The 64223-nt window shown below is 37.8% G+C and overlaps 2 long non-coding RNA genes across 2 annotated transcripts; one reads left to right on the forward strand and one right to left on the reverse strand.

Moving 5' to 3' along the window:
• Positions 1–24502: 24502 nt before the first annotated feature.
• Positions 24503–29502, reverse strand: LOC140688984 (uncharacterized). Its single transcript, XR_012063822.1, has 2 exons — positions 28922–29502; positions 24503–24659 (listed from the first exon to the last, which is right to left on the reverse strand). It is a non-coding gene; the product is annotated as an uncharacterized lncRNA (long non-coding RNA).
• Positions 29503–29850: 348 nt separating this feature from the next.
• On the forward strand, positions 29851–32133 carry LOC140688872 (uncharacterized). The gene is made up of 2 exons (XR_012063715.1): positions 29851–29926; positions 31861–32133. It is a non-coding gene; the product is annotated as an uncharacterized lncRNA (long non-coding RNA).
• The last annotated feature ends 32090 nt before the right edge of the window (positions 32134–64223 follow it).

The following is a 64223-nucleotide window of genomic DNA, read 5'->3' on the forward strand; positions in this document are numbered from 1 at the left end:
TAGAGATGATATTTTAAAAGAAACAAGGAGTGAAAACATGGCCTGAGTCAAAACTGGCTAATTATGCCACACTGGCCCCAAATCTAAAAATTGCATCAATTCAATGTGAAGTGTCCCTGTTCCTTACAGCTGAGTCCAGTTGGCAGAGTTACTAGAAGATCTGGGACTGACGGGAGGCCATGGGACAGCAGACCAGCGTTAGATGGGGTCTCTCAGTGAGTCACTCTGCCATGAGTATGAAAACACCTCACATTTCACTAGGAAATCAGTTGATCTAGGCCATTACCTACAGGTGGCTCCATTCTACGAGTCTCTGATCCAGTCCTGAGATCAATGGTCTATCTCAGCTTGCCCTCCTCCTGGAGTTGGCAGAGGTGAAAGGGACAAAGTGGAAACTTAAGTCCCGGACTTGGACCTGGCGCACCATCACTTTTATCTCATTTTATTGACAAAGTAAGTCATGTTTCTTTCAATTTTCCAGTGAGATGAAGTCAGTAAGTCTTGCAAACTCTTCCTCAGCTGGGCACTTGGCAAGGAGGAGCCAGAAGCCATGTTGGAGCTTGGCGCTTAGCAGAACCCCATGCTCTTGTAACCTCTGCTGGAAAACTTCAACTAGAAGGAAAACAGCGGAAATTATCATAATCTAGCTACCGAGGTGAGAAGTCCAAATTCTTCTCTCCACTGCATCTTGGTACTGGAGTCACATATGGAAACACAAGGCAGGCTAACACTGGATGGGACAATGCTTTTATTCACATAGAGAAGAGACAGGACAAGGTCAGCTCCAATAGTGTGCATTGGCCCCCCATGGCTAGTAGGTGCCCCCTACAGTGGACATGGGGTGGTTGGCCTATGTGTACTGCTTGTTCTAGTGCAGAAAGTCTCCTCCCCTCTCCCATGGAGTCTGAGATACTGAGAGCTGCGGGTCACTGGGCACATAACTGAACAGAACATGGAAACACTCATAGAATCTGAGACAGGAACAAACAATCCTACACAAGCTGAAAAGCTTGGCACAGGCTGTGTGGACTCTCTACCTTTTGATAAGGAAGGGTGCCAGCTCAAGGGCCATTCTCACGTACTCTCACTGTGATCCAACAACCACATGCATGAGGTTGCTTTTCCCAACACTTCTCAGCCAAGCCAGTGGTTTTCAACTAGAAATGGCTTTTGCCTCCCAGAATTGCATTTAACAATATCTAGAGACATGGAGGGGAAGGCTACAGTGCCCACTCACAGCAAATAAATAACTGGTCCCAAATATCTACAGCACTAAAATAAGGAGATTCTGACCCAAATCTACCCCTTGCAAAGGACCGTTTTTTATTTCTCAATAATTCAGTGATTATTGCCTCATCCCTTTAAGGCATCTCTGCTCCTCCTTTGTGTACTATGTCAGCATATACTCCAAATTGGTCACTGTATCCAACTTTCAATCATTTATTTCTTCCATAAATATTTCTTATGCCCAGAAGGGTATAAGTCTTTGAAGAAAACAGAAACATTAATTTGAAAAGATGCACGCACCCCTGTGTTCATAGCAGCATTATTTACAATAGCCAAGATACAAAAGCAACCTGTGCCCATCAACAGATGACAGGATAAAGAAGATGGGATATGTACACACCGGAATACTACTCAGCCATGAAAAGAATGAAATTTTGTCATTTGTAACAACATGGATGGATCTGAAGGGTGTTATACTTAGTGAACTAAGACAGGGAGAGAAAGACAAACACTGTATGTTATCAGTTGTATGTGGAATCTACAGAAATAAAACAAATGAATATAGTAAAACAGAAACAGACTCACAGTAGAGGAAACAAACTAGTGGTTTAATGAGGAGGCTGCCAGGGTCATCAATATTCTCAGAAGATAGTCCAAGTTCACTTAGATCAAAAATAAAAGTTTAAAGTGAATAATATAGGAAATCTTGCTGAAGACACTAATAATATTAATAAGTACTATTCATTGAGCGATTTACAACAAGGAGAGTTTTTATAAGTTTATTTTGTTGCACATGTTCCCAGTATTTTATGCACATTCACAATTTGCATCTTCGTAGCAGCTATATGATTATGTATGCTTATATTCTTCTTTTTCATTGATAAGGAAGCTAGACCCCAAGATGTTAAGTAACATGCTTCAGATCATCCATCCAGGCAGGATCCATACCAAGCAACATGAACTGCCTAAAGAGTATATTGGAATGTACAGTAGAGCTGATGGGTCAGGAAGAGGTGGGGCATGGAGAAAAGAGTTACATTCAGGAGTTAAAAAACCAGGCAAACCATACATGAGCCTGTGTGATGATGGAGGACCGAGAGTCTTATACTTCAGGGAGTATGGAAGGGATTAATGTGAGACCTGTCAAGCTCAGCGCTTTTGGCTCCTCAGTAGAAGAGGGGGATTTCTTCTGCTTACAATCTCCCTCAGGTTTGAACCAGCACGGAGGCTGCTGGGGTGCCATAGCCTTGGGGGGTCTGGGCTGGGTTTGGGTAATCTTGCTAGCAGCACTTGGAGGGCTTTATATCTTGAAGTTAGGTCACCATCCTACCCTACTGTGTTGTTATTTCCCCCCAAAGCACAGCTTCTTTTATATAATTTCATTTATTTTTAAAAAAGTTGTGTTTCCTCTTATGGGTTACAGAGTAAAATTCAAATTATTATAAATGGCAGTATGTGTCTCCATTAACTAGCTCCAGTCAACCCATCTACCTTCTTCCTGACACTTTTTCATAATTCTTTAAGTACTAGTCAAATTAAGTGAGCCATAATTATTCACATGCTGCTACAATTTCTTTCCATGAAGTCTGCTCCCCCTGCTATGCCCTTCAGATGTTTCCATGAGCAAGAACCTTTACATTCTTTCCACCTCTGCTCAAAGATGGTTTCTGCGGGTGAGGATTAAGCAACTCTCCCTCCTTCTGGATTCTACACAGTTGTGGGTCTGTGTGTTTCCTCTCACTCTTTATGTTCCTTCTTCTGGGCTTTAAGCTTCTTGAAGATAGAGATTGTTGCTAGTTTACCACTGCTGCTTTGGAGAGCTTAGCTTGCCACCTTTGAAGTAGTTGTTTAATAAAAAAAATAGTAAAATGACTGGTAAGGGGAATCCACATAGAAGAAGAAGGAATCTGAGTGACGTTGAAAGGTGGGGCAGGCTTTGGGCGAGTGGGGAGAGAAGGGAAGCAAAATTAGTGGGGAAAGAAACAGAAATCAGGTTTGTTGAACGTGGGGTGTGCCTGTAGAATGTCCAGGGACAACTTTGCTGGAAAGAAAGTTGTGAATCAGATTGTGTGTGAGATCGAATGCTATCTGGGAGAACACTGAGTTTGTATTCTTATATCTTCCGCCTTCTTGTACTTCAAAAATAGATGCTCAGAAAACATCACATTGAAGCCAGTTGGAAGCTGAGGCTGAACATCTTCAAGAAGGCAAATAGTTGTCATTAAAGATGGTACCCAAACGCATGGATTCCAAAATCTTATGCGCAAGAAGATTCTAATGGGCTCAAAATAATTGCGGCTAGTGAATGTGACAGTGTTATAGATGAAAACCCTGACTGCACCCTGCTGTTCAAAGGGGCAGACAGAATCATGACTGAACTTGAGAGTTGGCAGGGAGGTCTACAGTAGGTAGGATTAAGTGGGATGAGTCCAGAGAGCTTAGGCTGGATTTGCCTAAGCTGACTGCCGTTGACTGAATGCTTGTGCCCCTCCTAAAGTGCGTATGTGAAATCCTAACGCTCAGTGCGATGGGAGGTGGAAGTGGAGACTTTGAGAGGTGATTAGATCAAGAGGGTCAATCCTTCGTGAATGGGATTAGTACCCTGGGAAAGGAGATCCCAGAGAACTCCCTTGCCCCTTGCCACATGGGTTTACAACAAAAAGATGAACTAGGAAGCAGGTCTTCATCAGACAGTGGATGTGCTGGCACCTTGGTCATTGACTTCTTAGGCTCCAGGACTGTTAGAAATAAATGTTTGTTAAGTTACCAGTTCTATGGCATTTTTGTTATAGGAGCTTAAACACACTAAGGCACTGACCCCTGCCCCCACCAAAGGATAAAGGGCAACTGTCTAAATTATACTATCCTGGGAAGCCAGTAAGTACCCATTTAATTTGTTCTGCATGAATTCATTCATTCTGAAAATATTTATTGAGTATTTTCCATGTGTCAGGCACTGCTATGGGCATTAAGGATACAGAGGATAAAAAAGAGAGACAGAGAGATAAAGAGAGAAATAAAAAGCTTTGTGCCCATGGGGTTTATTTTCTGAACAAAAGGGTCTGAGCTCATAAAAGGATCCCCATGGCCAGACAACAGGGCTTTAAGGGGCTTTCTTAGTCTGAAACTGAAGCAAAGTCATCAGTAGGGGTCAGCATGAGTAAAGTCAAATCCTTCAGGAAGAGAAGGCTGACTGGGGCTCAGACTTCACTGTGGGAACTGGAGTTCTCAAAGAGCCCAAGGAGAGGGACCCTTTGACCTACTGGGCATGTGTATCTGCAGAGGTGGGGGATGTAGTGACAATGTGGGTGTTTAGGTCCCAGGCTGGACCGAGGGCAGTCAGAGCAATTTCACATCCTGCCTCCTGCTGAGGATGGGTCTCCCAGTCTAATAAGCATTTTTATAGGGATGAAAAGGAGCTGACATGGAAGTTGAAGGACTCTGGTTTTCTGTGTGATAACGGGTGGGGTGGCAGCCCAGGGTAGCTGTCTCACACAAGGATTCCAGCAGTAGCTCGCTCTCATTTTCACTGCTTGCTAGGAGTTGGATGTGGCACTGTTACTTAAACTCCCTAAGCCTCAATTCTCTCTTTTCTACAGTATTCCTGCTTCATAAGTATAGTACTTAATAGGTATTCACACACATGTGTGTGTCGCTGTGTATGCAGGCAGCACAGGATGAAATGAGGTGACGCATTTAAGCAGAAGTTCTAAACAAGCAATTCTTCAGTGAAGATATACAAATGGCCAATGGGCACAGGAAAAAATGTTCAATATCACTAATTATCAGAGAAATGACAATGAGGTCTCACTTCACAAAATTATGGCCATCATTCAAAAGTCCACAAGCAACTGCTGGAAAAGATTTGGAGAGAAGGGAACCCTCCTACGCTGTTGATGGGAATGCAGTTTGGTGCAGCCATTATGAAAAACAGTATGGAGGTTCTACAAAAAACTAAAAATAGACTTACCATATGATCCAGCAATCCCATTCCTGAGCACGTATCTGGAGGGAACTCTAATGCCAAAAGATACATGCACCCCAATGTTCATAGCACCACTATTTGCAATAGCCAAGACATGGAAACAACAAAAGTCCATTGACAGATGACTGGATAAAGATGCTGTGATATATCTATACAATGGAATACTACTCAGCCATAAAAAATAATAAAATAATGTCATTTGCAGCAGCATGGATGGATCTGGAGATCATCATTCTAAATGAAGTAAGCCAGAAAGAGAGAGAAAAATACTATATGATATCACTCATATGTGGAATCTGAAAAAAAAAAAGACACTAATGAACTTATCTGCAAAACAGAAACAGACTCAAAAGAATCAGAGTAAAGAAATTTATGGTTACAAGGGGGAAGGGTGGTGGGAAGGGATAAACTGGGAGTTCAATATTTGCAAATACTAATTACTGTATATAAAATAGATAAAAAGCAAATTTCTTCTGTATAACACAGGGACTTATATTCAATATCTTATAGTAACTTGTAATGAAAAAAGAATATGAAAATGAATATATATATATATAAGCCATATATATATATGACTAAAACATTACACTGTACAGCAGAGATTGACACATTGTTAACTGACTATACTTCAATAGAAACATAAATAAAAATAAAAATAAAATGTAGAGTATAATGTCCAATGCACAGGAACACTAGATACAGTCATCCATTCTTATTCTATTCTAGAAGCAACAATTTGTAACAATAGAAACACGACCGACCAGAGTATAACAGGGTTCGTTTGAAGCAGAGGGTGATAAGAAAAATTGGAAAGATGTGTGAGGGGTGGAGAGAGAAAGAAGGATGGGAGCTTCCAGACACATAATCTGGTTTTTCCTGATGAAGGAAGCAAAGGTGTATAAACCCTACATCATGGCATAGAATTTAATTCACAGAAATGTGTAAAAAGGCTGTGTCTCCCAGGAGACGTGTAACCTGGATATCGACTTGCACATAATCAATTAAACCAACTGAGTTTCAATTTTCTTATTGTAAAATGAAGATACTATTAAAGATTTCCCCCCAAGATTGTCTTGTGTTATCACTGAAATCACGAGTGCAAAAGTACCTGCTCCAGTGCTTAATTCAGGCTAAGTGCTCAAAACACATTTATTCGTCCAAGCCTGTTTGGAGTTGGATAAAAAAATAAAAATAAAAAATTAGAGGAGCATCAGTTCCTGACATGAAGTCACTGTCGTGATTAGTCTGATGTGTCAGAATAGCTGGGCCATGATGGTCAGAATAACTGATCACACATTATTCTGGATGTTTCAGGGAAAGTCTTTTTTTGGGCGAGATTAACACTGAAATGAGTACACTTCAAGGAAAGCACATTACCCTCCATAATGTAAGAAGGCCTCATCCAGTGACCTGAAGGTCTTAATAGAACAAAAATGGACCTCTTTAGAACAAGAAGGAATTCTAGTAATAGACTGTCTTGGCTCTGGAACATCGGACGGGACTCACCTAGCCTCTGCAACTGAGGTGACAATGCCTTCAATTCTTAAAATTCCTTAAAATTGTGTGTGTGTGTGTATATATATAGTTTAAATGTATTTAGTGTATATGTTTATATATACATAGTGTATATGTGTGTATATATGTATAGTTTCTCTGGAGAACCCTGACTAGTAAATTACTACATATTTTTCTACCAACACTGAACTTTGAGTGTTGCCATTAGAGAGACTTAGAGCTCCCAGCATCCTTCCCCCGTGGGACACATTAGCATCACAGGTAGTTTTGGGAGGCAGTGATGTGACAAAAGACTGACAAAAGCACAAGCAGAGACTAACCAGTCCTGTGATAACGAATGGTCCCTGCTTACAATAAAGATTCCCTGAAGAGATACTGGTAGCCAGCATCCTGCAAGATCCCACTATAAGAACAAAGCTGTATCGTGTTTGAAACACACTGAATATTTTTTGCTATTAAGAATGAAACTTTTTTTCCAATTCATAGTTAAGTTTAGCTCTTCTTAATTAAAGCTCCAGAGTTAAGAAAACAATTTCAAATATATATTTAAAATTGAGATTTGCAGATATACACTACTATATATAAAATGGATAAACAAGTTTCTACTGTACAGCACAGGGAACTATATTCAATATCTTGTAGTAACATATGATGAAAGAAATATGAAAATGAATGTATGTATATAGATGTATGACTGAAGCATTGTGCTGTACACCAGAAACTGACACAACATTGTAAACTATATTTCAAAAAAAAATGCAAATTAAAAAAAAATGGAAATGCCCGAATTGGGTAGATCCCTCTGGCACCTTAAAACTACTTATTATACTGCTATTTTTAAAAAAATTCTATAGTAATAGTAATGAACTTAAGGTATATGTCCCCATAAAATATATGTGATGAAGTCCTAATGCACAATGTGATGGTATTTGGAATTGAGCATTTTGGAGGTAATTAGGTTAGATGAAGCCATGAAGATGGGTCTTTCGTGAAGAGATTAGTGGCCTTGTAATGCCAGAGAGCTCTTTCTCTTCCACGGAAGATCACAGTGAGAAGATGATTGTCTGCATGTCAGGGAGAGGGCTCTCATCAGAACCCAACCATACTGACACCCTCTTCTTGGACTTCTAGACTCTAGAATGTACAGTGCTTAAGCCGCTGGGTCTGTGTCTTTTTGTTATGAAACCCTGAAGTGACTAAGACAAGCATAGCACCATTAAAAAATGACATCAGAACAAGAAATTCTTACACAATCACTTTTCTATCCTTTCACATTATGGTACAGTGTTTATATATATATATATATGGATATTTTAACATAGCCGCTGATCATAAAAATGCCTACATTTGAAGCCATTATTCTTCTGCTAGCACTGGGTAAATCAAGAAAGTGCATGGCTTACAACTGCACCGAACTCTTTAAAAGCAGAATTTTATGATCATGTGAGACCCAAAAGATATATGGTAATCTACAAAGTTCATTTATCTTAACCCAGTAAAATTTTATGATCACAGACAATGATGTGATGAATCGAAATATATCTGCCCTGGACGGCATCACACGATGATATTTGCTTAAGCAGTGCATGTTGGTTCTATTTACATAAATGGTTTAAATTGTGACTATTACTAGCATCAGGTGTATTCATAATGTGTCTTGTGGCAATTTTAATGGAATCTGTTTGTAATCGGTGGCCCTCAAATTAAGGCTGTTACTACTTTTCTCTCAAATCGGGTTTAAGTGTCTCTCTACCCTTAAAACGAGACCCTATTGACACAGGAGGTTTCAAAACCCTTTTTAAAAAATGGATTCTTTGAAGCATCCCCTTTGATGGCAGAGGCATATAGTCTGAAAATGTCGCAAGTTGCTTGCCACAGGTTTTACGTGAGAAATAAGATGGCTTTTGGGAAGTTTTGGGGAACCGACTGAGCTCAAAACCCGTCTCTGAGAAGTTACTACTACCACACCCAGTCAAGTGTGTAATTCCTGGGGTACGCTGCCATGGGGTGTGAGCTGGTCTCTCATTAAACTTGGCTAAAGGTCGGTTCTACCTTTAACTTTCAGCCAAAGTCATTGATTCCCAGTTAGCCGATATTCACATATTGAATGAAATACTCATCAGTAATATACCAGAGAATGTGCAACGGAGCTGCACAGGGAACAGTCACTCCTGTAGATATTGTATCTTAGTGCTAAAAGGGCTAGAGAATGGTGTTCCAGGAAGAAAGGGGTTTGTTATAGAACTTAGCCGTTAAAGTAAAGAGCTGAAACAGTGTGTCTTTGTGTGGGAGCTTACATGAGTGTGTGTGTGTGTCCATGTGTATGTGAGTGAGAGAGAGAGAGAGGGCGAAAGAGGGTGGCTTTTTATTTATTCTGATTCTCCATTTCTGGATAGGAAGACAACAGCAAATCACGAAGAGTGAGTAGATATTTATCCCGTCTATTATGCCTTCCAAGAAAATATCACAGTCTATCTATATAGCGCATATATTATATTTCTCTCCAACGGATCCCATGCATTTTAACAACTGCAAACAATCAGTAAGACTCTTGACTATAAATTGTCAGGTTTTCTAAGTTTTGATTATGAAGCTATCCAGTACTGGAGGACAGTGAGAAACCCAAATTAGATTTTCTTTTGGGGGTAACTTCTATTTCACCCTACTATATCCAGACAAGTGTGGCACTTTTTCCATTGTAACTCTTTTACCTTTTAAATATTCTTCTTAATTTCTAATTTTAAAACAATTAATGGGGCATACTCTCTGAATCCTCTATTGCCACGTGCAAAAGGAGGAGCCACATACAAGAAGAAGTGAAAGAAAATATGGCCCTTACAGATGTAGGAAAGGAGACACACACACACACACACACACACACACACACATATATATATGTGAAATGATTAGGAAGTACAGCTAAGTACAATTCACCCTTGCCTTATGCAGCAGGAAATTTTAGAGAATTATCCTGAAAGAAGTTGATGATTGTACACTGCAGACCATACAGATAAGAGAGAGTTGACAAATACATGCAGTATAGGAACGTTCAGTGTGGTTTCATTTATTCCAAAATTGACTGTCGTGATAATAACAGCTCCTTGTCCCTCTGTAGTGTTTTAGAGCTTTAGAGCTTTTTAAAAGCTTTCTTGCACATCAGTCAACCTGATTCTTTTAACTAAACTGTAATGTCAGTACAGAAGGTTCTATTTTTTTGTTTGTTGACTGATTGATTGATGGATGAATGATTTCCCAGATGAAGACATTGATGCTCGGGACAGTTTGGTGATCTCTACCAGCTGTATGAGTAACTAGGGGATAGAACTGGAAGAAAAGTCCTTTTGATAAACCATCTCCTGTTCATTCTTACTATTTACTGTTCTATTGAGGTGGGAAGCCACATAAGAAAGACTGGCAGGATCCCCAGGCAGGGCCACTACTCTCCTGCCCCACAATTGGGTTCCCTGGCTCAGAGGCTCTACCTCACTTTTGCCTCTGAAACCGTTTACTTCTAGGAAAGTGAAACTTACCCCTAAAATTCTATTGGTTCCCTGAGTTCAATCCTAATTGTTTATTTCCTTCACTCCTGATTGGTCCATTTTCCTAACTCCTGATTGGTCCATTTGTAGTACTTCATTTGCATGGAGCTTACTCCTGATTGGCTATTTCTCTCCCTCCTGATTGGTATATTTCTACAAACTTTGTTCCTAATTAGTCAGCTTTTGTTATACCTTATTTGCATATGATGTTCAAAGTATAAACTGGCAGCCTATAAAAGCCTGTGTAAACCTACAGACAGGGTCCAGAACTTGGAGTGTTAACTCTTCCGGGCCCCCTGGCGTAATAAACCCAAATTCTCGAACTCTCTGAGCGCTGTTTGGTCTCTTGCTGGGATCCAGGTTGCTGTCACAACTGAGCTATAACACTGAACTGTAACACATTTTTCTACAACACTGTGTAATTCAACTGGAAGTGACAAAATTTATCTGACTAGCTCACATTGTTCCTTCTATAGTCAGAGGTTAACTCTGGTGGTTTATATCTAAATATGGAATTTGCTTTATGAGATTCATTAAATTATCTTCTAGATTAAATAATTCTACAATTTTAGAGATATATTCCTTTTGAGAATGACATGATATTTAATTATCTGATGCCATTAGTGAAAACCTAAAGAAGGGAAATATTAAAAAAAAAACTGAGTACAACTATGGTAATTAATATTAATTATATGAAGAACATGGAATCATATATAGTCTATTACTTTAAGAAATCTGGCATTTTTTTCTCCCTCTGTATATTCTGTTTTTCTCCCAGCTCCCAACTGAACACCTTATTTTTAAAGGTTTCCAAATAATTGCTGAGGCTCTCTGCTGACTTTGAAGGATACAGTTGGCAGCCCTTGCTGAAACACCTGTTCCGAGCACAGCCAGGTTTTAAGAGCCACACTCCTGGGAAGTGATTTCAGGCTGTGCTTCTCAGTGGGGGGTTTCCTGCAGAGAACTCTTTGAAAAATTTCTGACAGTCAATTGCAGGGCACTTGTTCCTTGATGATGTTTCTGTTATTGTTTTCTGTTTTAGTAACGTCTTCCTCCATTAGCATTTCAGAAAAGTCAAATAAGGATTCATACCCAGATGCCCACACCTTCAATTCAGCCCCACTGAGGTGGCTTCAAGTCATTCCCATGACTCGGAAATTGCGTAGGAAGAAAAGACAAAAGATGGCTGGGTGCTTTAATTCTACTTTACCTTCTTAAGGAAAAAAATATTCTTTTGCAGAGATGATCTAACTAAAGAATATCAGAAGTTACTTGGCACTTTATGTGCTTTTCTGAAAGTGGTCACCTCCTGTCCCGGCCTCGGCTGACTCTGTGCTCATCTCTCATCTGCAAAGTGCTCAGAGTCTGTCCTGCACGTGGAGCCTGTGGTTTTCATGTGTCCCTTTTCTTGTCCTTTCACTCTGAGGTTCGTGCTGTGGATCCTCCTGTGTCTCCAAACAAGACAAAAGCTTTTCGCCTTTGTTTCAAAAACCCCTTCTGAAAATATTGTGAAAAATGCTTTTGGATCTCCCTGGATGATGATGGTGACAATGATAGTGATATTTCTAATACTTCAGGAGTACCTGACAAGTTCTTAACTGAACAATGTATAAATGTTACCACATTTAATTTATGACAATAGATGTAATTGTGAGCATATTAAAGGTGAGGACATCAAACGTTAGAGGATCAATGTCCCTTCGTCACCCAGCCAAGTGACAGAAACAGGCATTCAAAGCCAAATCTCTCTAGAACCAAAACTGCAGTCTTCTCATTCATATTATTTCAAAGAGGAAAATCTGCTCCATCAAGGCAGGTTTTTGAATGCTCACCAGATGGGACAGGACAAGCTAGATTCTGCTTATTGTCACTTAAGGACCTAGACTGACAGAAGCTCCTTTACATGCGTGATTTTTTTCACAATCAAGGCAGGAAGAAGGAGCTGGCGAGATGGTCTCTGCCTCTGAGATCTGCTGTTTAGATATGCCTTGTGTTACCATATTTTATTGGCCGAATAGAATCAAAGCCCATGGCCACCCCTACATTTAAGAACTTGGGGAGCTGTAGTCTGACATATACCTGGAGACAGAGGAGAGCTGGAACATTTCTTAAAAAACCCTCTACTAATACACACCCTATTTTCCTTAAGTGTTTCATCAAAATAGAACTTATTTCTGAAACTCTCACAATGGTTGCCTAAAAATTCTTATTTTATTCCAGAAGTTCCTAAAGTTCATTCCATTCAGGAGCTCTTTTGGATTCATTAGAAGAGCGGAAGTTGGATGTAGGTTTCCATGTTGGTTGGTGTCGGGTCCTACCTGTAACACACACAGCCCTGACAGTTTCCTCATTTGAATAATGGTAACCCTAGGAACTAACTCAGCTAGAAGATGAGAATAGTCTCCTCCGAAATACACAACTGGCTAACGTGGGGCCTGGCACCCAGTAGGCATGGCTGTGGAAATCAAAATATATCTCTGCTTCCACTCTTCGCCTTTTTCTTCTTTCCTCTCTATGTGACATCTCGAACAGAGTTAAAGAACATGAGAATTTTTCTTGAACTCTGATTCGATGATTTCTACTATATAAACAGTTTATCTTCTCTGGACTTCACTTTCTAAAGTCCTGTCTTGCTCTAAGATTTTTACAAATTTAAGAAAATTTGCATCACTAAGAAAAATAGATAAATTGTGATCTTTTTTTTATTGAAGTATAGTTCATTTGCAATGTTGTGTTCATGTCTGGTGTATAGCATAGTGGCTCAGTTACACATACATGTACATTCATTTTTATACTTGTTTTCATTGTAGGTTATTACAAGGTGTTGGATATAGTTCCCTGTCCTACACTGTAGGACTTTGCTGTTTATCTATTTTATACAGAGTAGGCTAAATTGTGATCTTTATTGAAGTCCTTTCTACTGCAATGATTCTCTGTAGAAATGAAAACATGACATTACAGAGCAGAGAGTCTTCTATTTACTGACTTGTCACCTCAGACAAGCCATCAAGCCCCACTAACAGCACAGCTTTCCCATCCTATGAGGCATGAAGTAGAAAAAAAGTTTCAATACCAGTTGAAAAAAGTCAATTAACTGTCTTCAATTTCAGGGAAATAAAGTGTGAAATTAATGCTTGAGCATGAGGTTGAGCCACCGACTGCCGCTGGATTTTACTCACATACTCGGGAGAAGAGACGTTCTCTCACGCACTCCGTCATCTGGGACTCTCATATTCCACTTCTGTTCAAATGTTTCCCCACCATTCTTGTTTATGTCAGAAATTAGGGTGAAACATACCATGAGCATGGTCAAAATCAGACCGTGTGCAGAGAGATGTCTCCACATTCTATTTACACAATCTGTTCAGACTCATTCTAACTTTGCAGGTGGTGTATCATTAGAAAACTATTCTTTCAGAGTAGAGGAGGCATGGTTCTTTGAGGTTGAACACTTCAATTAATAATCTAAAGATCTAAAAGTGGAATAGTCTTCATTCATTAAACAATCAATGAATTAACCAATGGCGTGATTGTCGCTTCCAGAGTACCTACTAAGTATAAAATACTAAGTTAGTAACAATAAGAGACTGTCTGATTGGAACTATAAAGAGGGTACACGGAGGAAAAAAACATTCAACCATGTATTTTTCAAATGACAAAAAATTTTAATTAATGTCATATTTTCAAGTGACAGGAAAATGAATAATTCCAACACCATAAGCTGCACCATACAGAGAAATAGAGGGGCACTTTGTGGTTTAAACATCAAGAGGAATTAATGACATATGAACCAGGCTTTTGAGAATGTGGATGCTGGAGAGAAATGAGAGAGACGGGTCCAAGAAGGGTGTTGGCAACCATGACAGCTCTGATTAGTTTTCCTCAACTTTGGGATGTTGTTTGGTTTTAGTTCCGCTAAATCAAGTTCACAATGTTTTTAGAAGTTATTTTTACTAAGTCAATTAAAGGCTAGAGTAAACTGAAAGTAACACAAAAGTCTAGACAATGGTTGTCAGTGGCAGAGATTCCTGGCTTTAGGCTCCACTAATACCTTACAGAAGCCCCAGGTGAGCTCTGCCACTCGGCCTGCACCATTGGTACTAAGATACTGAGGCGGGTCCATGTGAGTTGGTTCCATTGCCAGGACGCCAGAATCCCTCACTCTTCCTGGAAGCTGTCTGGGCACTGGCTCAGGGTGTGGCTCACTCTTTCCGCATTGGGTGTCCTCAGATTCTTTCCGACATACACTGGTCCACATCTGGCCTCAGGACACGGCTTGTTGGCTGGCCTCTTTGTCACTCGCAACCTGAATGTCTCGGGTAAGCTCTTCAGGGACTGGTTTGTTTTGTTTTATGTGTCGCCATCAGCATGTTGTTCAGGGTGGTCACCCTCTTCACCAGAGCTTCTGAGCCTCCATTTTTGCCTTTTTCTCTCCTTTTGGCAAAATAAGTGGTTGTTTTTCTAACTCATGCAAAACGCGTTCTTAAGGGCATTTATAGCACCTCGTGCTGAGGCTGTTCTTAATCAATTTTTGTTGAATAATTAATAAGGAAAAAATTGACTGATGTGTCTTGACTCCAAGAATGATCCGGTCGGCTGTCCTACAAGGAACCCATCCTGCTCCTTGCTTAAATTTTGTTTTGGTGAGTTATTATTCAGATTCTTCCCATGGGAGCTTTTCTATTCAGAATAGTGTCACTACCATTTCAAGTTTATCAAAAATACATGTAAAATATAGGAAATATAGCAAAAGCAATTTCTACCAGGGAGAGGTGATAAATAGCATAGTAAATAAAGCCTCGCCAATCTTCCAAACTAAATTGTGCTGGCAGGTGCAGACCTGGCAGAGGGCAGAATCCATCTCTGCAGCCCTACTAGAGGAGATAACGGTTTTCCCAAATGTAGTTTATAAGTCAATAAATTCAGACCCACTAGTTGTGAACATCTAGGGGCAGGAGGTTCTATCGCGTTTTTTCTTCTGTCGTGTTTGGGAGTGCAATACAAAGGATGCTAAACACAACATAAAAGACCAGGAAAAAAATGGAAGTTGGAGAGGATTATTATTATATAATAACTTCTCATACATGATTTCTGAAATCCGTCTTCAGTAGGCAAGTTAGGGGAGGAGGATGCGTTCAACACCACTCCCATACATTCCCTCACCCTCAACAGCCTCCTCTCCATCTTTCGTTTTGTTCAGTCACTGGGAAAACAGGCCAATCAGAAGTTGGGTAAGTCAGTGGCTCGGCTGTTGATTCTATTCCTGTTTCCCATAAACTGCTGGTGCCCCACGGGTGCACCGTGGTGGAAGATGTATAAAAACACACAGTGGAAAAAAAAAGGACCATCTCTAAAAAAAACTAAAACACATGCATGGTTATTTAATATATTCTGACCTGTAGAATGTCCCTTTCTTTTGTTTTTTCTCTCCCCTCCTCTCCCCACCTTTTGGAATAACAACAAAAATTTGAGGAAACCTAAACACTCAAATGTTGAAATTTTCCAAATGGCTGCTCACTCATATCTGGGTACATGAAGACACTACGTTGTTAAAAAAAAAAAAGAAAGAAAGAAAGAAATACAACTCCCTTGTACTTATTAGAAAATGAAAAAAGGAATTATGTGATATCCAGGATATGAGAGATTCCCAGAGCGATGTCCCTGCCCTTAATGAGAAATCACAGAGAAGGCTGCCACCGCTTGCCTGGGCGCCTGGGCTTATCAGCAGGTCTCAGAGTTTAGGCTTCTGTGATATTGAGTGAAGATTATAAGCCAGATGGGCCACAAATTCTGTCAAGCCTTCTTGGCGGCTGCTCTCATTACAAAAGCCAGCCAGCCTTTTCCAAAAATAAGAATGTGAAGCAAATTGGGCTTATAGACCCTTATAATGCAATTGCACGCAGAGATAGGGGCCTGAGCGGGCAGGCAGAAATATTATTGATGGCTGGTGAAAACAGGGAATAAGATGTTATTAAGGCAACTCAGAGATAGATATCGATAGGTAATATAAAGGCTTTATTGGTTTACAGGCTCTAGGAAAAAGGGTTCACAGCTTCGACCCTTTACTTTGCTTTTAATTTCAGTGGAGGTGCAAAGTTTATGAATAAAACATCTCTTCACTCATGATTCCGATATTAGTCACTACTTTCTCGGTCCCTTGTCCACCAGAAGCAAGCAACAGACTAACAACGTGAACCTTAAAGGCTTTTTACTGAGGAAGAGAATCGTGTGTGTGTGTGTTGGAATGAGAGAGGACCGTGTTCTAGAAACGGTAAAGTTCAAGGAACATAATACAGTGCCTTTGAAAGAAAACTTCCAGAACAAAATGCCAAGGTATGACACAACATTCGAAGTAGCCCACGTGATTGAAGAGGAAGTAACGTGCACGGCGCAGTGAATCAAGTTGGGAGGGACCGGTCGGCTCACCGAAGGTACTCATGAGTCAGACTTGTAACGAGTCAGACTTAAGGAAACATGGTTTTGAAATGACATTTACTTAAAAGTAGGGGATCAAAATGTGTAGATACTGACAGTCATATGCAGAACAGATCAACAAGATTATACTGTGTAACACAGGGAAATGTATACAAGATCTTGTGGTGGCTCACAGTGAAAAACAATGTGACAATGAATATATGTACGTTCATGTATAACTGAAAAATTGTGCTCTACAATTTGACACAACATTGTAAAATGACTATAACTTAATAAAAAATGTTTTTTTAAAAAAAGTAGGGCATCAGATGGAAGAATTAATACTGTCTGGGATGTGTTACTGGGATGGTGGTAGGAGGCGCCAATTCTCTGCTCCCATCTCCAGGCATCACTAGGATGGTGCCAGTTTTGCTCAGTTTCTTCCACTCTAGTAGAAAATAATAGCTCAACTGCATATAAAACTGACTGAACTAATCAACCAGCCATTTGATGGACTATTATGCAATCACTGCACTTTATTCCAAAGTATTTATAAAATCAAGGGTGAGGCAGCCCCATTTGTATTACAATTAGTTTGGAAATAGAGCTCGATTTGCACTCCCCCTCCCTCCCCTCCCCTCGTCCACCCCTCAAGAAACACAGCACAAAGACAGCATGCGTGGCTTATGTCTCTGACCAACTTAACTCACTGGGTAGGAGTCTCTGAAACCGGCAAGGGCATTCACACCTGCATGTATCATGTCGTGCCATGAATAGATGCTTAATTAAAAAGACAATGGCTCGCTTCACAAGCCATGCAGCCAATGCTGGGGTACCCTACAGTGGTGTCACTGAAGACACATTTTAGGCTTAAATCCTTGCCATTTGCTTACGAGCACACATCACAAAGCAACCCCAAGAATTCCTAGACCGGGCCAAATTCTCTGAATAAAACGTGAGAACCTTAAGACATTATTTAAGTAAAAATAGACAGTGGATGGACTGCACTGACAGAACCGAAATCTATTACTACGACAGGTCATTGTTTTAACTTTTCATCCAAGTTGTTAGACTCAAGTAAGCAGAAGCTTGTGATGTGTAAATAACTCATTGCTCTTCAAAGAATATCCTCGTGATTTTGGGTAATTGTGGCATTTGGGTCCACATCCCTGGACCACTTAGAAACACTGGGTTCTCGGATTATGGAACAGTGGTCATTATGCAACGTGTATGTTAATGTCAAGTTCACTCCAGTAGTAGTCTTGTTTATATCTGTATGATAAAGAACCAAAGAATTCTTACTCAGTTAGCTAATATTGTTGATAGTCATTTTTGCATGTTTTAATCTAGATTCCCTTGATGGGTTGAAAAATTATTGATGAGAAGAGTTATGACTTTAAATTTTTTTTAAGTTTTAATTTTTTTGGTCTTTTTATCATAAAAGCTATTCCATATACATAACAAGGACAGAATATGTGTTAGAATGTTTGCTGATTTTCATATATATTTCCTTAGTGAAAAACCCTACTTGAAAGATGTTTTCAGGCATCAGCCTTAAACCCATTTGGCATCACCTGGCATCAGAGGGGACCTGGATCTCTTCTTCTCCCATCTATCTACTGGTTCTGCTCACCCAGACTCAGCCTGGGTAAAACAAATCCACAAACATAACTGTAACTCAGAAGGAATCTTCTAAAAACGGGGTAGGGTTGTAGTGGAAGAAAGAGAGGGTATCTGATAAAAAAAAAAAAATCAGAGTACTACTGCATTTTTTTCTTTGCAATACAGACTTTGGAAAGGCATAAAACCCCCACCAAAATCGCCGAGCCATCACGTGTAAGCCGGTGGAGAAGGACCTTTGGTTCTGAGAATTGCTTAATTTTGACTCCTCCGGGCCCCGGGGACATTCACATGCTGCCTTCTTGCTCTGTGGCCTCATTTCTACGTCTGATAGTGTCTATGTCCACAGGGCCACTCAGGGGCACGGAATTATTCTGGAGCCTTTCTGCTCCGTGCTGTCAGGTCTCTTTAGCTTCAGCCCTCACGGTGCCTGTGAATTGGCAATCGCATACAGGAGTGAGAGCTCAGAGGTGCCCGGATGACGGATTTCTGAAATACTAAGAATGAGGGAAGAAACCGGAAAAGTACTTCTGTGCTCTCCGTTTTTCGCTGGTGTTGCAAAATTCTTGATCACATTGACGTCTAATCACATATCCTAAGACAGTATCCCCAATTCAGGCATTTTCCATCTCCCCACCCCAAGGGCACAGATCACCCAAACTTCACTGAGCAGGGAAAAGAACTAACTTGTTTTGGTCAAGTATGATAAACTAGACACTATGCTAGGTATTTTTAATATATAATAGCTTAATAAATGTAACCTCAATTTCTTAAAACACACATCTAAACATTTATTTTCACATTGAGTGTTGGAATTTTCTCACAAATGCTTGAAGTATTCCATCATTCTTGCTCAGAAGATATTAAATCTGAATACTGTGTAACAGTTGTGAGGTTCTCTTAACTTCTGACTGTTAAGTTTAAACTGAGAAAAAAAATTCCTCTTTCACACTTGACTACACTGGAACTCACCTTTCACAATGTACAAAGTGGCACTTTTTTGTGTGTTTCTGTAAAAAGATCTTAATGAGAAAAATAAGAATCTGTGAACAAAAATAAAAGAGCATGAGAGAAACAGACATTCTAAGTGGCTTGAGACACAGGGTGTTTTTAAAAGGCAAAAAAAAAAAAAACCTCCCAAACTCTCTTTTATTTTCTCATTAACCACTGCAAAGATGAATGGAAAGACCCAGTAAGGCCCCTCTGTCCTGAGATATGAAGGAGAACGTAAGCTTACTTACAAATGTTGATCCAGAGCAGAGTTTTCTGGCTGTTTCCACAAGTATTTGATTTAGAATTTTGACTTTATTTTGGCAGAGTGAGAACATATCTGCTCCCTCCCTTTCCGCCTCCCCAAACCAAATGAAAACCACAGAGAATAAACCCAAAATGTTTGTAACGAATCTAGGAATGGTCTGTAAATCTTAAACAGCGTAGGAGGAATGGCTCCCATAAGTTTAGTGATGCCTGGATGGGGGTGGAGGAAGATGCTATGGAAGGGTGTCTATGACTGACTGCATCACAGAGAAAGCTGAAAAGCAAGGCATTCTCTGAAGAAACTGCACAATGCAGTGACTGGGAGAAAAGTTCTGTATCTGAACTAAGAGGTTTTGGAATCCATAGGCTGACTGCTGAAGCTTTTTGGGGACTTGCTTGGCATTATGGAATATCTGAGCAAAAAAGACACAGTGCACCAGTGTGATATTGTTGAACACTGAAGCCCATGAGCCTCAGATGCAGGGCTCCTCACTTGCACACGTGCTTTCCAAGGTCAGATGTGTGTATTTCGGGGTCAGGGTTCCCAAGACTGTGTTCACGTGTGGTCATAGATTTAAACTTTACATACAAAAGAGGTTTTAACCATGATGGGTTAGGACTTCTGTCTCTACTTCTGTTTCCTTTTTTATTAATGTATCATTTCCATGGACTCCCACCACCCAGTGCAGCCACTGTTGAGTTACCGTGTTGTAAACTCAGAGGTCTTTTGTCATAGAAAGTACATAAGCACCGGAAATGTGCGGGTAGCAAAAGAGAACAAGGTTTAAATAGAACGGAGCTAGACCTAGTTCCTGGAAAATCTTCCCAGTTATCAACATTTTGTCATCATTACCCAGTCAAAGTGCATATTTTCTCATATTCATACAGCATATACAATTATAAATGCTGTTTTCCTTTTTAACATCTTTGATAGGAATGGTATGGAGTAGAAGTGATGTGCTTACAGAGCATCAATCTGTATCAATGCTAAGATCAGTAAACCCACTTGTGTGGGAAGGCGTGCCCTGAATTGTGTCTTCCTGTACACGCTGGCATATCTTGCCCTGATGTCTGAGGGCTCCAGATGAAACTGAATGGAAAACAGCCTCTGGTGAGCAAGTAAAACATAAATTAGAAAGCAAATTAATAACTACTTTTATTATGTAAAAGAGTGTTTAATCACGGTGCGAGAAAATTTAACTGATCTGAAATTGCATAGCTTTTTATGAACGTTATCCTGTTAAAGATTACCCTAAATGTGGTAAGTGTAACATAAATTGGAATACCATTACCAAAAAAAAAAAATTATGAAGCTATAAGAGATTTTCCCATCTATAAAAAAGTCAATTGACTCTTCTGTGAAACAGACTGATTTTTTGTTTATACTGTGGAAATGTTATAAAAACATTGGTCATATGAGAGCATGCAGCCAAAGAGAGAAATGAACGAATTATAAAGGCATGTCTGACTGTTAATAAAAACATGCAATTTCCCTACGTTTTGGGACACTTGTATTTATTTGCTTTCTGACATTTCCAATTTGTTGTCATTTCTCAGTCAAAATAGATAATAGTTTTTTTAACCAACATTTTCAAGTATAGTTTTGGATTATTTTAATTAAAGAGGGCCAAATTATTCATGCTTTGGGACCCACCAAACCCAGATCCACCCTTGAGTTAGACAAAACCAAGACCTTACATAATATAAATTGTGACACTGTAGAAATAAAAAATGCAATCATTGAAAAAAGAGAAAGACATGAGATGGTCAGACTCTGTGTAAGTAGGATGTCATTTTTGTCATTTTTGGTAAGTGAGGGTAATAGACGTTTTTTAAACCACAATAATACTCAAGTAATGGGCATATTGTATAAATATAATAACTAAAATATCTAAGGAAAAATTTATAACCACAATATTAGATTAAAAATTTAAATAAAGAGTTTTAAGGATTAAAAAGACAGTTAATACTTTTCTATTTCATGATATTGGGTTGCAATAGTTATTGATAAAAAGTTGAAAAAGCAAGACAGAAGCATAAGAATATTTTCTGAAGGCATATTTTAAAATGTTTAAAATCATTTTCATGTAAATTCATTAAATTTCATACAACTTATAAAAATACTAAATCTGTAGGGTGGAAGGGAGAGTGTGGGAATGAGTGGAAGTTTAGTAATTCATTGTCATTCGTGTTGCAATGTTAATAAACACTCCTTGGGGAAAAGAGATGTTACAGTTATAAGTGGAAAAGAATAAAACCAAAACTACACAAACGAACAGGAGAAAACATATTTGACATACTGACATTTATGTATTAAGAAACACTGAAACTGAAGGTATAATGCGATTTTAAATTTTAAATAAAAAGCCCGTGGAATTCCTTTAGAAAAGAAGATGAGAATTCAATTGATTGGGAGCCACCTTCTTCATCTAATTGTAGAAATCTAAGTTTTCACAAATAATAGGTGAGCTCTTTCCAAATTTATATGACGGAGCTGGCAAAATATTCGCTGATCAGTATCACATCTCACAAAGCCCTTTATAAATTTAAATTTTAGAGAAGCCCCTAAAATGAGTTCCCTGTGTCCGTATTTTGTGTGTGTGTATTAAACATATATCCTTTTCTGAAGAAAGATGCTTTCCTTAGCCAGCCTTCTCAGGGCAATAAAAATTCGATTCTGTTTATAGTTAGAAAGTAAACAGGTCATTGTGACTAAGTGGACATCACCATGTGTGGGCGTCAGGTGCCAGTTCTGGGGCTGATTGTGTAGCCAGTTTGGCACCTCTGCCAACAACTGGGCAGAAGTGTAATTAGGCTTGTGTGTGGAGGGAAGTGGAAAGATGAATATGCAACCCCTCCCCGTTCCGAGCCACAAAAAAACACTCATTTTTGCCCCAGTAACAAACCCACGTGATGACTGTCCTATCACACCCACTTTGAAAAATCCACATCAAAGTCAATGCAAACAGACAGAAACATTCACCTTCAAAACTCTCGAACTAAATCACAATCTGCAGGGCGATGTGTCGGGGCAGCCATCTATTTATTTCCAATTACCTGAGAATAGCAAGAAAAATTTGCTTCCAATATTCTCGCACCCCAGCTGGCCGCCGGCTTTCTGGGACGTGACATCGAGGGTCATGAATGCCAGCAGCTCTTGTTTTCCAGGAGGACGGAGTGCAGGTTGCACTGCGCTGGCTGCTGTCAGCTCCGCTGCTCCTTGCTCTGGTCGTGCTCCCATTTCTCCTTTCATTTTAGATCCCAGTCTCCCTTCTTTCTCTTTTACTGAGTAATATATGGCTCTGAATGATGTGTGCAGTGGGAAACTGATGGTATGTGTGTACATTATTGACACAACTGACAAAAAAATGGCTTAGCCCACATCTCTAAGTAGTGCAATGTATCGTTCACTGTCCCGCACTCATCCATGTACAATGGTAAAGGAGAGAAAGAGCGAAGATTTGGAATTTCAACCTTCTTCCCAGACACCAGAGAAAGACCCGACTCCCAATCATCAAACTTGAAGCAAACCGTTCCTTCTCGTAGGACTTCATGTCCAGAGATGCACATTGCACTGTAACCCAACAGTCCGCTGGCCTCGGTGGGGGTCCCTGCCCACCTTACAGGAAGAGACCGGGGGTCTCAGTCATCATCACTCCCCTACCCAGGAGCCACAGGCTGCCCTCTGAGAATAGCCCCGCCCCCTTTACTAAGAAAGTGGGATAATCCATTGCTCCTTTCACTCAATGTAGAAACTTCGAAGCATTCCAGATTGGCCTGCGGTGATGGTGACGGTGACAGTGATGGTGATGGTGACGGTGATGGTGATGGTGATGGTGATTGTGACGGTGATGGTGAGGCACTGGGAGAAGACATTCTTCAGTCCAATGTCAGAGGAAATTGTAATTTAGTGCTTTCTGGCTGACGTGCATTAACTGGCTAATAACCCGTCAGTGTACCCCTGGCACAAGCCGTGAACTTCTATTTTCCAATTAATTCCATTTTATGTAAATAGCGGTTTGCTTATGTGCTTAAATATTTGTGTGAGAACAGTCCACTCACCTATTTAATTAAAATAAGTATATGACAACAATCAAAACAGTTTGATCAACAAAAACGTAAGTGCAAGCATTGTTTAAACAGTTGGCCAGAGATAAAGAAAAAAATTGTACTGGTGTGTGTATCAGAGAAATAGAAGAGGGGGTTCCAAGAGCTTTTAATGAGGACAAGAATCGTCAATAAATGAAAACGATTTAATGTAGGTTAAATGCCACCCTGCCACTCTGCTGGCTACTGATAGGTGATACACGCTTTATCTAAGGTTGTGTATGCGTTTGTGAGTGTGTGTGTGTTGTTTTACATGCAAATGTATCTATACAAGAAGGTGTGTTTTGAAGTGTTGGAATGAGAACACATTATTCTCCACAAAAAGATTTATTAGAAAAAATATTCTGCTTGGAAAGGACATAGTGGGAATGAAAATACTGTGTAAACTGAAACTTGTTACACATATGCTAATAATTGCTATTTGCATTATATTTGTTATTGTAATTATTAATGCATACTAAAATGATCACGTTCTAGTGGAATAGTGGGGAATTTTAAGCTGTTTGCTCAAGATGTAAGTTGTTCGACGTTGGACTGTTATGTTTTACAATATGAGTGTACAGTCTCCAATGTCGTACTTCAAATCTCTAACTGCAGAAATTAAATTTTTCTGGTGCAATGTGCCCTTCACTAAACCATCTTGGCTATTTCCTAGTAGCTCTTGTTTTAGGTAAATATGCATTATTTATTTATTTATTTATTTATTTATTTATGGTCTTCTAAGTTATACAACATACTTGGATTCATATGTACAATCAAGATAGAACTTGACCTGATTCTGTAAGCCACAGTCATTTTAATGGCGAATCCATTTTTTCCCAATATATAACCAAACCACTGATTCCTCTATGTTTATTTATTTATTAAATGAATATTTATCATGTGTTAATCCTCTGTGTCAAGCACTCTGTGTTTTAACATTGCTGACATAGTTTTGAACAAATACACACAGTCTGTCTTCTTGATATGTTGGGTCCAGTGGAACTTCCTGATACCTTGAGTCCCGGAGAGAAAATCAAATAACCAAATTAATATTTAAAGTCTTATCATTACAAGCCCTGCTAGGAAAGAATTAAAAAGTTGGGTGATTTATCGTTAGTGTAAAGAAATGCAACTGATTTTTGAACGTTAATTTTGTAACCTGCTACCTTGCTGAATTCTTCAATCAGCTCTAGTAGCTTTTGTGTGGACCTTTTAGGGTTTTCTATATATAGTAACATGTCATCAGCATATAATGACACTTTTACCTCTTCTTTTCCAATCTGGATCCCTTTTATTTCTTTCTCTTGCCTGACTGCTGTGGCTAGGACTTCCAGGACTATGTTGAATAGGAGTGGTGATAGTGGGCATCCTTGTCTTGTCCCAGATTTTAGTGGTAAGCTTTTGAGTTTTTCACCATTGAGTACTATGCTGGCTGTAGGTTTGTCATATATAGCTTTTATTATGTTGAGATATGTTCCCTCTATACCCACTTTGGTGAGAGTTTTTATCATAAATGGATGTTGAATTTTATCAAATGCTTTTTCTGCATCGATTGAGATGATCATGTGGTTTTTGTCCTTTCTCTTGTTGATGTGATGTATTACATTGATTGATTTGCCTATGTTGAACCAGCCTTGTGTCCCTGGGATGAACCCCACTTGGTCATGATGTATAATCTTTTTTATGTGTTGTTGGATTCTATTTGCTAAAATTTTGGTGAGGATTTTGGCATCTATGTTCACCAGTGATATTGACCTATAATTCTCTTTTTTTGTAGTGTCTTTGCCTGGTTTTGGTATCAGGGTGATGGTGGCTTCATAGAATGAGTTTGGGAGTATTCCCTCCTTTTCAATCGTCTGGAAGAGTTTGAGAAGGACTGGTATGAGTTCTTCTTTGTATGTTTGGTAGAATTCCCCGGTGAAGCCATCTGGTCCTGGACTTTTATTTGTAGGGAGATTTTTAATTGCTATTTCTATTTCCTTTCTAGTGATCGGATTGTTAAAGTATTTAGTTTCTTCTTGATTCAGTTTTGGTGGACAGTATGTTTCCAGAAACTTGTCCATCTCCTCTAGGTTATCCAGTTTGGTTCCATATAGTTTTTCATAATATTCAACAGAAAAAGAAAGTAAAGAAACAATCCCCTTTAAAATAACACCCAAAGTAATAAAATATCTGGGAATAAATCTAACCAAGGAGGTGAAAGAATTATACACAAAAAACTATAAACCATTGATGAAGGAAATTAAAGAAGACTTTAAAAAATGGAAAGATATTCCATGCTCTTGGATTGGAAGAATCAATATTGTTAAAGTGATCACACTGTCCAAGGCAATCTACAGATTTAATGCAATCCCTATCAAATTACCCAGGACATATTTCACAGAACTAGAACAAATCATAATAAAATGTATATGGAACCATCAAAGACCTAGAATTGCCAAAGCATTACTGAAGAGAAAGAAAGAGTCTGGAGGAATAACTCTCCCAGACTTCAGACAATACTATAGAGCTACAGTCATCAAGACAGCATGGTATTGGTACCAAAACAAACATATAGACCAATGGAACAGAATAGAGAGCCCAGAAATGAACCCACAAACTTTTGGTCAACTCATCTTCGACAAAGGAGGCAAGAATATACAATGGAATAAAGACAGTCTCTTCAGCAAATGGTGTTGGGAAAACTGGACAGCAGCATGTAAAACAATGAAGCTAGAACACTCCCTTACACCATATACAAAAATCAACTCAAAATGGATTAAAGACTTAAACATAACAAGTTACAATAAACCTCCTAGAGGAAAATATAGGCAAAACATTATCTGACATACATTTCAAAAATGTTCTCCTAGAAGAAATAAAAGCAAGAATAAACAAATGGGACCTAGTGAAACTTACAAGCTTCTGCACAGCAAAGGAAACCAGAAGTAAAACAAGAAGAAAACCTACGGAATGGGAGACAATTTTTGCAAGTGAAACCGACAAAGGCTTGATCTCCAGAATATATAAGCAGCTCATACGACTCAATAAGGAAAAAATAAACAACCCAATCCAAAAATGGGCAAAAGACCTAAACAAGCAATTCTCCAAGGAAGACATACAAATGATCAAAAAGCACATGAAAAAATGCTCAATATCACTAATTATCAGAGAAATGCAAATCAAAACTACAATGAGGTATCACCTCACACCAGTCACAATGGCCGTCATTCAAAAATCCACAAATGACAAATGCTGGAGAGGCTGTGGAGAAAGGGGAACCCTCCTACACTGCTGGTGGGAATGCAGTTTGGTGCAGCCACTATGGAAAACAGTGTGGAGATTCCTCAAAAGATTAGGAATAGACTTACCATAGGACCCAGGAATCCACTCCTGGGCTTGTATCCAGAAGGAAATCTACTTCAGGATGACACCTGCATCCCAATGTTCATAGCAGCACTATTTACAATAGCCAAAACATGGAAACAGCCTAAATGTCCATCAACAGGTGACTGGATAAAGAAGAGGTGGTATATTTATACAATGGAATACTACTCAACCATAAAAACCGACAACATAATGCCATTTGCAGCAACATGGATGCTCCTGGAGAAGTCATTCTAAGTGAAGTAAGCCAGAAAGAGAAAGAAAAATACCATATGAGATCGCTCATATGTGGAATCTAAAAAACAAAAACAAAAACAAACAAACAAACAAAAACAAAGCATGAATATAGGACAGAAATAGACTCACAGACAGAGAATACAGATTTGTGGTTACCAGCGGGGTGGAGGGTGGGAAGGGATAGACTGGGATTTCAAAATTGTAGAATAGATAAACAAGATTACACTGTATAGCACAGGGAAATATACACAAAATGTTATGATAACTCACAGAAAAAAAAATGTGACAATGAGTGTGTATATGTCCATGAATGACTGAAAAATTGTGCTGAACACTGGAATTTGACACAACATTGTAAAATGATTATAAATCAATAAAGAATGTTTAAAAAAAAAAAAGTTGGGTGAGACCGGACAAACTGGATGTCTTGTCAAATTAAAGCAAGAGAGAATTGATCACAAAAGTCTTATCAGAGAAAGAGAAATTTAAGAATCAAATTTTCAGGTTAAAAAGGATGCTCCTTGGGTCAGAGGTAAGGTTGGAGGTGGGGAGTCAGATTCAAAGTCGAGAGCAGTAGTTAGGCAAGAGATGTCAATGTGTGGACTGAACTGGTGCTGGTGACTGGCGCAGAAGCAGGATTGGAAAGTGGCATCAGAGCCCACGAGCTCACCACACACTCTGGCAGGAAGCAGTGTCAGACCGGCTCAGGGGCTTCTCTCCGGGTAACCTAGTGTAGCAACTCGGAGGCTGCACCTCTCGGCTAGCCCATCTGTGTTCAAGTCCAGCCTCCGTACTGCCCTCATTGTGTAAACCTTAGCAACTATTTACTGCTCATTGCCTCAGTTTCCTATTTTGTAAAATAGAGATAATAATAATAAAACCTAACTCACGTGACTGATACAAAGATCGGATGAGTTAATGTTTATAAATCCTGATCTCAAAGCAAGCATAGCAGATGCGTAGAATGATATGGGTGCTTGTTAAATAAAAAATACTTTTCAATGTGTGCTGAGTATTGAAAACCTCCTCCCCACACTGTCCCGTGCAAATACTGCTTGGATGTACTTCATTCATTCATTCAGATATTTTCAAATGAACATGGCAAATTAATTGTTCATTTGACTGTCTCCTTTCATTGTTTTTTTTTTTTTTGATGTCACCTTTAACTTTAGTTGCTAAAATTATTTAAAGCTTCCCCAAATGCAAAATACTTCATGCTGGTCTAGAAAATTGCTATTATCTTGTACGTTAGGCAAACACACTTGCTTTTACTTTAATTGCTCAGGCAGTTGAGGGAAACAACTTTTACACCTTGGATAATTCTGACATGTAACTAACATACATGCAGCTCACATTTCATTTTACTCCTTCATTCGTAGAAACTATGTCCCTTTTCTCAAAAATGTTCTCATAAAAACAAGATCCAGAAGAAAAATAGGAAGCGTCAGGGAAACGAACCAGCATCATTGCTTGGTTTTACCTTTAACCAACAGAAAAAGAAGTCATCCCTTCTTGGGCTGAATTTAGCTGAGCCCTGAAATTGCATTTTAACGTTGGCTATTGCCACGACTGAAAAGTTCATCGTTGTTTTTCTCATGTGCCAGGAACAATGTATTTGCTCAACCAATCATGAGTCTGACTGCAAGCAACTCGTCCAGGTACAGGAGATTACCTGAGGCAGCCCACAAACAGTGGTTGGATGAAAGCCGGGCAACGTGGCTGGGACAGAATTTCAACACACTCAGCTCATTGTGATGACTCATCTCATCAGTTACTTGGACATGACACCAGGTAGGATGTTGAACAGTTTCCACCTCCAAAGCTACAAGTGTCCAAGAAAATGGAACGTTTCTCTAAAGACCCAACAGGATTCTTACTCCCAATCAGGCTGCCTTTTGCAGAGCCATGTCTCCAGCGGGCTAGGGAGATGCTGGTGGGGGGGTACGTCTGAAGATTCTTCTATAGGTATCTTCATGCTGTCATGGTCTTGAATCAGTCTCTACCCCTTGTCTGCATCTATTGGCATCATTTTTGTCTTGGATTATTGTTACCAAGGTGATAATCATGCAAATAAAAACACTGAAAAGGAATTTAAACTTTGCTAACTTCACAGGGAAAGAAGACAGAGAAAGAAAAACAGATGTTATAACTTGGACAATTCCTGGTGCTTAAGCATTGAGAACTAGAGCTCAAAGCTCGGAGGAAAGAAAAAAAAAAAAAAAGGATTGTCAAGAAGACCAGGGGCATTCCAGCTTGAAAAGACTGTAGCATGCAAGATGGAAATATTATACACATGCTTGCATGGCAAGATTTTGTTTGTTTTTCCCTGCATGCAATGACTGGATGAGACTGAGAGAAGAGGTAAAACAGTAGAGAGAGGGCAGGTCTGAATGAGAGGAAGTCATGACGGTGTCTGGTGTTAAGAAGAGTGCCATGTTCAAAGCGGAAGGGACTTACCTGATTCACCCCCTTCTCTCCTGGAATGCAACGAGACTCCAAGCCACTCTGCCTACAAGGTGATGGCCATTCCATTTACTTTGTGACCCCGTTGCCTAGGCAATGGACTTGAGCCCTGCCCCCATGCCTAACTGAATAGAAGGAAGAGCTGGAAAGTAATGGAAGGGCCCAGTGAAGGAGTGGCTTCTTTACTGTGCAAGAATGCGACGTTTCCACCAAGGCAAGCGCATATTTGGAAAAGTATTCAGGATTCAACCCCATCTAAAGGCACTGCCTCCTTGTTGGAAAGTCCTCACCTACAGAACAGACTGAGGGCTCTCAGAGCCATCCCATACGTTCATCTCCTCTACTCTTTGAAACCAGATCCCCAGCTTAAGATTGACCCGGAGACAGAGGAAAGGAAGCAAAATGTGAATTGAATTTCAGATTAAAGTTTTAAAATGGCTTGAGTTTTTATAGCGAGATCAACTGGAAAGTTATGGTTTCTGCCCAATGTGTCACTAAAGGACAGAAAAGGGAGATTTAGCAGAGCAGCGTGGAAAGCAGTGGTTGGGGGAAAGATTCATATTTATATCCTACTGCATAATTTAGAATCATCAATAAACTGGTGATACATAACATGTATAATATATATGTAGCGAAAATTAAGGATAAATCATCTTGTTTATTTGAGTGTTTACTTGTTTATTTTCCTTCTCCTTAGATTAGATTATAAGCTCCATTAAAATCCCGGCAAAAATAAGTGAATTTTACAGTTACGCTGCATTAAATCAGCCTAACAATTGTAAAATATAAAAAAGCAAATTTTCTCAATCCATCAATGTTGATTATAAGACATTTAAATTTCCAAGAGTCTCGGAGTCCTTTGCTGTCCTGAGACTCAATATTTCAATTGCTCATTTCCCCATTTATTCACTCAATAAATATGTATTTGACGTCATACACATTGCAGGCTGGTAGGTAGTGAAGGGACAGCGAATATACTTAAGAAACAGCTTTTTCCAAAGAACATAAAATCTGAGCTGGGCGGACAGGATGAAATTCAACAAATTAGTTGAGAAACAGGTATAAATTAGAAAATGATGTTGCATTTACAGATGCCGGCAGCCTTTCAGAAGACTGCACGGATGGGTCAGGTGTGCAGTTACCAGGGAAGCGATCACTGAGGCGGAGAGTGTGAGGAGGCCATTGAGAGTTGACCGTATTGGTTGGAGGGAGTGAGGATGTGGAAGTAGTAAATCAAGGCCATTAGTAAGATTTGAGGCCCTCTGCCTGTATATCAATAGGTATTTGCAGGTCAAATTGGGGGGAACCTAGAATACAGTGCTGAAGAATTTAACTTAACTTGGTAGGAAACCATGATAGGAAACCACGTCCCATACCATCTTTCTAAAAAGCCATAAGACACAGGATTGGGGGGGTGGGGGTGGCAGAGAATAGGCAGATACTACAGGTAGCCAGCCTAGGTGTGCTTGAGATCAGGGTTGGGTCTAGAGTTTGGGGTGGGCTTTCAGATTCGGGTGGGGTCAAACTGCAGACAGCGGAAGTACACAGAGGCACAGCAACAGGAAGTTGTGCTCTTTCTACCAATCACACCTGAATTTATTCTGCACCTGAATTAAAACCCTAGAATGTAATATGCGCAATGTAATTAACGTGGTCTTAGAATTGCATTGGGGCTAATAAATGAAGACCCGTGATTCTAACCCCAGCCTCCTTAGCTAACTGGTTTGAACTGAGAAATTTAGAGAACTGTAGAGAGCAGTTTTTCTCCCCATGGTGTCATCCAGGAAATATATTAGTATAAGATGATTACATTCGATGTAAACAGTAGGGGCCGGCATTCCTGAAGCTAACTACTTGTATGGTCTTGTGACTCAGCCACTGGAACATCCACAATGTGAACAGACTGAATTTATGTTCCCTTCAGGTTGCGTTCATCCTTAAGCAAAGCCCTGTAACTGCTGATCAAAATGCTGGGCAGAGTCTCTCCCTGAAACTGCTGGATAATTTTTACTGCAGTTATAATTATAACATTTACTCATTTTTTGGTGTAATTACTGATGCTCACAGTAGCTCGACTTGAATATTTCAAAATCCTTTGAATATTAATTTAAAATACATTTCCTCTGTTTATTCTTCTTTTATTTTTAGCTGCTGTGGTTGCTGACTTTCTTAGAAAAGCCAAAAGGAAAGTCACGTCCCTGAAGCCAGCCCTGATCTTTGCCACCAAATAACGAAGTCAGAGCACATGCACCTTGCACTGTTCATTTGTCATTAATTATGGATTGACGTGTGAAAATCTCTTATATTCTCTTGAACTCTTTCGTTAGTTTTAACTCTTCATTTGCTTGTGACTTCAGCTAAGTTTTTAAGTTCTTGGAGAGAACGAGTAACGGATCGCAAATTAAATAGTCATGAAGCAAGGCTGCTATTTCTTTTTAACAACCATTATGTCGGAAGGCAATGGAATACAATCACATTGACTTGAATCATTTTCATTTGCCTTTCAAAGCCAGAAATGGGCTGACAATTTTCTTTTTGCAACTCCCATGCCCTCACACAATCTGAATTGTCTGTTCTCTCTCTCTCTTTCTCCCACAAAATTTCACTCACCTACCAGCATCTTCCTAAATCCCTTTCTGCGTCTTTTCATCCTTTTCCACCAGACACACTGCCTGAAAACAGAAAAACTAGTTTCTGCAAATGCATTAAGTGCGTGCTCATCTTTTCTAAGTAATATAGTGACTTAGCCACTCAGTCAGAGAAGTAATAGTACGAACTTTTTAAAGATTCTTTTATTGGGACACCATTTGTATGACAGAAGTCCAACTGGATAGACAGCTGTCTACCCCATAACCTGAGCAGTCTTAATGTCTGATGATCCTGGAAAACTTTTGTCTGTATAGTGTTCATACAAAACTCTTTGGACTGGTTTTGAATTTGTTTTGAGATAATTTTATTTTCATCTTCTGATGAACAGAGAAGAGTGTACAGTTGTAAAGAGATGTCTCCAAAAGGGAGAAGTTTGTATCACTAACAACTCAAATATGTATATAAACAAATCTGTATACAACCTATGTTTTAACCTTTCTGTAAAATTTTTATTTCCTCTCTCTGCCACCTGTTGAACAGCGTGTTCCATAGACTGGGAACTAACTTGGTAAAATGATACCCTATTTATTGATACCGGAAGTCCCTCCATCAAAACTCAAGTCCTCGTATAATAGAAATAAGCCTTCTTTCTTGTCACTCATCTGTGCTTCCTCCAGTTCTATTGCCTATTTTGAAATATAGTCCTATTTCTGTGTAGTAAGTTCCATCACCTTCTATTTTTCCCTGCCTCCTTCACAAATAGGGCGCCAGAGTACTTTCTCTGAAACTTCCTTACATTTGTCATCCCGTCGATGTAAACGTACTATTAGTCAATTCGATATTCAAGGTGAGTTCAGAACACTGACTTACAGAAGAGCATTGCAGTCTTTTCTGTATCATTCTCAATCATTTCCTCATTTTTCCCCTCAACGTTGTACACTGAAATATTCACAATGATGCATAGATCCTTTTCCTGAGAGGTTACAATGCAGAGTGAAATAAGAATACTTTCTGGTAATATATTACTTGTCACACAGTGATTTCAAAGCACTTTGTTAACAAAGAAAGATTATTACCATCAATTTAATGGGAGCTGAAACACATAAGTTAAATTACTTTTTCAAAGTTGAACAGAAAGTAAGTTACTACGTTATGAACATAATTCATGTTCCTGTCATTATAGTGTTTAATTCCATCTAGTGGAACACACTTCCTTTCAGGCTGTCTTCTACATAAAAATTTACTGCCCACTTGGCAGAGCAGGGGCTCAAATTCATGGGTATGAGAATCCGCTGTGTCAAGGCAGAATCTGGGTTTACCCAACCACATGGTGATGTAACTGTGGCTGGATGGAGCCAAAATGGAACAGCTACACTTCATCTGGGACTGCTCACGTGTTCAAATGTCCACAGTTTTCCAAAAACAGATTGAACCCAGAGCCATTATAACAATCTAGAGAGTAGAGAATAGTCCAGAAAACAGAGAATAAATAGAATAGTCAAGGGGAAGAAAAAAAAAAAACCACAAGAGCAAGACCTGAAACTCAACACTGAAGCCATTTTGGTTTTGCTTTCTCACATTATATGTACAAGCATGTGTGTGTGTGTATTTTAAACATTGGGTTTATAGGCTGGAACATTTGTATGTTTTAAAATTTTTCCCTTGTTTTATGTTTGAACTTTTAAATAGTAATAAGCCCTTTACATAATATACTTTTAATGAGTTTTTAAATTTCATATGTATCTATATGTGTATGCAAATAGGTACATACTTTATTCAGACATTCTATTAGGAGCTATTTTATTAATTTGTATTATCATTTATAAAAAGCTTTAAAAATACTTATGTATTAGTGAAATTATCAATCTCTCCCTTTTGGATTGCTCTATTTTTTTATGTTCTTTAAAACTTATGAGGTAACTGAGGTAACTGAGACACTTTCCTAAATCTTTTTTTCCTAAAAGGAAAAAAAAAGGATGATTTTAAAATGTAAGGATTTATTTTATCTGGACTTTTTATTTTACTTTATTCTGATGTAGCATTACCTCAATGCAAACCTCTGTAGCACTGGAAACCGGGCATTAATGTTCTTTAAAACCTTCCCAGTTGATTCTCATATGCAAGCAGCATGGAGTGCAAGTCCTTTAGGCAAAATATAAATAAAAAGTTACACATGTACAAAAAACAGTTGTTTGTTTTTTAAAAGCATTGTTGATATTGGTATATAAAATTTCCTGTGTTTTGTACAAAGTGCAAAGCCCATCCTTCCTTCTCTCTGCCCTTGGATTCCCTGCATTTCCTTTAATTCCAACCATTCCTTGCGTTCATGCTCTGTTCCATTACAGGCCTGCTGACATTTTTTGAGTTACTGGCTCTCAGCTTCTCACCACTCCAATCCACTCCTTTTTCTTCCTTTCATCCCTTCTTGCCTCTATAAAGATGGAGCCTTGTGCCCAGATTCAGTTTTCTTCCGTTTTTTTTTTTTACTTCAGATACACACAATTAGTAAAATATGTTTGGCTTTTTGCTTGCTTGTTTCTGGTTTTTGTCATCTAGATGAATTTCTGTTGGTACCTCATCTTATGTTAGCACAAATTATTTTTCAATTAAACTTGAACCCACTGGCAATAGATACAGAATGAAAGAGATGTGCCGAGAATTCTCTCATAAAAACACTTACAGTGTCTTCATTGCTTTGTTTTCTGAAGTGAGATAACGACTATTTGGCAACAAAATTTTTCAGAGTCCCCAGTGTATGGAAATTTAGTGGAAATTTACAGATGTTTCTGTATCTTGAAACAAATAGATTCATGATTTTGTTTCCTCCAAAGTTTTTTTGAGGACTTTGGAGGTTTCATTAAGATTAAACAAATAAAATTAAAATGACAATAATATGTCCTTACAACATCTGTACAATTTATTACTCCATCAGACAGGAAGGGGAGGCTGACAATATTGGAGTAACTCCATGCTATTGACAATAAAGGATTCATTACGTGGTCAGGCTTCTTTGATAATATTATTAGTAGAGTGTTCTGACCACGTAGCTCAGAACAGAATCAAGTGTGTACATGCAACTTTATTTATTGATGAGCCAGTAGGAAGGCAAGGATTGTAAAAGAGCGCTCCATTCTTACTGGAGAGAGTAAAGCTATGAATGATTACATCTTAATTTACTTTTGTTTGATATGCACATGCTGGAAAATTGAGGACAACTCATAGTTAAGAAAAAATCTGACAGAAATCAACATGGCAGAGTCGACGAACACTAGGCTCACCTCCTCTCAAGAACACAGCAAACCTGCAAGGACATATAGAGATGCTCTTGCTGAAACTGGCCTAGAGACTAGCAGGATATTTCTCTACAACTGAGGCTATAAAGAAAGATTCACAGAGTCTGCTAGAAGGGAAGAAGAAGGGATATGTCAGGACATGTACCACTAGTGAGAGATGCCAAAGAGGAGGGGGAGCACACAGGCTTGGAGATTGTCTAGGGGAGTGAGGGGGTTCAAGTCATTCATTAGACTCTGCAGCCTTGGGGCCCAACATCAGGATGACAAGATCCCTTAGCTGGTTTGAGGCTTAACAGAGCGCTGTAAAAAACCAAGACCCCACTCTTGAAGAGCACACACACGCGCACTTGCTTACTCCTGATCACAGTGTGGAGGCAGTAGATTGAAAATTGCCTGGGGCTCTGACCTGCCTGCCAGGGCCGCCCCAGCCTGCCCCCAGCTTGCACCCAGCTGCTGCTCCAGCCCCTCTTGTTCTGGCACTGCTCTGCACGATGGCAGATGCATCTGTTGATAAAGACAGTATGCAAACTTGGAGGGAACAGAGCCAGCTCTGACCCTGGCCCTGCCTCTGAGCAGGGTGGAGGCAGCCATTGCAAGCATGTGCATCAGCGTACACACTCAGGAGGGAGCACACCTCTCTCCAGGGAGGAGAATGCCAGCACCTGAACACTCATCCTTGTGCACAGTTGGGAGAGAGTGAAGCCAACTCCGTAGTGTGGCACCAAACCCTCTGGCCTTGATCCAGCCTCCAACCAAGCCATGCACGCTGGGGAAAATGAGAAACCACCACAGAAGTATAGCTCCAAGCCCTCAGGACCCAGCCATGCCCCAAACCAAGGCCTAGACTGCCATCACATCAGGGAAAAATCCAACCCCTCAGGGCTCCTGCTCCAGCCACTCAGATCCCAACCACACGTGTGGCATCGTGATATCAGTGACAGCCACTGAGCATGGGAGAAGCCCTATTTTACACCTGGCTCTGACTCAAGCCTCTAGAACTCTATCCCTCCAATAAATTGTTGTTCATTTTTATTAATTTTTTTAAAAATATGAGTACCCTTAATTCCCTTAAGGGCAGCATTATCTGTGTGTGCTGTGTGGCTGGTGAGGGTTGATAAACATATAGCTGTGAAGTTCACATCCTATAACTTGAAGGACATAGTTCCAGCCCTTGGAGCTGATATTCTCAGGGAAAAATAAGACATAGACATAGTGTAATTGTTAGATAATAAAAACATCAAACTGTGTAAATGACACCATATGAATGAAAATTAATGGAATGGATAAACAAAACTTTGAATAGTCATTATCTGTAAGATTATTGAGAAAAATATTAGAAGTATGCATTAAGCCAAGAATCTAGATATAAAGAAAAATGAATTGGAGAAAATGGGAATCTATACCATTTAAAAAAATGCACAAAGCATCAACTAAACTAATAGAAGCTTTGAATACTGAGTGGATACTGTCAAGAAATGAATTTAATTTATTTAGTGGAAGAAAGTTGAAGAGAGAAAGAAGCACAAGTGAATTTATATAATGAGATAAGAAGGCAAAAATAAATAATAAGCATACGAATAATGCTAATAAACAAAAATCGGTTCTACCCATCAAACAAAAGCTAGAGACTTACATCTGCATAAAAAGGAAAATTTGAAAAGGTGGTGAATTAATGAGAAACACTTCAGATAAAAATGATGCAGAAATCCAGAAAACAATGTTTTAAAACATATGACAAGCAAACAACAAAAAATGCAGCAGTTTCATATTAAACAATACAAAATTTTAGATAAAAATTACCAATATGAAGGAATAGCATGCACTGATAAAATGAAAAATACAACTAAGAATATGTAATCATCATGAATATATAAATATCTGACTAAGTAACTTAAAATCATAAATGAAAAAGCTGATAGAACTGTAGAGAAAATAGAAAAATCAGTAATCCTAGTTTGATATTTTATCATAAAACTTCCACAACCTGATAGATTAAATAGAGAAAAGATAGTACAAATATTGATTATTGGAATTACATAATTGAGATGCACAAACATTCTCCATCCATTTTGGGCATAAAGTAATACAATTTTCTCTACGCTGTATGTATGTAGACATGTTTATACATATATAAAAATTTTGCCCAACTAAGATTGCTCGTTACTCACCATAATAATACCATTCATGAATACTGATCACACTGTCAGTCATAAATCATAAGTCAAAAATTGCAAAAGAAAAAAAATCAAGATATGTTGTCTGATTGACATACAATGTTGTTATTAATTAGTAAGTATAATCTAGAATTAAACAAGTATATGAATTTAAGTTAAATCTTACGACTAAACAATCTTTGAGTTAGAGAATTTAATCTAAATGGGAAATTATAAAGATCTTAGAGCTAAATGATATAACATTACTAATAGTTAAAAATCTATGAAAATACAGCTAAACAGTAGCACATAGAGAGAAATTCAAACTTAATTTCAAGTTGACTAAAAGAATAAAAGTTAAAAAAAAAACCTTGAAACTAAAAACTAAACTAAAAAAAAATCTAGAAAGAGAGAAACTAAATAAAAAAACAATGAAAAGATATATAAAGAAGTCATAAAGATAAAGGCAGAAATCAATAAAGGAGATAACAAATTATTAAAGATTTCAAAAGCCAAATTGATTTTTAAAAATGTTTAGAAAATACAGAGACACCTCTGGCAAGTATAACGAGGGGGAAAAAAGAGATAATGCAAACAAAAAATGTTCAAAATAAAATTGGGAGATGACTTCATATGCTCATCATAGTAACTAATAATTTTAAAAATGCTAGAAATAATGACACCTCAGTATATTTTCAGTATGGGACAAAATAGACTAATTTATAAGGCTATAAATGTTAAGTTTGAAGAAAGAGGTACCAAAAAAGTCTATATATACCTAAAATTATAAAGAAATTGAAATTGCAGTCTAATCATTTGCCTCCCGTAAATGTCATGCCCCAGATGACTGTACATTTGAAATCTACTAATTAAGAAATACTAATTCTCACTTGTCCAACTTGCTCCAGAAGAGGCAAAAAGCTGCCCAGACCTTTTTATGAGGTGAGTGTAATACTCTTTAGAAAATTAGATAAGGAGAATACAGAGGAAGCAAATTATAAACCTGTTTTATTCCTGAATACAGATACAAAATTCCTAAATACTATATTCCCTAAAATAATTCAATTTTACACTAAAAAGAATATACCAAAATAAAATAGGTTATATATAGCCTAAACAAATTGGGTATAATAAAATAATTACAAAGTAAATATATCTAACTTTATTCCTATAAATGGATGCATGATAGACATGTATGTCTAATGCAAGTTCAGGTATAAATATTTATCTATCTTTAAACATATACATATGTTCCCTATCTCTCTCCTCTCTCTAATAGACATAAATCTAGTTATTTATATCTTTCTATATATATAATATGTATATATAGATACATATGAATGCAAAATTGATCAATTTAAAAACCTTAGAACTAGTGAAAAATTATATGTGCATATATCAAGAAACCTATTAGAACTAAGAAAAGATTGTATTAAGGTAGTTTGCTACAAGATCAATTTGCAAGTCTATAGGACATTTCTACACAAGGAATCGCCAACTAGATAATATAACAGAAAATAAAGTTGCTGAAAATTAACTTAACAAATAATGCATAGACTTTTATGGAGAACATATTAAAAATATATTAAAGGATGTAAAAGCCATGATTAAATGCAGGTATATAAGATGTTCATAGAGAGGATGACTTAGGATCATAAAGATATTAATGTATAAATTTAATGTTTCTCAAAAGAAATTGCAGTTGCCTTTTTGAAGAATTTGAGAAACTTATACTAAATTTTATGTGAAAGAATAAAAGTCCATGAATAGCTAACTCAGTTTTGAAATAGAAAAGAAAAAAAAAGTAGACCTCATTCTACTCTATCAAAATTAAGATATTATACAGAGACTTAGCAATAAAAAGAGTGCAGAAATGATTCCGAGGCAATGAAATCAAAGGGAGAATGTGGTGACTGTGTGTGTGTGTGTGTGAACTGTTTAATTGATGTTGTTGGATTTAATTGTCTTAGCATGTGTAGAAAAATAAATATGGATTTCTCTTTCCACTTATCAAAGTGAAATCCAGTTTAATTAAGTTCTAGAGGTAAAAGTTAAAGTTCAAATCATAATAGAAAAAATGGCAGAGTATCTCCATGATTTGGGGATAGATAAGAACATAAATCAAATCATAAATCATGAGGGAAAAGTTCATTGTATTTAACTAGCTTATCTGTAATGGATTCAGTGCATACGATTTTGAGTCAACAGAAAATGAGAGGCTGAAAGATTTTTCCAGTGCCTAAAATCATCAAAGAAGTCATATCTTAAAAAATACAATGAATAGCTGCAAATGAATCAGAAAACAAACAAACAAACAGAAAGTGGTCAAAAGTACTGAAGAATCTAAGCATTCCCACTATCAATCAGAGAAATACACATTAGAACAATGAGGTCCATTTTGACACACTTCATATTGTTCTAAATTGGGTTCCCAAATGAGACTAACTTGACCAATTCATGGAGAGAAAGGAAATTCACGTGCTCTGGTAAGAGAGTAACATAATGCCTTCATTTAAGTTAGCAAACCAGCCTCACTTAGTGAAACATAGATTGTACATGCCTTATCATTCTGCTTTTCACGTCATGGAAGTATGCCGTAAGGATCCCCTGCACAGGGGCTCCATGTGAATTTGTCTGTTATAGCGCTACACGTGGTTGCTGAGAGATGGTCCCAATTGAACAACCCTTATTACAGCAGGACGTGTGAGTGACACTAGATATGTGTATGTGTGCATGTGGGTACCAAATCGATCTATAGACCTCTCTCTATCTCTATCGATCGATCTATCTGTAATGGAATACCGTATGTATCAGTATGCTAGAGCTGCTGTAACAAAATGCCACAGACCAGATGGCGAACATAACAGAAATTTATCTCCTCATTGTTCTAGAGGCTGGAGGTCTAAGCATGATTGGTTTCTTCTGAGGCCTCTCTCCTTGGATTGCAGATGGTCACTCTCTTGCTGCTTTTTTATGTGACTTCTTCTCTGTGCCTATATGTCCCTAGTATCTCTTCCTCTTCTCATAAGGTCATCAGTCACATTGGATTAGGGTATCATCCAGAGGGCCTCATTTTAACATAATCATCTTTTTAAAGACCATCTCTCCAAATATGGGTACATTCTGAGATACCCATAACTCAGAACAGAAAAAAAACTCCCACTGGGGAGTTGGGAATTAAAAATATCAATCTTGGGGAAACATAATTCAGTCCATAATGTCATAGATTAAAAATATTAAAAATTAATACCCCAAAAGTACATTTGTCAACCTAGGCAGAATTTAAAAAGTGTCTAGACTCATAGACCTAGAATACAAACTTGTGGTTGCCAAGGGAGTGGAGGGTGGGAAGGGATAGACGAGATTTCAAAATTGTAGAATAGATAAACGAGATTATACTCTATAGCACAGGGAAATATACACAAGATCTTATGGTAGCTCACAGAGAAAAAAATGTGACAATGAATATATGTATGTTCATGTATAACTGAAAAATTGTGCTCTACACTGGAATTTGACACAACATTGTAAAATGATTACAAATCAATAAAAATGTTAAAAAAATAAAAAAATAAAGTGTCTAATAAAAAAGTAAGAAATATAATTCAATTTATATAATTCAGTAAAATGTTTGTAAATTAAAAACATACATGCAACTGTTAAATAAATACATTTATTAAATTAATACATAAAGAATTATACATTTTAGAAGAAGGCACGTATATAAAAGACATTTGACATGATTGTCATAGCCAGTCAAAGGGGACAAAACTAGAAATGCAGATTGGGTAAAAAGCGACTAGAAGTAAAACAAAAAAGTTGCCTTGTAAGGGCTGATGGAGTTTAAAACAATCAACCCTAAAATTGGAGATTAAAATTTAAAAAGCTGATGATCAAATGTGTACTGATAGTTATGTCGTGAAGCCATGCGTTAGATTTAAAGCTGCAGACACTTTTTAATACTGAGTTGGCACTGTCACAAATACTGTTAACTTTATTACTACAAGATTATTAAACTGAACACTAAATTATTGGGATTGCATGATGGAGACAAAAGCAGAGAGAAGGACAGAAATTTGAAGAAAGAGTATTGCTTAGAAGGGATGAATTACAGCCACAGAGGACACTGGCGGACTAGATTAAAAGATGGTTACAGCCAAGCTGAATTGACATCAAATTCTGTCAATTTAGGCGTGAAAACCCTTGCAAGGAGGAGCTTGGGAACAGCCCCCAGAATGAGGACATGTTGTTATCTGTGAGGGCTGTGGAGCGGGGGAGAGACAGGGTATTATTTACAGCCAACAGTGAGGGGAGGAAAAATATTCTCACCTCGGGTGTTGTACAGTATTCTGGTCCAACTACATGGATTAAATGAACCAAATATCTGATCCTGAGAAATTTTAAAGGAGATTTCATATTTGTTCTCTGGTGAAAAACAAAAAACGATTTCTGAGCACACATAGGCTTTAAATATGTATAACTTCAAGGAGCTTTTATCTCAAAGCAATTATTTTCCAGCAAGGTTATTTTTCTATTCCTCTTCTTTCTACAGTTAGGCATTAAAAATAGGTCCACTGAGGTTCTCACCTAAACATTGATTCTTTATGATCGTGCCGCATAGCAAAGTCTAGACATAATAATACATCCTATTTACTCAGTTACAAAATAAACATTCATAGGTTCCCTACTTTGACGAGGAAACATTCAAAGAACAAAGTATAAGACACGCAAAATGGGAGCCCTGCCAATGGTTTAGGTCATACCCTTGTGGAAAAACAAGACGGACACACTGCTGCACAAGAAAAGTGTGACAACTAAGCCAACAATTGTAAGATGTATGATGACTTCCTAAACGCTGTGGGATCGCAAAAGAAGGAAGCGTAATTCACAGTGCACGGAAGGGGTGGTTGGTGGAAGTCTGAACAATATGGCTGCAGGGTTGCATCTTGAAAGTCAAGTAAACATTTGTCAGGAAAACGAAGGAAGAGAATGCTTGTGCATTCAGGGAGGAAGCACAGGGGAGCCACATCATAAGCACGTTTAACATGCATGAATCAAAATAAATGTGCAGCCAAAGCCAACGACAGGAAGATTTGTTTCAATTATTGAGAAAAATATGTCTGCACCGAATTTGTGGAGAAAGAATACAGTATACATAAAATATGAATATGGTGGTTTTCAAAGGCGATTTTGACAGTGCATCAACTGTTGCTAAATGTGTTGAATTTTGAGTTTAATATCTGTATGAGTAAATTAGTAATATGCCAACATGGTATTTCAAAATACCTGCAGCATGATGGGCAAGTAAATGGTGGAGTTCACGGGATGACGTTCAGGGGAGGCGTGTTTGGAGACTTCATGGGCCCTGCGAATGGCTTAGATTTCTTTCCTAATATTCAGTGACAATTTTAATTAAAGTGGTGACAGACTCAGGTAGGCATTTAATAGAAATAAACATGTTATTGGACAATAGATTGAAAAGAGAGAAGCCTGGAGGCATGAGGAACAGTTAGAAGATGATTTCAGTCATCCAGTAGGAAATTATGAGGAGTTGAACTAAGGCAAGAGAATGGGGTTGGACAAATGGGGAGGATTCAACCAGCCAGAAAGCAGGAGGAGCAACAGGGCACAGTGACCAACTGTAAGGGGAGGGAGGGGCAGAGGAAGGGAGGATGATCTTTTTTGGTGTCTGGCTTGAGGGACTGTAAATGTGGCATCATTTATAGCACTGAAGAGGGTGCATTTTATTTGTGATACTAGTGGAAATGCAACTGGAGAAGTACCAGCATCTTCAAGTCTAGCCAAGAGATACAAAATTGTAAGTCATTTCATCCACTAGGAGGTGAAGCCCCAAGAGTAGATGAAATTGCCTAGAGAGTGTGGACTACTGGATTTAAATTGTTTATTTATTCTTTTACTTTTTTTTTGGTTGGGGGAGTAATTAGGTTTATTTATTTATTTATCTTATTCATGGAGGTACTGGGGATTGAACCCAGGACCTCATGCATGCTAAGCACACACTCTACCACTGAGCTATACCCTCCCCCTTACATTCTTTAATTTAATTTGATAATAACTTGGTTATTTATAACCAATTTTATAATATATTACTAATGAGACATCTGTTCATGACTTAAACATCCACGAAGCATTTTTTTGTTTCTATTTTCTTATTATTCAAAAGAAGAGCAGCATTGTGCCATAGAAACAGCCCAGTCTATCCAAACAGGCTAGGGTTAAAAAATCTAGTCTGACACTTGATTTCCAAGTGGACAAAATGAGTTAAATAATCTAAGACACAGAGCACATGGTCAGACTTACAGTGAGCATTTTATTAAATAGCAGCAGACTTTGTTCTCAGCATTTCTGCCAATTCTGTGGGCACGGACCAAAACTTGGTACCAAATCAATAATTACGGATGATAGAAGGGTACCGAGCGCCTTAACAGAATGTAAGGATTTTAGTTGATCTGTACAGAGAAAAGATCAGGGGGCAAGGAAGGCAAATAAGAAAGAGAGTTTCACATTTTCAGCTACACGAAGCATTACTGTTTCTTCCTTTTCTCTGAGATTTCAGTTACTATTGCTTTGAAGCTCAGTTAAAAAAAAAAAAAAGCCTCTGATTTAGGATTTAAGTGCCTCTAGAGTCCACTAGGAGAAAATTATGCCAGGCCTGGTAGAAAGAAAATGGATTTAGGAATCAAATCCTCTTTCAGATTCTAAATTCATATTAATGCTCTGTGAACTGAGGGCCATAGCTTAATCTTGAGAGCCTCAGTTTCACTGTCTGTGAGAGGGGTGATACATAGTCACACTGCATGTATGATGAAGTCCTGATGAGAAGAAAAACTAAAAATATATATACTAAAGCAAGATGAAGTGTTAAAACATGATATTAATGATCTATGTATATTTATATTTAAAAAAAAAAACTATTACCATGTAATGCTTAGTATTTTAAATAAAGGGAGAATGTCAGCCTTTCCTTTTATTTCATGTAATGAAATATGTTGAATTGTACTTGCTCAAGAAATGAAAATGGCTGTATTTGCACATAAATGTGCTCATCCAAATTTTCTTTGGCGACTTCCCCTAGGGTTTCAAATTAGGAATACTTTTTAATTTTGTTTTTATAAGGATTTCTTTCATGACACATTGTACTCTTAAGTGTTGAAATCTACAATTATACTATTTTTTCATGTATTCTAAAATCCTATCAATTATAAAATCCACCATTATTTCATGCTTCACTAAGAAGGGGGCTAAAGATGTTGCTATTTATACTCCAACAAATATCAATCTTAACTTGAGTTATTAATCATGTTGGAACAGCAAGAGAAGGAATTTAAGCCATATATACATATATAAAATTAACATGCTAAAAGTGCCAATATACAATTGAGGCAGCATGTAATACCAGATGTATAATTTCAGAAGAAAAATGGAAACTATAAGAAATAATCAAATATGTAAGAAATCAAAACCACAGTGACAGTGATGGATAATTTTTTTTTCCAATGAGATTATCAGTAGACTCATCCTAGTTAAGGAAAGACTTAGTGAACTTGGGGCTATGTCAACATAAATTACACAAATTGACTCACAAGTCATAAAAGGCTGAAAAACACTAGAATAGAGTCCCCAAAAGCTATAGGACAATGTAAAATATTCAAGCATATGTGTAATTAGAGCCAGAAGGTTGGACAAGATAGAGAACAGAGCAGAAGAAATGTCTGAAAAATAATATCCTAGGATTTATCAAAATCAATTATAGACAGTAAACCAAGAAGCTCAGAGAACATAAAACAAGATAAAAATCAAAACCAAGCAAACAATCAAACTGAAAAAGAAAATTAGCCCTTCAAATTCAAACTGCTGGAAGATAAAAAGAGAAAATCTTGAGGGTAGACAGAGAAAAAATACCTATTACAAAAGAACAAAGGTAAGAATGATAGCAAATTTCTTATCAGAAACTGTTCAGGACAGGAGATGATGGAGGAGCATCTTATAACTTTGAAGGAAAAACAAACAAACCAAACAAAAACTAAAACGAACAAACAAAAAAATGTTAACCCCCAATTCTATAGCAAGTAAAAATATCCTTCAAAAACTAAAGAGAGAGGAAGACTTTCTTTGCTAACTGGTCCACTATTTAATCAATGGTAAAGACCAAGAATTATGACAGCTATCAGAAATTTGATCTAGAAAGAGAAACAATGAGAGCTGGAAACAAATAATTCAATGCAAAATGAAATATAAAATTCATTTTCTTTTTCTTTTTAATTGATTTAATAGAAAACAGACCATCAAAATTGAAATAGAAAGAAGGCATTGTAAATATTTTATAACATATATAAAAGTTTAAAAAATGACAATTGCACAAAACTGGGGAGGCAAGAATCATAAATATAATGCTGTAAAGTCCTTAGACTACTTATAATGCAATATGATGTTAGTCTAAAATAGATGTATTAATGAGGGCGTATGCTACAATCCCTGCGTTAATAATAAAACTTTATTTTAAAAAGATGTATATAAATAATAGAGATGACATGGAATCATGAAATGTATTCAATTAGCCCAAAACAACATAGAAAGAAAAAAACAAACAAAGAACAAGTAAAACATTATTTTAAAACCTAAGAGTTTAATCCAAATCTATGAATCATGACTTTGAATGTGAATTGTCTAAACATACCAGTTAAGAGATAGTAATTGTCATATTGAAAAAAATAAATGAAGCCCCAAGAATAAACAATCTGTGCAAACACATTAAATATAAAAATATAGGTAATTAAAAAAATAGAACATGGAGTGACACATACAATGCAAATATCAATCAAATATAATACTGCTGGGACAGCACTATTGATATCAAACTCGGCTTTACAACAAGGACCATCACCAGGGATAGAGAAGTATATTACATAAGGATAAATGCATTGATTCTCCAGGACAACTGACAAAGTTCTGAAAGTGTACGTATCTCATGTTGGAGCATCAAAATATATATGATAGGTACTGATACAAGTAAAAAGATAAATAGACAAATCCACTAATATATCTTTCAACATTCCTCTCATAATTATACAGAAAGTAGATAAAAAATCCATAAAGATATTATGGTAAGAAGAATTTTAAAATGGCCACCAAGATCCCAACCTCCTGGTGTATACACCCCACATTGTCCTTCAGAATATAAATACAACGGACTTTCATTCCATGACTAGGTTACCTTCTGTGGAACAGTTGACTTTAAGAAATGTTAACAGGAAGCCATGACCTTAACATGAGTCCTTTAAATCTGGGAGTGGCAGTCAGACACAAAAGGGCAGACATAGGAAGCATGGAAGAGATTTGACGCAAGAGAAATTGTCCATCGCTGGCTTTAACAATACAGGGGACTATGTGGCATGGAGCGTGTGTGGTCTCTGTGAGCTGAGAGTGACCTCCAAAGGAGAGTCAATGATGAGATGTGGACGTTAGTTCAACAACCACAGGTACCTGAATCCTGCTGACAACCTGGATGAACATGGAAGCAAATTCTTCCCCAGAAAGAAACAGATAGAAACATTATTCCAGGGAAAGATGGCCAAAGCTTTCCTGATTTGATGAAAAACATTAGTTTACATATCAAAGAAGCTCAAAGAATTTTGAGTACACGATGATATTCACACCTAGACATATCACAATTAAACTGTCAAAAGACAAATCCGAAGAGAAAATCTTGCAACTGGATGGAGCAAATAGACACATTACATACAATAATAATAAGATGAATAACTTACTTCTCATTAAAAATCAGTGATCAATACAAAGGCATAGACAAGGTATTGAAACAAAGGAAAAATAAAGTATCAATCAATAATTATATACCCATAAAACTATACTTCAAGAATGAAGGGAAAAAATCACATTTCAAAAAAAAAAAACTTTAGAGAATCTGTTACAAGAAGCCAAACACTAAAAATAAAGTTCTTCAGACTGAAAGGACAAGATACAGTAATACTAATTTGAATCTGTGAAGAAATATAAAACACTAATAATAGTAACTATTTAGACAATTTTAGGCAGCATACAGTGTTTTCAGTTTTCTTCTTTTAACCAATTTTAAAGACTTTGTATTAAACAATATTTTTTAAAAGTTATTTTAGGATGTATATAAAGATTTAACGAACACACACACACTAACTTGGGGTCATTTCAAAGCCAGTCTTAAAAGGTTACATATTCTGTCACCATTTATATAATGTTCTCATAAAGACAAGCAATATGATTGGAGGACAGGTCTGTCATTGCCAGGGGTCAGGGAAAGAGAGAGGATGACTGTAAAGTGATGGTGGGAGGGAGATTTTTGAGGGGTTGAACTATTTTGCACGCTAATTACAGTGGCAATTACATGAATCTATACATGTATAAACAGTCACAGAAGTAAAGGCCATGCAAAGTAAATTGTATGGCATGATAATTTAGAAAATGAAATTTAGATGGATAAAACACTAGATGATAAGCATCATGACAGAGATAAGGATAAGGTGTTCCGGGTGCTCACAAGACACAAAATAAGATGAGATGAGAAAGACACTTCATTTTCTGTGCTATTCTTTCCAAATATACCATGAGAACACACCAGTTTTTTTTTTAAAGGATGGTTTTCTACAAATAGTCCATCAAAAGTGTGAAGGTCATGATAAATCAAGATGAGAGACTGTCATCTACCAGAAGAGATTGAGACATAATGACCGAAGGCAACACTGGGTGCTAGATTAGATTCTTACATAGAGAGAGGACATTAGCAGAAAACTGGTGAAGATTGTTGTACCAATGCCAATTTCCTAGCTGTCAACAGTGTTGTATGAACGCCAGTTTCTTAGTTGTGATCACTGAATTGTTATAGAAGATGCCAACATTGAGTGGGGAGTGGGTAAAGGATACCTGAGGTCTCTCTGCACTATATTTGAAACTCTTCTGTAAGTTCAAAATGACTTCAAACTTTACAAAATACTTCTACAAAACAAAAAGAAGAGAAGAATGAAGTTGGTAACATAATTCTGGAAGACAGAAGAAAAGTTAGAGCCTGAGGTATAAATTTGGGAGTTGTGTTTAAAGAGATGGAAGCTGAAGCTTGGAGGAGGAGCAATGTGATCACCTGGGGAGAGTATGCATGGTTTTTGAGGACCATGCAACATTGTTCCTCTGGAACTATCAGGTCTGCTCAGTATTTTAGCAAACAGAAATCCCAAAAAATCTGTGTGTTCGGAAGCATCATAGTCACAGTGCAACTTTAAAGGCTGCAGACACATTATCTACATTTGACCTCAATTTCAGATCTAGAAAACAACAGAAGCTCTCATACTTAACTTACTTATATTTAAAACAAGATATTTATATTACATCTTAAGGAAATCTTGCCAAGGATGTGGTAAGTGCTTAGCAGAGTGCTTAGTTGCCAAATAGTCATTGAATAAAAAGGGTAGCCATTTTTAACATTCATTTTTAAAGAAAGACGTCTAAAAAAAGTGAAAGGTGTTACAGTTTGATTCCCTTGATAACTGCTCTGTATTAATTTTGATGATAAAAATTGAGGGGGAGGGTTAATTTGATGAATTCCAGGGGAACCCAGGATCAGCCATCAAAGGTCGTCAAAATATCTGCCTGTTCAGTTGCCTCCTATCTCTTAAGCCATTTTTACTAGATTTTTGAAGCCTTTGTTCTCATCTTGGAGGTAAATATCCTACCAGTGTGGTTAGGTGAAAGCAAAGATATGAGGCCCTGAACATGAGGCAGTGTCTCTTGGGGGATTTTGTTCTGTTTGGAGCCACTGCTTCATCACCCCACTTATTCTACCTCTGAAATTATGACTTCGAGCAAGTACAGTTAAATGTTGGAGCGTCTCCAAATCGCAAATGCTTCAAGCCTCAAATAACATATTTGCCCTTCTTTAATTATAGATTTTTAAATTAAAGGTTTATAATAGCAATAGGGCCTTTGTGAAGTTGTCTTGAACCTGACAGATGCAGTATATATAATGACAAGATTTATTGCCTAAGTAAACAGTAGAGAAAGTCTGTAATGGACGGCAGCTATCCAGCCAAGATGTAACAGGGCCATGAATTGGTGCCTCCTTCCCACGTGAAGGCAGCATTGGTTTTTTGCTCCAGAAAGGAAGGGGGTGAGAATTACCATTGTTATTTAAAATGGAATAACAAAGACAGTTGGAATTAGACTTTGACATTGAAAATTATTCTGAATCTTTAATGAAAGCTCCTGTTAAGTATTTATTTCAAGTTTCGCTAGTAGCTGGATGTACATTTATCTGTGTACTAAAGTCACCAGGAGGATGGGTAAAACAAAGGGGAAAAAAAAACTTTCTTACTTTCAATGTCATTTTCTAATAATTTAACTGTAAGACATTCAGACACTCAAGACTGAGTGTCAATTGACTGGAAAGAGCTTCCTTTTGGTCGGGGAAAATAATTCATATATCAATGTTATCTTAAGTGATTCTTTTGAGTGATGATATGCAACCACCTGGGAACAAAGAAGTGAACCCTATCGGACTGTGTCGCACATTTATTACCATTGGAAGGGATGAGCCATGATTGCATACTGTGTGCCCTGCATAAAATAAGTCCTCGAACTTTTCTGAAAGTGGCCTACTGCAGTAGCATGAAGTTCCAGGTATTTTAAAAAGATCTAAGGAATCAGAGCTAGAGGAAATATTACCTTTTGATTATTACCCACCGCCTCCTAGGTTTGAAGTTTCCGCCCAATGCAAGTGTGAAGGCGAAACAGCCCGCGACTCTCATTCTATTGCCTTTTCTGGGTTCTTTGTCCCAGTATCTCCTGGGTCAGCAGGACTGAGCAGAGAATTACCCACAGCCAGAGTGGCTGGTTTTAAGTTATGACAGTAAACACTCTGAAATGACTGGGTTCCAAATTTTTCTATTTTACTCAGAGGCAAGCTATGTGTTAGTAGAATTTCTATGTGTAATCAGAAGAAAAAAATCTCTCCTTTTGCCACCATGAACATCTTCACTTGGCTTTAGTATCCACTAGCCCAATCTCTACTCTAAGGTCAATTTTCTAGTCTTCATTTAACCTCTCTTCCCCTAGTTTCTTTTCTTTTCTTTTTTTTAACTTTATTTTATTGAGTTATAGTCAGTTTACAATGTTGTGTCAGTTTTCAATGGAGCACAATTTTTCAGTCATACATGAACATACATATATTTATTGTCACATTCTTTGTCACCATGAGCTACCACAAGATCTTGTATACATTTCCCTGTGCTGTACAGTATAATCTTGTTCATCTATTCTACATATGCCTGTCAGTATCTACAAATTTCAAACTCCCAGTCTGTCCCTTCCTATCCCCCACCCCACCCCGTCTCTTCCCCTGTTTACTACAGATTCTCATGAAGAAGTCATGATCAAGGGCAGGGTTGACATAATTAAATCTTTCAAGACCTGTCCAAGAATTTCAATTATACAAACAACATTCTTGCTTCTTGATTATGTGTTATGAAAAATTGTTCCATAAAAATGGATCCCTTATTACATAATAAAAAGTAGAGTTTCTGTTGGCAGATTGAAACTGAATACTGGCCCCTCCCCTTGCCAGTTGTGTGACCTTAAGCAATTGCATCTCAGCTCCCTCATCGTTCATCTGGGAATAAAAATAACATCTATCTCAGAGAGCTGTATGAGGATTAAGTGTATAAAGGTAGAAAATTCTCATGGAATGCCAAAAAACACACAGAAGTGCTCAAAAATTACATTTTCAAAAAATAGAATTTAAATATTGTACTTACTTTAGGTATTTGGGTTACTTTGTTTGACAAGGACCGACAGCGTCGTCAAAACTGACTTAGGAAAAGGCAGGCTATTTGCTGGGTCATATGACTGAATAGTACAGGGCAAATACGGATTCAGTCGCGGGTTTGACATCGCGTTTCAAAGTCTCTCCCAAAAGTCTGTTTTCATCTTTCACGTCTCTGTGCTGCAACTTCTGTGAAGACGCCGTCCTCAGATGCGTGTTTAAAATAGTCACAAGATGGCTGCTTGTTGTTTTTAGGGCCACATCCTTCCCAGGGGACATTCCAGCATTTCTGGCTAACGTTTTATTAAACCCCAATTCTTGAACCAAATGTGAAGCCAAATGAATGAAACACTGATTGACTTATACCTAAATCCATCATCTGCCCCTGAAGTAAAGTCAAAACCTTTGGAAACATATGAACTGACATGGACACATGGTAAGAAAAACACGGTCCTTGACAGAAATTGTTGAACTATTACCCAGGAAAGGATGAAGGGCTGCTAGGCTGCAGAGCGAGCTGGTGCCCATCACAACCTAGATAGAAGATCGTGAGGTCAGTGTATGCATGGAATTCATCGGAACGAGACAGTGGGAATTTAGAACACTTCAGAAGTGATGATGAAAATAATAAGATAAATGATGATGGATATTGTACTTTGCTGTTATATTCAAAAATGTTTTTCAATTTTGAAAGAACTCCACATATCCACCTTAATTTTTTTCTGTGTAGCATCTTATGAGATACACGTGGCTTCATCTTTGTCCTTAGAAGGTAACTGAATCTCAGTCTTTTTAAGCAATTTTTCCTAAGGTCGTATCGATAGCATGAAGCAGAACTAGGACTGGAACAAACATCTACTAACTTTCAATCCTTTATCATTTTCAATACATCACTTTACTGTGTTCGATGGCTCATGTCCTGGGGGAAAGGTCAGGAGGGAGGGGTACCCATGTTAGGTATCGATGCTTTGGCAGGATATATGAAGTGGGTAGCTATTGGTAAGCACTGCCTGTTTGATGCTTTAGAATTCTACTGTACGATGCTGCTATAAAAATCATGCCTCTCTCTCTAGAGTGGGCAAAAAAACTTAGTTAATGGGAAAAATTATCAGAGGTAGAGGGCTTCTCAGTAACTCTAATGGTCTCAATTTTGTTCACAAAATAACTTATAAACCATTCATAGCATTCTACCAGTACCTCCTTCTCTTGATTTATAATCTCTTTTTTATGGGTTCAGAATGGAATCAATGGTCTGGAAGAGCACAGGAGGGTAATGTTTCCCAGAAGAGATGATATTAGGGAAAAATGTGCTGCCCTTGCAGCTTCTGACGCACTTTCTCATTGGTCTACAGGTTGTTTTCCTTCTCGACTGTGATCTGGAAATGTACAACCAGAGGATCTCAGTAAACGCTCCAATGTGTGACCGACTAATTTTATTAACATCGGTTCTCTCTGGAATGATGCTGCATTTGCTTGGTAACAGAGAGAAGCGGCGTGAATGAGGAGGCTGCGGGCACAACTCTGAGACAGAAGAAGAAAGAGCTGCCTCTCTTGAGGACAGGGCACCGGGCTTCACATTCCCCTGTGTTTTCTCTGTGTTTCACATCCTCTTTTTCCAGTTCTCCTTTGAACTAGTGAAACGCGGTGTCAAAAAACTTTGTTGGAATTGAAAGTCTCCCTGTAACCCTTGGCAGATTAAACGAACCTTAAACTCATGAACATCGAATAAACTAGCGTCCAGTTACCCCAAAGGGCCATACATCATTTACGCAGCCACAATGAGCAAACTTTGAGAAATATAATTTCCTGGAATATGAAAGATTATGTTCCCGTTGCTCTTACCATAAACTAGCACCACCTCTGATTTTACTTGCAAGCAAATGCTGCCCTTTCTCAACACGGTTATTTGTCATTAAAAAACGTAGTACATCACCATTCTAGTCAAGAGAATCTAATTGTTTGTCAAAATCCATCATATATTTGTCACTCCTGCTATGGAATCCTGTAATGTAAAATAGTCACAAATGTTGTTTTAAATATGTGATTTATATCAGCTTTTGCCTTAGGGTAATTTAAATAATTTATGGTAAAAGAGCTAATTTTCTCTTTCTTGTGCCTGGTGATTATACGGGAAAAAAAAAAAAGCTGCATTAGCTTTCAGGTAGTCAGCTTCCATTATTGTGCCATGATCGTGTTCTAAGGATTAAGAATTTTTATTATTTAGTGAATTCTAAATGCCAAGATAAAGCTCAATGCTTGTGATTTAGATTTAAGATACTGATATATAAGATGATCGCCCTTTTGGTTGTGGTGTTGAATCTTGCTTAATTAAGCAAAGGTGACAAGAAGACCCCCTAAGTAGTGGCTTTTAGATAGCAATGCCCCGAATGCCTCAGAAGCCCGTGATGGCCAAGGGAAAAGCACACTCTGTATTGATCGCACTTATCCCCGCCATGCTCCAGGAATGACTGCCCAACGCAGTCAGAAACATCTATTGTGATCCTGCAGGAGGAAGAACAAAATCACTCTGGACCAAGCAAAGGCGCAACGAGATCTATAAATCAATGTGATCTGGGTCTCTGTTCTCCCAGCACATGAGCTCTACGTACTGCAACTCTTATGGTTCATGGAAGCCGCCTTTTTTTCTGCTACCTCTTAATTTGCCAAACTTACTCAAATATGATTTTCAAAATACTCTTTTTTAAGAAGTGTCTTTGTCTTCTAAACAAACTCTTCCCCAAAAACTGGTGTAAGAAGTTAAGGTTACAGGGTCACTCAAGGTCTCCTTCTGAGAGGATATAAAAAAAAGAGGGGGGGAGGGGAACTTTGTAAATCATGTAAGTTACAGGACTGAAAAGAAAATCTTGTGACGAATAGGTCATTGGTTTTGATATTAGGGGAGAAGGTATGAGATGCACTTTGAAGAACTGTAACTTAACCAAGCAGCTCACCCAGAGTGGTTTTCATTAAAAAGTTGCCATTTATCTTATCATGGTGAGTTTATCTTACCATGAGCTGTCATTGAAAGGATAGGGAAATACTGTGACTTACTGCAGCACAGCAGATATCAAAAAAAGACAGGCGGCAACTTTTTAATGACAGACACTGTTCTCCAGGGCTCATTCATGTCTCCAGATTCAGGAACAGTGGCCGTCAATACTGACCGGGGGGCGGAGTTGAAAGGAGACGTTAATAAATTCTGTATTAGTATTAAAATCTTGAGATCTTAGGGAAATTTTGATTTTCTTTGGAATCTGTCTTGTTCACATTGGAAAAAAGTCACATGATAATAAGAGACAAATTTGCATTTTTTAATATTTTAAACAGCTTTTTAAACAATGTAAATTTCTTATCTATTTTTCTAACTTTTTGAATAAAATGTAATAGTTAAGGTCCTATGGTTTTGAGCCACATACTGTTGGAATCAATAGTAGTATTCCACTGTACAAATATACCACAATTTCTTTATCCAGTCATCTGTCAATGGACATTTAGGTGCTTCCATGTCTTGTATATTGTAAATAGTGCTGCTATGAACATTGGGGTGCATGTATCTTTTCAAATTAGGGTTCCTCTGGGTATATGCCCAGGAGTGGGATTGCTGGGTCATATGGTAAGTCTATTTTTAGTTTTTTGAGGAATCTCCATACTGTTTTCCATCACGGCTGCACCAAACTGCATTCCCACCAACAGTGTAGGAGGGATCCCTTTTCTCCACAGCCTCTCCAGCATTTGTCATTTGTGGACTTTTGAATGATGGCCATTCTGACTGGTGTGAGGTGATACCTCATTGTAGTTTTGATTTGCATTTCTCTGATAATTAGTGATATTGAACATTTTCTTATGTGCCTATTGGTCATTTGTCTTCACTGGAGAATTTCTTGATTAGATCTTCTGGCCATTTTTGGATTTTTTGTTTTTTTTAATAAGTTGTATGAGCTCACAGACTAAATTTATAATGCTATCATTCTATTTGTCTTCCCTACACCCTTAAAGTGAATAATGTGATGAAGAGACAAAATACTAAGATCAAAAAGATCATCGAACCTACATTTTATAACTGACTTCCAGAAAAAAATGCTTATCCTTTAGGACCTCAGTTTCACCATCTGTTGAAAAACAAAATTGAGCAGGTGACCTTGAGATCCACCCTAGATTGAACATTACTGATTTTTATTTTATTACGTTTGACAATATTTGGAATGAACTCACTATGTATAATATACATTTCCAAAAACTGGTCCAGTATATGTTCTAATCACATATAATCACATATGGCCATTGGCCATAGTCCTCACAATTTTAAACAAAGGGGAAGAAAGCAAATGGCACATAATCACTAGGAGTTTTACTTTCAAACACAGAATAGTATTGAAAATTTATAAAACCTGGGAGTCATTTCCTTTTAGACTGCTTTTAATTCCCTTCAGTGTTTCGCTTGGAGCATTTTTCTTTATCTCTCCATTTATCAGATGCTTAAAAACTCTGAAGAATGAAGTTAACTAATTGTCCATTAGATGCCATGGATCTTTCATCTATTTAAGGTGTCTCCTTGATGCAGTTCCTCTCATTAGACAGAGCTGTGAGCTTTGCTGGGCACTCACAGATGGTTTCCTGGCTTCTGCAGCAATGGGCACTTAAGCTCCAGGAAGCCCTGTTTAGAAGGGGGTGTTTTAATAGAGCCGTCCACATCCAACCTCTCACTCTTGTCTAAGTACCTGCTGGTGATGATCACTTTGCTTCCTGCTGCTCTAAGTGGAGTCATTAAAAGAAATGCAACTTTCAGCACAATTGAGAAAGGGTGGAAACTTCCTTCTTCATCTGAAGGTCAGCTCCATCAAACATTTAACCTGTCTGCCTCCATCAGTTTAATCATTATGAAGAAATCAGATAATCCTTATCTTTCAAGAATCCTCACAAGTAATTACATTTTTTTTTTCTCTCAGCAGTTGAGGGTGGAGTAGGGTGACTAAACTAAAATTTAGATCATTAATGGCTGTTCCTACTTTTTTATTTTTTCAGATTTAGGTAAGAAGACCCAGAATATATTTCAGCATTTGACATAGTTAAATATCAGGGGTTAGTTCCTTCAGTGCCCTCTCAGCCTTCTGTCCTATGGTCACAGAGTGGACGGTGATAAACTGTCAGTTTGGGGTTATCTTTATTAGAACAAGAATGTGAGAACTGAAACTTTTGCCAAATGTGGCAAAGAGGCTGAAGTAATGATGTAAGACTGATCATTTTCTATGTTTATTGAACAGGTTACTGAGGAATAAGGAAAATCAACTCAATTAGTAATTTAAGCTTTCAAATAAAAAATATTGGATTTGCACACTGGTTTCTAGTTAATCCTACAGGTATTTATCACGAAGTGACAGGAATATATCACTTCCTGTGGGATTTATTAAAGAAGCATTTGATAGGGCATCTGTCCTCTGGATTCCAAAACCTATTTGAGTAAAAGGAGACAAATATATGTATAAAACAAAAATGTACAATTAGATATGAAACAAACAGAGGCAACTATAAGCCAGCATAAACATAGGGACCACATTTAATATAGTCAAGTACAAAAACAAAGCATAAAGCTTATATTGCAGTATATAGTCAAGATATTTTAAGAAATGACTAATATTCAGATTAATGTCCCATATAAAATTTAGGCTTCAAATGATTTTTGAGGACGCAGAAGAGAGAAATAAATTTTGAGGGCGGAAACACAATATACAAAGGCTGAACCAACTTCTTTAACTCAGGGAGTCTAGCGAAAACACTCATCTGTGAAGAACCCTACCTCTTAGTGTAACTCCTGCCAGACTTTATGTTTTATTATGCACGTGATCTCCATGTCCGCCTGTTTTATTTTTTTCTTATTTCCATTGTATATTTATAAAATTGCACCCTCCACTTTCAACAGCCTCGGGGTTCAAGTACCAATAAAATTCCCATTGATTAAAGTATTAAAATACATGAAAAGGAACAATAGCCAGCAGCAATAATGATTAAACACATAAGCATCAAACAAAACAAAATTGTATTAAAAGCAACCACCTCCTCAGATCTACCCTTACAATGTAACAGGCCAGCGTAGACTGTAGGAAAAAAAATTGAGTGAGTTGTAACTATACACAACCACCTTGGCTATAAAAGATAACAAAAATTTTTGATTACTTTTGATTCAGTTTGTGGGTAGTCTCTGTGTCATTTCCTTTCCCTTCTGTGTGCCTCTGTTTCTTTCGCTGTCAAATGGGAAGGACCCAGTTCATCTCAGAAGGTTATTTTCTCTTAGGGATGCTGTGAGGGGGAATGAAATACACATTTTCAAATGACTTACAAAGGGGACCGGGACAACTATTAGTTGTTCCTAACGTTACTCATTGTTGCAACATTTCTGGACAAGTCAATCCCTGACTGTGTCCTTACTCTGATAAGGAAACCTGCATTTTTAGAGATTAACTCTGTGGCTGTAGGTGGTACATATCATAAATATGGAAATACTGTATAAATACGTATAGTCTTTTTCTGTGACTACTTAAGGCTGATGACACTGTCAGAGGTAAAATGACCCTACCATCTATGATACATTCCAAACCTTCCCAGGCACATTTCTGAAGTCTTCTATTGAAGCAGAAGAGGCTGAATCATTATCAATCTTGTGCCAAGACTTCAAAAGCCATGAGCACCTATCTCCACCGCCACTTTTCTGCCCAGACCTGTAAATACAACTTTAGAAGATGAATCTCTCTCCCAAGGGGAGCACCAGTCTTATTTCCTTTCCAGCCTAATTTCCAAGTTGAATTCTAGAACGCTCTTCTTTCCTGTGGTCTTCACAAAGTCTGCTTCAGACACTTGGCAGACACTCAGATGCACGAACACACTCATAGCATCTGCCGTTCTGACTGCACTGGATGCCAAGTTCTCACTCTCATCTCTTTGGAAAGAGGGGACACTGTTGGTCCTTATCTTCACTGCAAAAAGATATCGGGGGAATGAGTCAAGACAAATTAAGACGGACTCTTCGTGCCACCCAACGAGAAAAAGAACAAAAATAATTGATGGAGATGAGCTGTTTGCCAGTTTTCAGTGGGTTCTTTGGATATTACTTGACTATCAACCTTCAGGTAAAACCTACTTGAATGCCTTATAGAGCCATTCAATTCAGGAACAGAGACAGTGATCACAGTATTTCTTTCTTTTCTGAATTTGGACCAATAGTTGACTTCCCAATTTTTATTTCCCCGTGTGCAAACTATCAAAGAAGTAGCGATAAAATTATTTAACTCAGGAATGAAAAAGTATACAGTGGTATTTTTACGGAAAAGTTTCCCAGTGCTATAGAAATTATAATGCTAAACCAAATAAAGAAAGTGCAGTGACAGAGCAGAGAGTTTAATTAATTAATATCATTTCATCATAAGAGCAGTGGGCTGAACTCTCTTTTTTATTGGACACTGGTAAGAGATTGCCGTTGCTACTGACAACAGCCTATTACAGGAATACGATGCCATGAGAATGGCGTACATACCGAAAGGGCTACAAACTCAGAGGCATCTCTACTAATGCTTAAGACCTATCACCTGGTTAAAACTAGTAAACATCTTACGTAGTTCAAAGATCTGGACTGAATCTGTTAACAGCAAGGCTATGTATGGTAAACATTTCCTTAGACACTTGGCAGATCTTTCTCAGACTCTGAGCTCTTACAGCAGGGACTTAGGAATGTATCCCTGCTAAAGGAAAGAGATCAAACAGCTATGAATTTAAGGCCAGCCTTACATTGTGTTGGATCAAGCACTTTCATGTAAAGAACATCTGTAGGCTCTACTGGGTGTGAAACTAGATTTTCTCCTAAAGTAATAAAGAGTGAAATTTTTAATTTTTTTTATACTAGAGTCCCCCTTTTGGATTATGATTATTTTTATTATATGATGAACGTATCATTATATATTTCATTTAACAGGGAAGCATTTATTCAATGCCTGTTAATGGAATTGATTATTCTAGAAGAGAAGTTATAGCCATAAACAAAATAAACTCGGGTTGGGTAGACAAAATAAAAGTGGAAACACAAGTATATACTACATCAAGTGATGATAAGTGCTGGCGATGAAAATAAAACAAGGAAATGGAGTGTAATGGTGGTAAGAAAAACCAAGTAATTTTAGGTAAGTTGATCAGGAATGACTGTGTAGAGAGCTGGAAAACGTGAGCACACATCTGTGAGAAGAGTGTTTCGCAGAGTTGGGGGAGCCTTTTAGGATTCTAAAGATGTTCTTGTGACTAGAAAGATGGCCAATGAAGTGGGCTCAGTGAGAAAATTTCATTATTCCAACACACGTTCTTGTAGCCTATTACACATTATAAATAATCTTTATCTCGTCATTTGATTTTATGTTTACCGTAATCCAGTGCAGTGCTTAGCATAGATCTTGTCTTCCATGTTCAGATTAAAAAACACAAAAGCTGGATTCAAGTGTTTACTTCTATTGTCTAAGCTATTGGTGGGCAGACGGTAAAGCTCAAAGCTAAATTTATTGACTTGATTTTAGTAATGTTGCCAATACTCCACACATTCTCTGCTCAGAAAGTCAGACTAATATCTAGTAGCTTTCTTCCAACCTGTAAGGAAATCTATATCTTTAAGAATGTGTTTGCAAATGATGTGCATAAAATACACTTATGTTCATGCAAATGGTCACACATTAATACATAGATACAGAAAAGGTTTCTGAATCCTCAGAAACAGGACTCTTACAGAATAGAATATGGATCTGGAAGAATTCAGAGCTTAGACCCTGATGGAAGCAACATCATGTTTTAAGGAAAAGATGCCTTCAGATTATCTATTTCCCACTTCAAATGCTGTAAAACACGGAGTCCCGCCGAGGAAGCTTGAGTGGGTGGACAGCCAGCTGAGCACCAATGCATCTCTAGGGGGAGGACTTTGTGAAACGTCTCAGGGCCTCCAGTTTACTTTGGAGGGAACACTTGGGGTGACAATAATAACCCTTACAGGATGAGAGGCTCTGCACCCAGGTGTCCTGAAACAGACAAAAGAGCATTGAAATGAAAAATACAGCTACTTACTCTATTTTGCTTGTGTTGTTAGAGCATCCACCATTAGCATCCCGATCAGTCACGCCACAAGCCCATCCACAGCGGTGATAATATCTGTACTTCCTCGTAACGGTCTGTCTTGCCCAGCCCTTGGTCAATCAAGCCAACTTGCAGCAAAATGTCAAACTGACTGTAACTGTCTGCAACAGCTTCATCTTTAGACATGAATTTTCTGAACACATGTGCATGCACCCCCATAAAGTCATGCACACACATTGATTTCTGTTTGTCTGTGTTGCATTGTGAAGTGACCTTTGCTCTCTGTTCACGTGTTTTTTTTTTTCCTCTCACTCTAATTTCCAAATACAAGTGACAACGGGTAATGGGTTAAAAACATAAACTTTTACATGTAAGTAAATATGCTGCAGACATTTCCACAAAGGAGAAGCAATGTGGTCCCCAAGTAAATTAACGTGCGTGTACATGTGTCTGAGTGTTTTAGAAGATCCTTTAATAAATACATTGTTTACAAAGCGATGATTCGGGAAGATGTGGGTTTGTTCATTCAGGCGATGCTGTAAAAGGCGGGGTGAGGGGCGCTTTTCTTCCTGATGAACTACACAGCGCTGAACAAATTCAAGAAACTTTGGAGAAGATGATACACCTCTGACAACCTGAATGTGGTAAGTATATCAAGATTTAGTGCCCCTTTATTAGTCTCTCTTACAGGAGAACACCACAGCTGCCAAATCTGAATTGTTACCCTCATTCTTCCCGATATAATTAGTATGAAAATGGTGACTACCTGGATATTGCCTCGATGTGAGCTTTTCTAACTAAATAAGGTGAGATCAACCTTATTGTACCACTCACTGATTAGAGTTCTGATTAATGCTGCTTCTTTTATTTCTGCTTCCCAGGTTGAGATAATGCATACGCGCCTGAATTACCGGGCTTGGCACCTGTTTCTGAATCAGACCCTTTCTGATATGTTTGCTGAGTTTGGGGGAAGCCACAGGCTTCTGGGGAAGTTTAATTACTGCCAGAGTGTGCTCTTTCATCTCTCTTTTATTTTCCATAACTTCAGACTAAAAGAAAAGAAAAATGCCCCAAAGCTGTGTAGTGTGTTTATTTCATTCCATTGAACAATGTCTCAGTGCAAAACAGCACTGGGTCAGCAGCTCAGAATGAAGATACTTTACATTTTCTATGGAAACACTTTCAAAAAAAGAAGATACAAAAACACTGAACACTCACCACCCCCCAAAATTTCACTGACAGAAAATCTTTTGCTGTTATCTAAAATGATTTGGTGTTAAGTGTGAAGACAATGAGCCAGGCTGAGAAAATCACAGGTGGTTCTCCTGTTGTTTTGTTGGAACAAAGACACAGTCATTCCTTTATGTTTTGTGTGTTGCTGTTTTACACTGCAACTGCTGCGTTGAGTAAATGAGACAGAGACCACCTGGCCTGCAAATCCTAAAATATTTACTATCTGGTCATTTACAGAAAAAATTTTTGTCAATCTCCTCTCCCCATTTATATGATTAAATTATCTAGAGATGGTTCTAGATTCAAGGATGTTCATCATTTAGGGACTCACTCTCTCTCTCTCCCACCTCCATGTCTTAGCACTATATTCCAGTACGTAAGGTTCATTCTTACCTAGGCGTTCCCTACATGGTTACAAAGAGCTTCGCTGGTAGGTTCAGATGCACGCGATCTTATTAGCAATACTTGAGAAAACAACACGTTTTTCAAAGAGGTGGAGCACAAGCCCTGGAGACTTCTGGCCTGACATGGCTGTTGTTCTCATCTGTGAAACTGTCCTCCGCGGCCAGTGAGATGGAAAGTGAGACTGGGCAGGCCCGGGTCACACATTATCAGAAAGGGGCATGGATTCAAACCCCATGTATTGCACATACTGTTACTGATCTATGGGAGAGAAGAGATCAAGCAGTGGGTGCGTGTAAAACATGTCCACGTTAATGGCAGTGGAGAGGAAGGAAAGAGGGCTGGTGGCTCCGTGTGCTTGGGTTTATAGTTTTCACTTGCTCTACAAAGAGTTAAAATTCTAGGTCACATGTTCCAGTCTCTGAAACCATTAGATGCTCTAGCTGAATAGATGGTCGACACTAGCAACTGGACCTGCTATTACTCTAAGAGAATATTTAAACTAGAACCAAACTGAACAATACAAGATTAAAAAAAAAGAAAAAAAAACTTGATTCACACATGCTATCTACTGACAGGAACAAAAATCTGTATTTTTTTTCAGATTTCATATAGTCACGGAAAAATTATTTATTGCGTCTTGTTCTTGATTGTATCATGCTGTGCTTTTTAGGTTCTGAGCCATGAGAATGTGTGAAAACATTAAGAAATAAGTTATTAAACTATAGATAAATTTCTAGAGAACTTAAGTAACTTATATTTCTTTAAAGTGTCCTGTAAACTGTTAAGGAGAAAGATATGCATTCTAAAATCTTCAAATAAGAGTATACTCTAATACACTAACATGATCAAAGAAAATTTTAGAGATCCATATAATAGTATATAATATGTTATATGAAGATAGTAAATAGATAAAAAATTATGGATAGATTTGATTAAGGCACAATAACCTGATACAGAAAAAAAATTGGGATGAAAGCAAAGATGATGAATAGAAATGAAAAAGGACATCACTGACATAAGAAAGTTGAACATACTGTTTAAGAGAAGGGGCTGTAGGTTTAATAAACCTCACTTAAGTTGCAGGCTTTCGTGTTATTTAGCTTTATGAAGTTTCAGCAAATTAATATATAAATTGTATTTATCATTGTAATAATAGATACAATTAATCTATATCTATATTTATATATAGAAAAAGAATGCAAAAAATGTTCAAATACAACAAAAGAGCAATAAATCATAAACAGAATATTTCAAAATGCAGTAACAAGTGAAACAAAATATATACAAATTATAAAAATAAATGTAAATTAATTAAAATCTACTTGTAAAAATACCAAATCTCAAATTCAGGGGAAAATTAATGCTAAGAGAAAACATTCTTTAAAGAGGTGACAGCATGGGTAAAAGTCAATGAATAACATTTGTTGGGCAGTATGGAAAAATATAAGAGTACAGGGAGAATAGTATTTTTTTTAGACAAAGTAAAATCTAAGGCAGTTTCCATTAAATTGCAATGAAAAGAGTCTATTCACAACATATATATAGCTTTTTCATACATAATGGTCATACAATTTTATCTACCAAGTCATTTATCAGTAATTTACATATATTTAAGCGTCTAAAATAGAAGACACTGAGAAACTTAGTCTTTATGAAGTCTCAAACATGCCTCTATCAGCATTAGATGTAGACCATAAATACAACAAATACCCAGTATGAGAACAGTTAAAAAAAGTGAAATTTCTAGGCATGTGGAGTAAAAAAATACTGGACTGGACAACCCAGTATAAACAACTGGAGAACTTGACAAAATGTGTGAAAATATGCTTAGCTGTTGGACAACAGGCAATATAGCACTGAGGTTATGGGTGGAGGGAGACAAATGAGTTGAGCTCTGAAGTCACCCCAGCTTTCTCTGTG

Source organism: Vicugna pacos, chromosome 24, assembly GCF_048564905.1.
Source record: "Vicugna pacos chromosome 24, VicPac4, whole genome shotgun sequence".
NCBI classification, from domain to species: Eukaryota; Metazoa; Chordata; class Mammalia; order Artiodactyla; family Camelidae; genus Vicugna; species Vicugna pacos.